Consider the following 72,089-nt stretch of genomic DNA (forward strand, 5'->3'; position numbering starts at 1 on the left):
GAGTGCAGCTCTGCAGTATAATACAGGATGGAACTCAGGATCAGTAATGTAATGTATGTACACAGTGACTGCACCAGCAGAATAGTGAGTGCAGCTCTGGGGTATAATACAGGATGTAACTCAGGATCAGTAATGTATGCACACAGTGACTGCACCAGCAGAATAGTGAGTGCTGCTCTGGGGTATAATACAGGAGGTAACTCAGGATCAGTAATGTAATGTATGTACACAGTGACTGCACCAGCAGAATAGTGAGTGCAGCTCTGGGGTATAATACAGGAGGTAACTCAGGATCAGTAATGTAATGTATGTACACAGTGACTGCACCAGCAGAATAGTGAGTGCAGCTCTGGGGTATAATACAGGAGGTAACTCAGGATCAGTAATGTAATGTATGTACACAGTGACTGCACCAGCAGAATAGTGAGTGCAGCTCTGGGGTATAATACAGGATGTAACTCAGGATCAGTAATGTAATGTATGTACACAGTGACTGCACCAGCAGAATAGTGAGTGCAGCTCTGGAGTATAATACAGGATGTAAATCAGGATCAGTAATGTAATGTATGTACACAGCCATGTAATGGGATGGCGGTATAATGAGTGTGACCTGGGGCTGTTATCAGCGCTCTGCACATATTCTTGCTCCCACACATCCAGCATTATAGCCAGGGTCAATGGTGTCTGCGGTGTGCAGAGTCCAACGCTGTATGGTTTTATTACTGAATAAGTTGCATTGTCTGCAGATTTCTCATGTGCGGAATCACAAATAGAATGACACTGAAACTGGAGTGCAAATAGGGGGGATGGAGGTCATCGCAGGATGTGACTATAACATTACGGTCTGACGAAAATATTGAAATTTTTATGAGTTTCCAAAATTATAAAAACATAGCTGCATTCAATAAAAAAGCAGGGAGCTCCCCCTATTGGTACTGCAGACAGAATCTTATCATGTATCTCTGTATACAGGGAGCTCCCCCTAGTGGTGGCTGCAGACAGGATCATATCATGTATCTCTGTATACAGGGAGCTCCCCCTAGTGGTGACTGCAGATAGGATCTTATCATGTATCTCTGTATACAGGGAGCTCCCCCTAGTGGTGGCTGCAGACAGGTTCTTATCATGTATCTCTGTATACAGGGAGCTCCCCCTAGTGCTGACTGCAGACAGGATCTTATCATGTATCTCTGTATACAGGGAGCTCCCCCTAGTGCTGACTGCAGACAGGATCTTATCATGTATCTCTGTATACAGGGAGCTCCCCCTAGTGCTGACTGCAGACAGGATCATATCATGTATCTCTGTATACAGGGAGCTCCCCCTAGTGGTGGCTGCAGACAGGATCTTACCATGTATCTCTGTATACAGGGAGCACCCCCTAGTGGAGGCTGCAGACGGGATCTTACCATATATCTCTGTATACAGGGAGCTCCCCCTAGTGGAGGCTGCAGACAGGATCTTATCATGTATCTCTGTATACAGGGAGCTCCCCTTAGTGGTGGCTGCAGACAGGATCTTATCATGTATCTCTGTATACAGGGAGCTCCTCCTAGTAGTGACTGCAGACCGGATCTTATATATCTCTGTATACAGGGAGCTCCCCCTAGTGGTAGCTGCAGATAGGATCTTATGTATCTCTGTATACAGGGAGCTCCCCCTAGTGGTGACTGCAGACAGAATCTTATCATGTATCTCCTTATACAGGGAGCTCCAGCTAGTGGTGACTGCAGATAGGATCTTATCATGTATCTCTGTATACAGGGAGCTCCCCCTAGAGGTGACTGCAGACAGGATCTTAACATGTATCTCTGTATACAGGGAGCTCCCCCTAGTGGTGACTGCAGATAGGATCTTATCATGTATCTCTGTATACATGGAGCTCCCCCTAGTAGTGGCTGCAGACAGAATCTTATCATGTATCTCTGTATACAGGGAGCTCCCCCTAGTGGTGGCTGCAGACAGGATCATATCATGTATCTCTGTATACAGGGAGCTCCCCCTAGTGGTGACTGCAGATAGGATCTTATCATGTATCTCTGTATACAGGGAGCTCCCCCTAGTGGTGGCTGCAGACAGGTTCTTATCATGTATCTCTGTATACAGGGAGCTCCCCCTAGTGCTGACTGCAGACAGGATCTTATCATGTATCTCTATACAGGGAGCTCCCCCTAGTGCTGACTGCAGACAGGATCTTATCATGTATCTCTGTGTACAGGGAGCTCCCCCTAGTGCTGACTGCAGACAGGATCATATCATGTATCTCTGTATACAGGGAGCTCCCCCTAGTGGTGGCTGCAGACAGGATCTTACCATGTATCTCTGTATACAGGGAGCACCCCCTAGTGGAGGCTGCAGACGGGATCTTACCATATATCTCTGTATACAGGGAGCTCCCCCTAGTGGAGGCTGCAGACAGGATCTTATCATGTATCTCTGTATACAGGGAGCTCCCCTTAGTGGTGGCTGCAGACAGGATCTTATTATGTATCTCTGTATACAGGGAGCTCCTCCTAGTAGTGACTGCAGACCGGATCTTATATATCTCTGTATACAGGGAGCTCCCCCTAGTGGTAGCTGCAGATAGGATCTTATGTATCTCTGTATACAGGGAGCTCCCCCTAGTGGTGACTGCAGACAGAATCTTATCATGTATCTCCTTATACAGGGAGCTCCAGCTAGTGGTGACTGCAGATAGGATCTTATCATGTATCTCTGTATACAGGGAGCTCCCCCTAGAGGTGACTGCAGACAGGATCTTATCATGTATCTCTGTATACAGGGAGCTCCCCCTAGTGGTGGCTGCAGACAGGATCTTATCATGTATCTCTTTATACAGGGAGCTCCCCCTAGTGGTGACTGCAGACAGAATCTTATCATGTATCTCTTTATACAGGGAGCTCCCCCTAGTGGTGACTGCAGACAGGATCTTATCATGTATCTCTGTATACAGGGAGCTCCCTCTCGTGGTGGCTGCAGACAGGGTCTTATCATGTATCTCTGTATGCAGGGAGCTCCCCCTAGTGGTGACTGCAGACGGGATCTTATCATGTACCTCTGTATACAGGGAGCTCCCCCTAGTGGTGACTGCAGATAGGATCTTATCATATATCTCTGTATACAGGGAGCTCCCCCTAGTGGTGACTGCAGACAGGATCTTATCATGTATCTCTGTATACAGGGAGCTCCCCCTAGTGGTGACTGCAGATAGGATCTTATCATGTATCTCTGTATACAGGGAGCTCCCCCTAGTGGTGGCTGCAGACAGGGTCTTATCATGTATCTCTGTATACAGGGAGCTCCCCCTAGAGTGGCTGCAGACAGGATCTTATCATGTATCTCTGTATACAGGGAGCTCCCCCTACTGGTAACTGCAGACAGGATCTTATCATATATCTCTGTATCCAGGGAGCTCCCCCTAGTGGTGTCTAGGGGGTAATCAGAATTTTAATACTATATAAATGCAATTTTGTGCCTTTATCTCTGCTTCTATGTTGGGTATGTCACTGATACAAGTCACACCAGAGCTCTGTTAATCATTCCATATCATCAGGGCCCCTGGATTCTCCTTTTTTCCCATGTACCTAGTGTTGCTCTTGAAGCGTCAGTACAATCTTTTCCCGGTCTTACAGGGTTCAGAGTATCTTATATAATCTCCTCCCACAGCCTATAGGAGGTGATGCTTCCCGTCACTGACAGCATGGCCCTGACACAGGACACCTGCGTCCCCCTGAACGATGGGAACACCATGCCAATCATAGGACTGGGCAACAAGGCCTTTCCTGAACCTAAAAAAAGAACCTAGACATGTTTGGTGTCTGTGAACTCGTAATAACCTGGAGAATCATAATGGCAGGGCAGTTTTAGCATTTTGTTAACCTAGCAAAAAAGCCAAACGAAAAACTAGTGTGGGATATTGCACTTTTTTTTGCAATGTCACCGCACTTGGAATTTTTTCCTGCTTTCGAGTACACGACATGGTAAAACCAATGATGTCATACAAAAGTACAACTCGTCCCGCAAAAAATAAACCTTCACATGGCCATATTGATGGAAAAATAAAAAAGTTATGGCTCTGGGAAGAAGGGGATCGAAAAATGAAAACGCAAAAACGAAAATACCTTTGGGGCTTAAGGGGTAAAATAGAGATAGAAGAGCAGGAATCCATCATGTCTGTGCGTATAGTGTATGGGAGATGGATTCACAGCTACACTGCTCAGTACTGCTGTAAAATGATTTCCATGCTGCTGCTATGTGGATTCCTAGTTACGCTGCTCAGTACTGCTGTATAATGTACTCCATGTTGCCGCTGCTTTTGCTAAATGGAGATAGGAGAACAGGAATCCATTATGATTGTATGTGTACAGTGTATGGGAGCTGGACTAACAGCTGCACTGCTCAGTACTGCTGTATAATGTACTCTATGTTTCCGCTGCTTTTGCTAAATAGAGATAGGAGAGCAGGAATCCATTATGTCTGTATGTGTATAGTGTATGGGTTCTGGATTAACAGCTGTACTGCTCAGTACAGCTGTAAAATTATTTCAATGCTCCTATATGGATTCCCAGTTACACTGCTCAGTACTGCTGTATAATGTACTCCATGTTGCCACTGCTTTTGCTAAATAGAGATAGGAGAGCAGGAATCCATTATGACTGTATGTGTACAGTGTATGGGAGCTGGATTCACAGCTGCACTGCTCAGCACTGCTGTATAATGTCCTCCACGCTGCTGCTGCTGCTCTTTAATATTTGCTACATAGAGATGGGAGAGCAGGGATCCCTTACTGTATGTGTGTGTAATAGAGAGAGGAGAGCAGGAAACCCACATATCTGTCTGATTGTGTATGCTGCTGTGTGAGCTCAAAGATAACTGAAAAATTAGAGATAGAGGTTGCAGAGGGGAAAACTGGATAAAAATGCCTCCACGCACCCATACTAATTTAAAGTAACAGTTCACTATTTTCCACAGCATGAAATAAGTAATAACCGATCAATGTAAAGAGCCAATACTTATCCTACTGTCCTGGTGGAGTGCCACGTATATATGAGTCAGAGCAAGCTACAGGCATACTGTAAATCCGAGGATATCGCCCTGGTGGCGTACAGAGTGCTGGGGTCCCAGAGAGACAAGAACTGGTAGGTGTCATGGCACACACATCATCCCTGTACCTTGTATCATGGCTGATATTGGTGTCCTCTATAGGGAAGACCCGAGCGCTCCTATGCTGCTGGAAGACCCAGTCCTGGCCAATGTGGCTGCAAAGTACCACCATTCTCCAGCAGAGGTCGCTATGCACTTCATCCTCCAAAAAGGGATTGTGGTATTGGTCAAAAGTTTCACCGCAGAACGCCTGAAACAGAACCTTGGGGTAACTATGACCTCTGATATATTCACGATCTGCAACATTGTGAGTTAAAATTAGGAGATGTAAAGAAAATACAAAATATAGATATCTACAGAAAAATCTTGACTTATTTCAGCTTTTATTTGGCCAGTGAGTCACACACAATAAGCTGACTTGTACTGTTTACTGCAGTTAACTTTTAAACTTTACTGTCTAGACTGAGACAGAATCAGCAGAGTCATCTCATCATAATCAGAGAGTTGAGCTGAGCTGTCATCTTGCCTGTAGTAACATCTCAAGACCACTGGAGGGCGGAGATAGCATACGGCCTGCCAAAGGGTTTCTTCCGGCCGGCAGAGAACTGGTAGATTGTGCCACCCTTCTTCCTGTACTCAATTGTATTCGCGCCTTTCAGATGTGAAAACACTTGAAAGCGTCAGTGCCGAAACAGGGGCAGAGCAGCGCTCACAATCTCCCCGCTCCAATGTGCAGCGGTCCGATGAAGTCACCTCAGATTTAAAAGTGCAGGGTCAGCAGAGTGATTTACATTAGAGCGTGAGGTCAGCAGAGTCATCCCATTATCAGTGAAGGGTGAGGTCAGCAGAGTCATCCCGTTATCAGTGAAGGGTGAGGTGAGCATAGTCATCCCGTTATCAGTGAAGGGTGAGGTGAGCAGAGTCATCCCGTTATCAGTGAAGGGTGAGGTGAGCAGAGTCATCCCGTTATCAGTGAAGGGTGAGGTGAGCAGAGTCATCCCGTTATCAGTGAAGGGTGAGGTCAGCAGAGTCATCCCATTATCAGTGAAGGGTGAGGTCAGCAGAGTCATCCCGTTATCAGTGAAGGGTGAGGTGAGCAGAGTCATCCCGTTATCAGTGAAGGGTGAGGTGAGCAGAGTCATCCCGTTATCAGTGAAGGGTGAGGTGAGCAGAGTCATCCCGTTATCAGTGAAGGGTGAGGTGAGCAGAGTCATCCCATTATCAGTGAAGGGTGAGGTCAGCAGAGTCATCCCATTATCAGTGAAAGGTGAGGTCAGCAGAGTCATCCCGTTATCAGTGAAGGGTGAGGTGAGCAGAGTCATCCCGTTATCAGTGAAGGGTGAGGTGAGCAGAGTCATCTTATTGTAACTAGAGACTGGTTTCAGCAGAGCCATATCACTGGAAGATGGAGACCATCATCATCTCATGATCATATGAGGATGCAGGTAATAGAGTCATCTCATTAACATTGGAGAGTGGGGTGAGTAGAATAATCTCATTATTATTACAAGGTGGACCCAGCAGTCAACGTCATCTTATTGTCTTTAAAATACAGGGTCAACATAATCTTTTTATTACTATTAGTGGATTTGGTCAGATTGCAGGGCTACCAGAGTTATCTCATCATCATTATCATCATTTCAGGGTAAGGTCAGCAGAGTCATGTCATCTCTAGAGGACAGGATCAACAGAGTCATCTCATCTCTAGAGGACAGGATCAACAGAGTCATCTAATCTCTAGAGGACAGGGTCAGCAGAGCCATGTCATCCCTAGAGTACAGGATCAACAGAGTCATGTCATCTCTAGAGGACAGGATCAACAGAGTCATCTAATCTCTAGAGGACAGGGTCAGCAGAGCCATGTCATCCCTAGAGTACAGGATCAACAGAGTCATCTAATCTCTAGAGGACAGGGTCAGCAGAGCCATGTCATCCCTAGAGTACAGGATCAACAGAGTCATCTCATCTCTAGAGGACAGGATCAGCAGACTCATCTTGTCATGATCCAAGGTGGATCTGACAAGGAAATGGACAAAGTGAACTTTTTTCCTTTGGCTTGGTGCCAAAGTGGGTTGATTGCCCCCGGTGGCCATTAGAATTATTACACGTGGTGTCGTTCATTCTAATTTGCCCCGGTGGTGGTGAGCGGTACTGCACTTTAGTTTCTTTGGTTAAGTGCACGTAATTACAAATCAGGTGTGATGCTCTATAAAAGAGTGTCAGGTGTGTTTGATCACTGTTGGTGATATTGTGAGTTCGTCATTTGGGAAGCAAGCCTGGGTGATGAAGGAGTGGAACAAGAGTCCGGGGCAGCCCAGCCAGAGGGGTTGAGTCAGCTATGGAGTCTGCAAGGAGTGCTGGCATGGATTGGTGGAGTTCAACAATGGTGTGTGGAAGAAGGGCTGGCATAGCGTGGTGGAGTTCCAGTTTATGGTGTCGGCAGGAAGTGCTTGCATGGCTTGGTGGAGTTGCGACTATGGTGAGAGTTACACTCAGCATGCTGGACTTGGTTGCTGAAAACTGGACTCAAGCATGCTGGACTTATTGGCAGAAAAGTTGGACTCAAGCATGCTGGACTTTTTGGCAGAAGCTGGACTCATCTTTGGGACTCTGTTTACTGGGCAGCTACAACTGGTGGTGGACTCTGCTCCAAGGCTGCACTATGGTGATGGATCCGGTTATGGTGATAGATCCGGGTGGAGAAGATGCACGCAGGTGGTGGGCTCTGTTGCTAGGAGCGTACGCAACAGAGCAAAGCTAAGTGGTGTTCCCCTGTATTGTCATTTTTCCTTATGTGTGTTTAGTGCAGTGGTGTGATTAGTTTCCGCACCGACCAATTCCCTAGTGAGGGTTTAGGTGCAGGGCGAGTCAGAGTTTGAGGTACGTGTGCGTCGCCCAGTGCGGAACCGGCATAGGGAACGTTAGGAGTGCAGGGACTCTGGCTGAGGGGAGTGCAGGAGGTCTCCACTTCCCCGTTTCCCTATCGCAGGGCCCTCCATTGTTAATGTTACCCAGGTTTTCCCTTTATTATTTAAATTCGCCTTACTGGAGGCGGGGTTTCCAGACTTTTGTATATATACGTGTAATATCTAAATTCGCCAGTTGGAGGCAGTGTATCCAGCTGCACGTCTTATTATTTAAACTCGCCCCACTAGAGGCGGTGTATCCAGGGTCACGTGTGTCATATGGGTTCGCCTTGCGGTACTCGCTGCGTCCAGACACACGTGATCGTGACACATCTCATCTCTAGAGGACAGGATCAGCAGAGTCATCTCATCTCTAGAGGACAGGATCAGCAGAGTCATCTCATCTCTAGAGGACTGGGTCAGCAGAGTAATCTCATTTCTAGACGACAGGGTCAGCAGAGTCATCTCATCTTTAGAGGACATGGTCAGCAGAGTCATCTCATCTCTAGAGAACAGGGTCAGCAGAGTCATCTCATCTCTAGAAGACAGGGTCTGCAGAGTCATCTCTAGAGGACAGGGTCAGCAGAGTCATCTCATCTCTAGAAGACAGGGTCAGCAGAGTCATCTCATCTCTAGAGAACAGGGTCAGCAGAGTCATCTCATCTCTAGAAGACAGGGTCAGCAGAGTCATCTCTAGAGGACAGGGTCAGCAGAGTCATCTCATCTCTAGAAGACAGGGTCAGCAGAGTCATCTCATCTCTAGAGGATAGAGTCAGCAGAGTCATCTCATCTCTAGAAGACAGGATCAGCAGAGTCATCTCATTTCTAGAGAACAGGGTCAGCCGAGTCATCTCATCTCTAGAGGGTAGAGTCAGCAGAGTCATCTCATCTCTAGAAGACAAGGTCAGCAGAGTCATCTCATCTCTAGAGGATAGAGTCAGCAGAGTCATCTCATCTCTAGAGGATAGTCAGCAGTCATCTAATTATCTAAACACTGTATTAGTCTGTGGACATGTCTCTTTCCATTACCTTCCCCCTTTGTTCCGCCTGTCCACTAACCGGACGTCTTCTCTTTACCAGGTTTTTGATTTTGAGCTGATGTCTGAAGACATGAAAACTCTAGAAGAGCTGGATAACAACCTACGTTATGGACATTTTAAGCAGTAAGTTTTCCCTTAGAGAGTCCCAGAGAACAGGACAGATCTTCCATGACAGACCTACAGCTGGTGAAACTATAGGACAGATGATGATGATGATTTTTTAATTGCTTTTTTTAATGTTTTTTTCCAGAATATCCATTCCACGACGCGCACTGAGGAGTCAGCATCTGCCCATAACCACAGTATTAGATGTTAAAATGTCAACGACCTATAACGGTAACACATGAAAAGAAAACAAAAATATTTTTTCCAAATTTTGTTTTGGACATCACAACAGAGAGAATATAGAACTGTAGATTTCATTTATTATTGTGGTTATTATTATTATTATTATTTTTTAATTTATTTATTAATAATAATAAGCGAAAAGTAAATCCATTATATAGTATACAGTTTATATAATTCTAAACTCTATTATGTAAAAAAGTTGAAATTTAAGCAACACCTGGTGGACACTTGTGGTACTGCAGGTTTATAGTAAATTTTAAGACACATCCATGGGCTGGGACTGGCACAGTTTTAAAGGGGGTTTCCAAGTAGGTCAGCGCCAATCAATCACGCTTTGATGGTACTTACTTTGGCATTTTTATACCTGCATTACATCACACATTGATAGACCCTCAAATAATACTAATATTTTATCATTATACTATTGCATAATTTAGTATTACATGAGTTAGGTTAGTGAAGGGGTTAATAGCGGCAATCTGAATTAGTTGACTGACACAGAGGTCCAAATCCGCAGCTTTCCTTCACAATGACATATAGCTACATAATAAAATCCAGGCTACCTGCATCCACCACTAGAGGGAGCTCTAGGCGTGAACACATTAAGAACTCAGAATGCAGTGTGCTCCCCCTTGTGGCAGCAAAAAGAACTTGTCATGTTTAATTCCATGCTATCTACTCAATGGGGCTTTCATGGGATTTGAAAATCCTTATGTGATCATGACTTGATATGTCTTTTTCTGTATTAAGTTAGGGTTATTTAGATTCTCAGTGGGTTCACTTGATAAAAATCCAACTTTTTAGCAAAAAGTATAAAATGTTACCGCATATCTTATGTACAGTATGGCTGCAGTAAATCTTCTACATTGATCATAAAATTGTATTTAAAACACAATACATTATTGTGATGAGCGCCCTCTAGTGGTGGCTGTGCATGGCCTCAATGTTATGACTTATCTATATCACTATATGATTTTTAGTTTTGTATCAGAGGCCTGACTGCTATCACTACGAAATGAAAATTAATCAAGACAACTTTTTTAATATTATACAATATCTGATCCACAGTGGATTCCGGAATAATCTGTAATCAGTATTCATCGGCAAAAGGAAACTTAGGGTGATCCTTCCATCTGCAAGAAAACAAAGTTCAAACTACAAAAAGATATCAGGACATGTTCACATGTGACATGGTGAAGATCCACAAACACCTCCACAAGATGTAGCAACATTATACTGGAATATACTGGAATGTACTGGTCAAAACTGATACAGAGCTCAAAATCCCATACTTGATTTAATTTTGTCTGGAGCAGTGGAAGATGTACATAAATCTGTGTGTAGTGAGCTCCCCCTAGTGGTGGCTGTATAAATCTGTATGTAGTGAGCTCCCCCTAGTGGTGGCTGTATAAATCTGTATGTAGTGAGCTCCCTCTAGTGGTGGCTGCATAAATCTGTATGTAGTCAGCTCCCTCTAGTGGTGGCTGTATAAATCTGTATGTAGTGAGCCCCCTCTAGTGGTGGCTGTATAACCTGCATGTAGTGAGCTCCCTCTAGTGGTGACTGTATAAATCTGTGTGTAGTGAGCTCCCCCTAGTGGTGGGTGTATAAATCTGTGTAGTGAGCTCCCTCTAGTGGTGGCTGTATAATCTGTATGTAGTGAGCTCCCTCTAGTGGTGGCTGTATAATCTGTATGTAGTGAACTCCCTCTAGTGGTGGCTGTATAATCTGTATGTAGTGAGCTCCCCCTAGTGGTGGCTGTATAAATCTGCATGTAGTGAGCTCCTCCTAGTGGTAGCTGTATAAATATGTACGTAGTGAGCTCCCTATAGTGGTGACTGTATAAATCTGTATGTAGTGAGCACCCTCTAGTGGTGGCTATATTAATCTGTATGTAGTGAGCTCCCTCTAGTGGTGACTGTATAAATCTGTATGTAGTGAGCTCCCTCTAGTGGTGACTGTATAAATCTGTATGTAGTGAGCTCCCTCTAGTGGTGACTGTATAAATCTGTATGTAGTGAGCTCCCTCTAGTGGTGACTGTATAATCTGTTAGTTCTGAGCTCCCTCTAGTGGTGGCTGTATAAATCTGTATGTAGTGAGCTCCCTCTAGTGGTGACTGTATAAACAGGTCCCCCCCAAGCGACTGATAGGGAACAGCCATAGCAGACTTTATGATAACCCAATAGCAGCTGTGATTGTAGCTATTCTAGAACAAACCAGAGAATCTGAATTTCTCTTACAATTTGGCTTCAACATAGCGATAATTTCTGTTGAGAGCTCCAAGCTCTGCCATGTCTTCAGAAGGTAAGAGAAAATCAAAAACCTAAAAAAAAAGCAAAATAAATATATATAGTGACTAAGAAATATCACCATACAATGCATATAAATAATCCTGCCATACTGTACATAGAAATGTCATCCTTTATAACACTGTAATGAAAAGTGCACAAATATTAACACCCATGAATTGACAGTCAGAAAACCCTTTATGACAGCAGCACCAAAACATCCATAATAGTAAGCACCGACATGGAGTAAAAGTTCTGGATCGGGGTCTAATTTCTGCTGTCTGAGCCAATCTACTACAGCTGCCACCACTAGAGGGAGCACAGTGCTTACAAGAACTCACAACAAGCTGTAGAAATGATGCTCCCTCTAGTGGTGGCAGCTAGCAGAACAAATTGTATTTTCCCATCATATTGGACAAAATTGAGAGCACCCCATAGTCTGTTTTTTTATTTGCATTCCCATCCCAACCTGAAAATTTTCTTTAATTCTCTTGGGGTTGAAGCTTTTTGCCAGGACTACAACTCCGAGCTGTAGAAAATATCTTATGGCCACTTGAGCCGGGGTCTTATTGTGTTTTTTGGCAATTGTGACCAGAACTGGATCCTCAAGGACGACTGGTGAATTTTGGTCAATCCTAAGAACAAAATAAGGTCAGTCCCATATATTCCTAATATATTTACTCATTTTCATAAAATCTCCACTCGTTTTGTGTATGCAGCTCCTACGTGGACCTGTTTGTCTCCAGGGTTAAAAATAAAAACCCTGTGAAGTTTTATTCTGTGGTCTTTGACTATTGTTGGTAGATTCTCAAGAAGAAGTGAAGCAACACAAGACATCTTTAACAATGGAAGAACTGGATACACAAAACTGTAGGAAATTTTCAATCAAACCTATTTTGGAAAAATGCTTCAACTTTTTTATTCATTTAAATGTACATGGGGCAATCAAATAAATTAGTTGTAAAAGTCTTAAAGAGGACCTGTCACTATCATTTTATTCCTGGTGTTCCCCTGAGTATTATGGTCTTTATTTTTTTAAAATCCGCCATATGGTTGCAGAGATATGGGCCTTTTTATTTAGTGTTAATATGTATGGTCTTAACAAGGAGGCGTGGCTAATAAGATCCTCTGGGGCGTGTCTTAGAAGAAATAAAACGGCTCATATCTCTAGAACCATAAGGCGGATTTAAAATAAACAAAAAACAGAATACTCAGGGGAGCACCTGGAATATAATAAAAGCAAAGTCTAACTATTTTTTGACATTATGAAAGGTCCTTTTTAATCTTCACAGGATACGGTAAAGGCATACATGGGTCATTATTTACCATTTTTCATCCCGGCTGGACCCGAGAACGCTGTATCCGACAAGAACGATACCTTGAGAGATGCAGAAGTCCAAGAGCTTTCTTTGATTCAGATAAATATGACATTCCACCTGTAGGGGGCAGACATTTTCCAATGAAAAAGAATAATTGTGGCTATAGATAATGGCTACTATGCATCATCTATGAGACTGTACTACTGACAATGACTGTTCTGATTTCTGTTAGGTGTAGTGTTGTTGAGGTGGGAGGTAGATATTAGGTGAATGGTGATTTGGCCTCAATGGCAACACTGTATCTGAATGGAATCAGAGTCACTCAGTAGTGCAGCCTTAGGCTTCAGGCCTGCAACTTCAAGAGATCATATCTCAGTCTAGAATTAAGACATTAAGAATCTGTTTTCACATTATTAATGTCTAATAAAGGGATGGTTCTTGTGAAAATTCACATTAAACTTCTGAAGGTGACCATTTTGTCCATTTTACCTGGTTGCACACGGGTTTATACTTCAGTCCCGGCTTATTAAGAATAAGCTCGATTTGTCTACGATTAAAATTGGAGACCCCAATCGACTTCACCAGTCCAGCCTCCTTACACCTCTCCATGGCCTGAAAATTGGAGAGCAAACATTTCGATGTCTTTATGGTTATTTAAAGGGGATGGACGATCCGTTTTTCCTACACGCCTCCCTCGTTGATAAGCCAGTCGCAAGTGATTAGCTGTAACCACCAGGAAAAAGTGTCAGCAACTGTTCATTCTGTCTGCAGCACTCCCACAGGAGAAACTGAGTATTACACGACAGGAGGTCTGTGTAATTTAGGGCCATGCCGTGTTCTCCACTAGACGTAGGCCCTAAACAGGAGACGCCATAGTACTAGCCAGACATCTACATCAACAAATCCAAAGGGTCTAATAAAGGGAATGAGATGAAGAAAAAGTAACTACTATACCAGACACTCACCTCCCATGTGTCTCGGATGTCTGTATTGTGAAAAATGAGCTGGCTATCCTCATCTACTGGAAACGGATCGTCCCCCGGCTACAAAATAGTGAAAAAAGAAGAAATATAGCACGTAACCCCCACCCTAAAATACTGGCCACATGCTCAGAACCATAGCCGATGTGCCCCCGTAACCAGTATCAACATCTTCTCATATACACAGTGCCGGCCAGAATGTGCCCCCAAATGCCAATGTTGTACACATCAAGGCAGAAGAATAGATTTTTTTTTTCTATTTTTAATTTTATTTTCCTTCTGCACTAACAAAATAAGGTTATAAATGTATAATACGCGTTATTATGGTCGTAGTGACTCCTAATATGGGTATATCGGAGGCGCCCCTGATGCAGGCAGTATGGACTGACGGCCCTGGTGGCCTTCCATGGTCCCAATGTAAGATACTGTATATAAGGCAGAGGTCTATCCTGGGTCACATGGTGCCCCTTAAAGGGGAAGCTCTCTTAAGTTACACCCTGTATAGAATGAGGGTTATTATTTGTTTTCCATTAGCACCTTCATTTCCAGAGGATTGTGAATAATGAACAGGTCCATATATTCCAGTTGTAGATTATGCAGAGACCTTTCCAGGGCCGGACGGACAAGATCAGGGGTCTGGAAAGTGCTCCAGAGCTGGAAAAAAATGAAGAGAAATATTTAGTAAATGTCTTAAAGGCCATAATATTTCTAAATCAAAATTCCTGTCAAGCTTTTACATTTTTTTTTAGCTACTGCACTTCTTAAGGTCTTTTACAAAGGCTGATAATAGGCTGCCCATTCTGTACACACCTGTATGCAGGGAGCTCCCCCTAGTGGTGACAGCAGGCAGGATCTTATCATGTATCTCTGTATACAGGGAGCTCCCCCTAGTGGTGACTGCAGACAGAATCTTATCATGTATCTCTGTATACAGGGAGCTCCCCCTAGTGGTGACTGTAGACAGGATCTTATCATGTATCTCTGTATACAGGGAGCTCCCCCTAGTGGTGACTGCAGACAGAATCTTATCATGTATCTCTGTATACAGGGAGCTCCCCCTAGTGGTGACTGTAGACAGGATCTTATCATGTATCTCTGTATACAGAGAGCTCCCCCTAGTGGTGGCTGCAGACAGAATATTATCATGTATCTCTGTATACAGAGAGCTCCCCCTAGTGGTGGCTGCAGACAGAATATTATCATGTATCTCTGTATACAGGGAACTCCCCCTAGTGGAGGCTGCAGACAGGATCTTACCATATATCTCTGTATACAAGGAGCTCCCCCTAGTGGTGGCTGCAGACAGACTCCTATCATGTGTCTCTGTATACAGGGAGCTCCCCCTAGTGGTGACTGCAGACAGGATCTTATCATGTAACTCTGTATACAGGGAGCTCCCCCTAGTGGAGGCTGCAGACAGAATCTTATCATGTATCTCTGTATACAGGGAGCTCCCCCTAGTGGTGACTGCAGACAGGATCTTATCATGTATCTCTGTATACAGGGAGATCCCCCTATTGGAGGCTGCAGACATAATCTTATCATGTATCTCTGTATACAGGGAGCTCCCCCTAGTGGTGGCTGCAGACAGGATCTTATCATGTATCTCTGTATACAGGGAGCTCCTCCTAGTGGTGGCTGCAGACAGGATCTTATCATGTATCTCTGTATACAGGGAGCTCCCCCTAGTGGTGACTGCAGACAGGATCTTATCATATATCTCTGTATACAGGGAGCTCCCCCTAGTGGTGGCTGCAGACAGGATCTTATCATGTATCTGTATACAGGGAGCTCCCCCTAGTGGTGACTGCAGACAGAATCTTATCATCTATCTCTGTATACAGGGAACTCCTCCTAGTGGTGGCTGCAGACAGGATCTTATCATGTATCTGTATACAGGGAGCTCCCCCTAGTGGTAACTGCAGACAGAATCTTATCATCTATCTCTGTATACAGGGAACTCCTCCTAGTGGTGGCTGCAGACAGGATCTTATCATGTATCTCTGTATACAGGGAGCTCCCCCTAGTGGTGGCTGCAGACAGGATCTTATCATGTATCTCTGTATACAGGGAGCTCCCCCTAGTGGTGGCTGCAGACAGGATCTTATCATGTATCTGTATACAGGGAGCTCCCCCTAGTGGTGACTGTAGACAGGATCTTATCATGTATCTCTGTATACAGGGAGCTCCCCCTAGTGGTGACTGCAGACAGAATCTTCTCATGTATCTCTGTATACAGGGAGCTCCCCCTAGTGGTGACTGTAGACAGGATCTTATCATGTATCTCTGTATACAGAGAGCTCCCCCTAGTGGTGGCTGCAGACAGAATATTATCATGTATCTCTGTATACAGAGAGCTCCCCCTAGTGGTGGCTGCAGACAGAATATTATCATGTATCTCTGTATACAGGGAACTCCCCCTAGTGGAGGCTGCAGACAGGATCTTACCATATATCTCTGTATACAGGGAGCTCCCCCTAGTGGTGGCTGCAGACAGACTCTTATCATGTGTCTCTGTATACAGGGAGCTCCCCCTAGTGGTGACTGCAGACAGGATCTTATCATGTAACTCTGTATACAGGGAGCTCCCCCTAGTGGAGGCTGCAGACAGAATCTTATCATGTATCTCTGTATATGGGGAGCTCCCCCTAGTGGTGACTGCAGACAGGATCTTATCATGTATCTCTGTATACAGGGAGATCCCCCTATTGGAGGCTGCAGACATAATCTTATCATGTATCTCTGTATACAGGGAGCTCCCCCTAGTGGTGGCTGCAGACAGGATCTTATCATGTATCTCTGTATACAGGGAGCTCCTCCTAGTGGTGGCTGCAGACAGGATCTTATCATGTATCTCTGTATACAGGGAGCTCCCCCTAGTGGTGACTGCAGACAGGATCTTATCATATATCTCTGTATACAGGGAGCTCCCCCTAGTGGTGGCTGCAGACAGGATCTTATCATGTATCTGTATACAGGGAGCTCCCCCTAGTGGTGACTGCAGACAGAATCTTATCATCTATCTCTGTATACAGGGAACTCCTCCTAGTGGTGGCTGCAGACAGGATCTTATCATGTATCTGTATACAGGGAGCTCCCCCTAGTGGTGACTGCAGACAGAATCTTATCATCTATCTCTGTATACAGGGAACTCCTCCTAGTGGTGGCTGCAGACAGGATCTTATCATGTATCTCTGTATACAGGGAGCTCCCCCTAGTGGTGGCTGCAGACAGGATCTTATCATGTATCTCTGTATACAGGGAGCTCCCCCTAGTGGTGGCTGCAGACAGGATCTTATCATGTATCTGTATACAGGGAGCTCCCCCTAGTTGTGGTTGTATGCAGTAAGAATTTTCAGATGTACAGTACCTCTTTAGGGGGGAATATTTTTGGGATTTTGGCTTTTTTATTATGAAAAACTGTTGCACATTTGTGCTCATTTTTTACCTCGTCCCTTTTTATGAGTGTTTAGACTAGGTGGCGGTATGTAATGGGAATTGTCATGTTCAACCTCAGTAAATCATAGCGCAAATCTCAGTGAGTTATTATTGAATCCATATTTATCATTTACCTTTCCAGTGTAGAACAAATCTTCTCTTCTCACCGTCCTGTCAGCAATTTTCTCTCTCATCGCGCCGCCGACATCTGCCTCGTTACCATATACATAGGCGCAGTCAATGTGCCGATATCCCACCTCTATAGCCACCTTGGTCGCCTCCTCGGCCAGAATCTTAGGAAACTCAATACAGAAAAAATTTTTAATCTGGTAAAGTCCTGTCATGCAGACGTTACACTGCTCAATCTCCAGATCATCAAATCTTATGGACTATCAAAGATCATTGAAGACAGTTTTAGATCAAAATTGGCCCAACCTGATTGGCTGACTATCTGATGCGTATGGACACCTCCTGTTTTCTGCCCACTTTTCTAAAAGTGGAAAATTCCTTGAAGTGACTTATCTTTTAGTTATCAGAGGAGAAAAGCCGCCACCGGATGAGTCTGGTAGAAAACACATGAATGTTTGAGCAAGCCGAAGTCAAGAGAAATAGCTGTTGACCATGTGAACGTTTGGTTGCCAGTTATCTCATGTGTATGGTCACCTTATAGGGATTGCCTATTCTTATCCTTAAGACCGGTGGAAGTCAAAGACGCAGCACTCTGATCAGCTGTTAGCAAGTCCCATAGTGTTGGGAGGAAACAGTGTACAGTGCTGGAACAGCACAGCTCAATACACCGTGTAGTGGCCATTCTCAGGTACTGCAGGTATTGAAGTGAATGCGTCTGAGGTGCCGTACTGAGAACGGCCACTATATGGAGCTGTGCTGCATCGGCTGCATACACGGATGCTATCTGCTAACAGCTCCTTTATGGGGGTGGCGGGTGGCAGACCCTCACTGATCTGACATTAAAATAAATCATAAAATAAAAAATGCAATTTTCACATGTATTCAGCGCTAAAAAGTACTTTCTTACTGCTTGTAAAATACCGCGGATTTTAGGTGTGGAAAATCCACACTAAATATGCAATGTGTGAACGGAGCCTAGAAAACCTCAGTGATGTAAAATGTTTTGTTTCGATCTGATATAGTTGATTTACTGAAACCCTTTATAAAACCCTTACATGTAATGAGAAATGTAATTAAAGATCAGTGGGCGATTAAATGATATTTCTGTGATTTTTAAAAATTGTTTTCATTTTTTTAAGACACAAATATATTTTTTTAATTTTTTATTATGATTATTATTATTACTATTATTATTTTTTATTCAATTAAGCTATATTATTATTATTTAAAAATTTATATATATTTCTGCCATATTATATGGATATTTCATAAATGTCTGAGATGGCAATACCCTTCAAAATAAATTGGAGTGCAAAATAATAATAATACTAGTAGTGGTAATAATAATAATAGTAATAGTAAAAAGTTATTGTAGTAATAATAATAATAGTGGTAAAAGCAATAGTAATAAAAATAATAAAATATTAAATATTAGTAGTAATAGTAGTAATACTAAAATAAAAAACTCATAAAATATTAATATTAGTAATAGTAACACTAATATTAACAATATTATTGATAATATAATATTAAACTAAAATAATAATTATTATAATTAATAATAATAACAGTAATAATAGTAATAAGTATTATAGTAGTAAAAGTATTAATAATAGTAGTAATAATAATACTAATAAAATAATAATAATTAATCAATATTTTTTTTTAATATTTAATACACAAATGAAAAATAACATTTTTTAATTAAAATTATTCAAATAACCTATGTTATTTTTATTTAAATAATGATATTTATGGCATGTCGTATGGATATTTCATAAACGTCAATACCCCTGTAATAAATGAATAAAAATGTAATAAAATAATAATAATAATATAAATGAAAACAGTACTAATAAAATAAATACTTGTAATAATATAATAATAATAATAATAATAGTAGCAAAAATAATATCAGTATTAATATTAACATCAATGCTAACAATAAAAATATTAATATTAATGGCAATACAAATAATAATATTTAGTAATATTAACATGTAACAATATTAATATTTAATAATAATAATAATAATAATAATAATAATAACTAATATTAGTTCCAATAATAATAGTAATAATAATTATTATTATTGTAGTAAATGTATAAAATATTAATAATAAAAAATATTCACAATAATATTCAAATAATAATTGTAATAGTAGTATAATAGTAATATTAATATTAGGCAGGCATTAAAGATTATAATTTTTTCTTATTACTTTTTCTGGGGCATAGGTGCCAAATCCAAGTACGGGAATTTTGTGCCCATCATTCATGATAATGTAGGACTGCGGACAAAGATCCATTTTTCTTGTATCTTCTGACCGAGATGTGAATGTCCTTGGTGGGTTAGACACTTCTTATACGGTTACATACTCCCCCCACCCGCCATGTCATGAGTACATAAAACTCTGTATTCCACATGATAAGAAATGAAAAATTGTGTTACATTTTTAAAAATTTTTGAAAAAAAATCAATGTTTTCTAGAATCAGCACAATTTCCCGATCCCCAGGATACAGCGCAAAAGAGAAGACACAGATACAATACACAAAGCGCCCAAATAAATATTAAAATAACTTTATTCATCCAAAATCTATCACAATCTAAAAACACATAAAATACTCTTAAAATCCCAAACCAATAAGCCGATCAGGACATATTACAAAACACCATGTACAAACATATTAAGACATAATGTAGGGATGGGTCCATGCTAGACATGAGCAACCCGATTCACGTAACCATGGTCCAATCCAATAGCCACGCCAATACTCCCATGGCAGCCGGACCAAAACCCTGTGAACTTCCTACTGCCTGTCAGATTCCTTGGCTCCTCATCTGACCAGTAGGCCATCATCTTAACATCAAGACCTGATTCACGACATGACGTCACGAAGGTGCCGAGCATGACGACTGGTAGTAGGAAGATCTCAATGACCCGTTCCGGCTGCCGAGGAGTACCATCGAGACCATGGTCCTGTAAATCATTTTGCTCTTCTCTCGTTCACACAATTGGGTCCATAAGGTAATTAAAAAATATATAATACAACATATAAGTCACATTTAAAAACACCTAAAATGTGTCGGAAACTAGAGTGGTGGTCATCATTGCTGTTTTTTTTGTTAAAATTGAGCAGATATTTTTTAGGTTAATCCAATTTTGCAGATGTTCCTACATGATGAGTTGTTGTCACAGAGTCACCCAGACTTTACAGAGCTGCACAGTTCCTGCTCCCACTTTTTTTATGGCTCCTACTACACCAAAAAATGTGTCGGGAACTAGCATGATGGTCATCATTGCTGGGGTGTTTAGCCAAAATTGAGCAGATCATTTTTAGGTTAATCCAATTTTGTAGATGTTCCTACATGACGAGCTGTCACAGAGTCACCCAGACTTTATAGAGCTGCACAGTTCCTGCTCCCACTTTTTTTATGGCTCCTACTACACCAAAAAATGTGTCGGGAACTAGCATGATGGTCATCATTGCTGGGGTGTTTAGCCAAAATTGAGCAGATCATTTTTAGGTAAATCCAATTTTGTAGATGTTCCTACATGACGAGCTGTCACAGAGTCACCCAGACTTTATTAGAGCTGCACAGTTCCTGCTCTCTTCCCCCATTTTTTGTTATGGCTCCTACTACACCCAAAAATGTGTCGGAAACTAGGGTGATGGTCATCATTGCTGTTTTTTTTGTCAAAATTGAGCAGATATTATTTAGGTTAATCCAATTTTGTAGATGTTCCTACATGACGAGTTGTCACAGAGTCACCCAGACTTTATAGAGCTGCACAGTTTCTGCTCTCTTCTACCACTTTTCTATATGTCTCCTACTACATGGTACTAAATTTAAAGCTGCTCCTGTTTGAGTAAAATATTATATATATTTACATTTATGTACAGAATGTATATCTCGATCCTTCAATTCTTGAACAAGGTGCCATCATTAACACACAATGAGAATTGTGCTTCCAAGTCTCGATAAACCATAACAATGAGATCTCTGTCCTCTCACTACGGAGTCTTACATTGGAATGTACGTTATGTTCGCTTCCCCCCACCAAAAATACAATGTTGCAGACACTGTTTATTAACTCTTCATGATTACTTACTTTTATCAAATTTTGCTTTTACTTTGAGATTTAACCCCTTGAATAACTTGACCTTCCAGGCCTAAAGCTTGAGATATTGATGCCAACGTGCCCTTTTCTCACTACTGTCTTGTCCCATGTTCTTTTTTGGGACCTCTGAGTGCATCGCTATCTTAGGATTTAGGTGTGTACTAAATCTGAAAAAAATCAATTCTACATTAAACAAATTGTTTAAAATTTCCCAATATTTGGTGATTCCAAATGTTTGAGAATTCAATTTGTATGGATCGAGGAAACCAGTGGGCATGTTTCTGGATTTGTATGAGCAGGCAAGGGGGTAATCAAAGATAGGATATCCCACTAACCTCACTCCTCTCCCGTCCCTGACGGTCCTCCTAATCACCCAATCTGACTCCGATCTTCTCTTCACTCTTCACCTAAGCTTTGGCAAAAGTTCAGACTCAATGTCCTTAACTAAACTGATTAACAAGCCTTATTGGCCCATCAGAAGCCCTAAGGAGGACTCTCACCATACCATAGATGAGGTATCATATTGACCAAAAGTGATCAATCGGAGGCAGCTTGCGCTATTTGCATTCAGTGCTTTGACAAGTTTTTGGCCCAAGATTGGCATTTCTGAGTGATCACGAACCCAATGGCTCTACGTTATAAGGACATATGTTGAGGTCAATGGTCCAATAACAGGAGCTTTTTCAGCTTATGCCATATCCCACCATTTTTGAAGGTTACCTGGATTGTGGAACCCTGTTTAACCTTTATTACACCAGCTTTTTATTTATGATACAGTGGTATATCTGCTTTATTGGATCTCATACATCAATATTAAGATAAGCCTTTCTCACATTAACAACCATTACAATTCTTACTAACGACAGGTCAGCAAACAAAAAACACACTTTGGCTGAAATGATCAAGTCAACACTGTCTCCAGATGGTCTCCTCCTAACCTTCATAGAACAAACCTTGCCTTTCATCAAGTCTTGTTGGACCTTCCGAAGACCTAACGAATTGGTTGATAAATTGAATTCTGGAAGTATAAGACAAAATTATCCTTGTCCTCCAGATATCCACATTGACCCAAAGTTAATGAGAGGCAGCTAGCACTTTTTGCAACCAACTTTTAAGCCTGAGATGATGCATTTTGATGGACGGTTAATTGTGTGGTCATGAATCCAATGGTTCCACTCTCTAAGGATGGACGTTGAGATCAATGGTCCAACTTAATGGTTTTTTTCTCAGTTTTTTTGCCATATCCACATATTTATGAAGGTTATCTGGATTGTGGAAGTCACATTTGAAACTTTACTTTGAAAGTCTACTGGTAGCAGTAGAAGTATCGCTGGAAGATTTCCATTCAATAATATTGAAGTTGGTGGAGCTATGCTTGATACTGAGACCATACAGACTGGTATTTCCAGCCAGTGAGACCTGAACCTTTGGATTAGAATTTCATTTTAATATTCATCATGGTATGGACATTTTGGATGGTCAGGCCACCTATGGGAAGAGACATAAACTATTCACAGTCAAGATTAAAGATTGGAAATAACAACTCATTAATGAAAGAGAAGACTTCCTACTTGTCAAGACCTCACATAGATATCCCCCAACTCTTAGTTTAGCTATTGACTTAATATAAATTTATGGACTTGTGGTGTTCCGTTCCGCACATTGCTTACTTCCAGTTGCTGTTCGAGCAGGTATCAGCTGATTAATCAGGGGCATTAGGTGTCTTACTCCTTAAATAATGCATATTAGTACTACTCTACGAATAGATCAGACTACCCTTTTAGGCTACAAGGTCACCTCCATGACTACTGGATGAAACGCACACCTATGAACACTGGTGGTAGGCAGAAACTGTTGTGATAACTGGAGAAGGTATGGAAGTCCTACTGTAATTCCTGAAGAAGACATTGCAATAAACTGAAGTCCTGTTGAGACTACTAAGGGAGGCACTTTTATGCAGAAAAACATCTCGTAAAGTGGAGATAATGCGTCCACACAGCGGTAGGGAAGTAAGAAAATGTAAGTTAAGGGGTAAAAAACGAAAGTTAAATCCAAGTTTCGCCTTAATACTCCTTCTGGAGGGAAACCTTGAACTACAAGGTAGCCACTTAAATGAAATTTCGAAATGTTTTTCTTTTTGAGGAAATCATCTTATAAAGGGTCCTCCAAAAATTATAAAAATTACTCAAGACAAAGATACCTGCTACGCCAAAAGTTTCTAGCGCAGCCTAAATGAAAAATACTTACCGGCTTCCATTTGTATAACGCAGATTTCTATCAAGTTTATTCAGCGTGTCCATATCTTCATCACTTAGCTGAAAGTCAAAAACCTAAAATATAAAATATAGGGATAAAAAAACAAACATTTTAAAGTGTTAAATAAAAAAAATTGACATAATTTTTCCACAATTTTTAGAGTGCCTATAACACTGTATTCTGATCTACAAGGGAGGTTTATGTAAGGCAACCTTAGAAATAGAAGAGGCATCTGAAGTTACTTATCTTAGTCCCCTATTGAAAAAAATTTGCCCGTTAGACTGGGACAAACGGACACATTTTGGGGGGACTCAAGGAAGAAGATATGACGTAAACTTATTACCAGATTTATGTTTTGCAAAATTATGCGTTTGGAAATCTACAGCCAGTGGAATGACTGCCACTAGGGATTACAGCAAGTTTTAAGATCTGTAGGTCACCAAGGGATATGGTTGACTAGAATATTAAAAGCCTTCAGACAAGAGGACAACCACAAAGGAGAATGTTTAGACCTATTAGTTGCACAAGTGAATAAGAAAAATAATTTAAATTTGAAAAAATGTTTAAACTTTTTGATTGTTACTCATTGACATAAATGGGAGAGAAGTTTTCTTGCATCTACCTGTAAGTTCTCCGTGATCCTTTCTGGTGTGAAACTTTTAGCAAGCACCACAATGTCTCGTTGGAGAAGCTGCCTCATCGCCACCTGAGCAGGCGTTCGTCCGTACTTTTTAGCAACTTCAATCAAGACTGGATCTTGAAGGACATAGGGACTGTCTTGATCTATCCTGGAGGAGAAGGTTAGGGTTAGAGATGACATCTCCATATGCTTTACGATGTTGTAGATTGTTCTATGTTCTCCAGACCCCAATGGAATAATTCTTCCATTGCTTTAATTTACCAACTAATATCTCGACTGGATCCCAAAACACCAAACGCCACCAAAACGATGTCATGTGACTTGCAGAACCCCAGCAATTTGCTCTGATTAAGATAGATGTGACATTCCACCTAAGGAAAAAAAGGTTCCTACATTAGAATTATGAAAGGGTACACAAGAATGTTATCGCTAACATTTTAAGAAAAATGGACAAAAATAACAACAGGGGGCATACATTTTTTCAGCCATTAACATGTATTACCTGGTTACAGACTGGTTTGTATTTCAATCCTTCCATGTTCAAGATTAGTTCCAGCTGCCGCCGGTTGAAGCTCGAAACTCCAATTGATTTGGCCAACCCGAAATCTTTGCACTCCTCCATTGCCTGCGAGTCGTAGATACACAACATGCTTGTAAATTTTTCGGGAATCTAATGGTTCGAACTTTCTATTAATCCAACATTAATCAAAAATGTTGGCTAAGAAGTTGGTCAATGGTCTGAAATATCTTGGTTAATGACCAATGACTTTCAGAAAAGGAGAAGAAAGCAAAATGTGTGACAAGTTCTCCTCCTAGTGCACATCCTTCATGGCATTGGTCTTTTCATACAGAGAGGATTGTCCTTTTTGATCCTGAATACTACAAAAGCCCAAGTTTGATATCAACTATGTCCCTTCCTTGTGGAATTTATTCTACTACCCTTTAGGGCAGTGGTCCCCAACTTTTTTGACCTTGAGAGCCACAATCAGCTCTGAGAGGGGGTCACGAGCAACATCCTGCTCCTGTCCCCCTCAAAGTAGTCAACCAAAGCCCCCATTACAGGTATAATGATAGCCAAAGCTTTTCCACAGAAGTCACTCCAAAGCAGTACACTGAGATACAGGGGTTCCCACAATGCCCCAATTCAGTATTCTCCCATCAAGGACTCCCAGTACACTGTCACATCAAGCTTCAAGAACCTCCTTTAACAGGAAGTACCATCCTCCAGTGTACCATACCTAAAACATCTCTAAACCCCTAAGACCAGTATATGTGCATCCAGATCTGCTCTTCTGTGCAGGGCTACTCAAAAATTAACCATTTTGAGATGTTCTCTTCATACCTGTTTGCTAGACCTGGAGCTAATGCACCAAGCTGGCAGACAGCCGTGAGCCACAATTCATGGGACCGCAAGCCACATGTGGCTCCTGAGCTACAGGTTGAGGACCCCTGCTTTAGGGTTTAAGGTAAGTGTTCCATTGGGGAACATCAAGTAGATTTCAAGACTCATTGAGTATTTATGAACATATCTAGTTCCTTTGAATTCTGTGTCCAAGGCATACCCTAACGTTGACATACCCACATACAGGTATAGTGCGGACTCACCATACAATGGGTAAGGAAAATATTCAGACCCCTTTACATTTTTCACTCTTTGTTTTATTGCAGCCATTTGATAAATTCAAAAAAGTTCATTTCTTCTCATTAATGTAGACTCTGCCCCCCATCTTGACTGAAAAAAACAGAAATGTAGACATTTTTCAAATTTATTAAAAAAGAAAAACTGAAATATCACATGGTCATAAGTATTCAGACCCTTTGCTCAGACACTCATATTTAAGTCAGCATTTACCAAATGGCTGCAATGAAACAAAGTTTGAAAAATGTAAAGGGGTCTGAATACTTTCTGTGCCCACTGTAGGTCAACACTTTCAATTATTTTTAAAGATTTTGGCAAATTTTTTTAAATTTTTCTTTTCTTAATCCTTAGGGAAGATAGCCGTAAACATTCTACCTTCCACGTATCCCGGATGTCCGTGTTGTGATAAATCACTTTTCCATTTTCATCTGTCGGATATCGATCATCACCTGGCTTTTCAGCAATTAGAAAATAAATATTTAATATATTGGAAATAGGAAAATAAAATCGCTAAAAAATGCCAAAAAAAAACTACAAAAGGATAAAAATGCGAATCATGAAAAATGCATCTGTATCATGAAATTATCACCATCAGAAAATATGCTCTTGGAATGAATTTTTGTGACATTTACTTTAGATGAGAGATTCGGTTTGAGACGAGTTAGATTCTCCCCAAATTTTCCAAAATAATTTGGATTGGCTGGATCTGATTTTTTTGTGATTCAATACGGTATATAATAATTTTGCTGATCTATAAAGGGCCGGGGAAGGGTTTACAAAAAATTATACTCGCCTAGCCCTTGACCTGTTTTGCCATGGAACCCCGTTCCAATTTGGTCATCTAAATCTGTCCAGTCACCAAACATCCAGTTTTCTTATAATTAATTAATATTAAGAATGTTTTGAAATTCTAATTTGTCAACCTCGCTCAATTTTCAGAATCTTTTTTTTTAGAAAAGCATCCAAATTGCCCTGAAAACATGTGTTTAACACGCTGAGGTTTCCTAGGACTGAATCCAACCCTTTTTATGATTTTTAAAGTAAATACATAATTAAAAGTGTCTTCCGCATATATATGACTATGGGTAAACAGATTGCAACTGTTCTTTACTTATCTGTTCAGTTTCTTCAATGTTTTATGGCATTCCATTTCTATCTTTCTTGCTCAGCCGTGACTTTCTCTCACTATCCAGAATAAAAGCAAATTGGCTGCTGCATTTCCTGCTTCTGCTTTTATACTGGCTTATGGTAGTCCTTCATGATTGTCTGTTCAATTCCATATGATATGATAGCTGTCAAGCATTACGTCCGCTTCACCCATGACCATGTGAGCTTTCTCAGCGATTTGTAAAATTCCAACCATTTTGAGTGAGTAGCGCAAAGTGAATCTTAAATTGCTTGATTTCGCTAGGTTCTGCTTATTCACAAATGTCAACACAATTTCATTCATATTGAGTAATATTTATGTTTTAGGTCTTTACAGAAATCATTTGAGCTATTATTTTCCTAGGCTGGGAATGATTCAGCTTTTTCTGCCTCTATCTTAGAAGAATCCTGTTAGAAATCACCTTCCACATCTAACAAGCTTGAAAAAACATTGGATCATGAACAAGTCTCAAGGGGTGTTTAAGAACTAAAGGGTGAAAAATAACCACAAAAAATAAATTTGATATGAAACCATATTGATTTTTCAGAGATGCCCACCTTGAGTTCCATAGGGTTGTGAATGAGGAACAGGTCAACGTAGTCGAACCCTAGATCTCTCAGGGATTTCTCGAGGGCAGGACGGACTCGTTCAGGACTTTGGTCAGTCAACCATAGCTAAAAAATTCATATATTAAGGATTCGTCAATACTAACAGTGTAATCTACAATTATAAAATCATGGTTCTGTCTCGAATTATCCACCCAGTAGATACTCCTAATATATTGTCACCTTGCTGGTATAGAAGACATCTTCCCTCTTCAGGGTGCCATCTGCAATCTTTGCCCTGATCGCTCGGCCAACTTCGACCTCGTTGCCGTATATCGATGCACAGTCAACATGCCGGTAGCCAACATCAAGGGCCAATTTCACACATTCCTCCCCTTGACTCTTGGGAACCTTCAAAAAAAACCAAGGAATTAACCCATGAAAAGGGACAAATGCGTTATTAATAGGGATGAGGAAAAAGGTTGTACATGGAGATGTTCCGACTTGTTATATCAGTTTTTGAGAAGCAAACAGTACGGTACGTTCAGGATGAGCCTTAGGGGGTGTGCAATAGGATGACACAGGATGAAGAATGAGCTACATAAATAATGGCACCTCTGTCTGATAACCAATATATGTCATAATATAAACCTGATAGCGGTATTATTTGTTTTTTTTACTAGGTTACTGTATGTTGGTATTATTTGAGCAGTATGCGGTAATATTTTCTAGACACGTGTGAATTGATTCTAAATTTTTCCAACTTGCTTTGAATGTCTAAAAAAATTCCGATACATTCCAAGTCCGAATCTTTGGTGATTCACATCATATAAATCTAACAAAATATCAGCCACCCCACAATTTTTCTGAGCCAGGAAATGGGTTACCTCCTAAAATATATTATCGTTGATTCAAAAGTAGTGAGGGGGCGAACCCGAATAGTAAAGTTCAGGGTTCGCACCGAACAACTCCTGTTCGGCCATGGACCCCAAACACGGACTTCTCCAGGAAGCCCATGTTACTGTTTGGGTTCAGCACCCCGAACATTGCAAATTTTCCATGCTGTCATCTGCATGACAGCACGAAAAACACCAGTGGCTCTGATCGGCGTTAAGATTACTACTCACGGTCAGAGAGATGCGGGTCCCAGCGGCTGTGACCGGCGGTAAAAAGTTTACCACCAGGCAAAGAGGCGTCACTGATGGGAGTACTTCTCCCATCAGCCTACACCTACTGTCTCTGATAACAGCGAGATTAGAAGTCGCTGAAAGGAGTGTAACGGGGTCTTCCAAGCTGGGGTACCTCTATCAGTACCACCCCGTGTTTTCGGAGGTCCGCTCTGCGTTGGCTGGAGTCTGAATGAATGACGCTGGCTGGAATTCCTCTGAGTGCATGGGCGCATATAAAAGATCACTGCTTCTCCATGTATTTCCAGTCTGACAACACTTTACTCACAGGACACAGAATATATCACACAGATACAGAGGGCCGGCCAATAGACAAGCGTCAGGCCAGACATGCATTACAAAAGCAGCAGGTGGCCAAAGCCTGCGTATGTTTACTGTGGGAATTACAAAGGTGGGGGAGGGCGGACACTGCTGATACATTAGGGACATGCATCTCACATGGAACCTATTATATATACATATAACTGCACAACATATTCTGGGTGCTGAGTGGTTCTGTAACACGGCTCCCCTTTTCAGCGACACGATCGGCATACACAGTCTGATCCTCAACGGATCGGTTTGGGGATGACCGAAGTTTATGGGGTTGGTACAAGTTCCGTTTGTCGACTTAGTCCATCAGCGTTACCATTTTGTTTGCCGGGTCTGTAGTGGATGGTGAAGTCCAGAGGTTGTAGGGCTAAACTCCACTGCAGCAATCTGGCGTTGTCTCCAGAGACCCGATTAAGCCAGACTAGGGGATTATGGTCCGTTAGGAGGGAAAACTGTCGTCCATACAAATATGGTTGCAACTTCTTGAGTGCCCATACTACCGCCAGGCACTCCTTCTCGATGGCCACATAGCTTACTTCACGGGGCAGTAGTTTCCGACTCAAGTAAGCTACCGGATGTTCTTGGCCGTCCGGCCCGACTTGGCTCAGAACTGCCCCCAATCCAAACATAGAAGCGTCTGTATGAACTAGGAAACATGTAGTTGGATCGGGTGCGGCCAATACAGGGGTATTGGTGAGGGGGTCCTATAGTTGACGGAAGGCTTCCTCACACTCTGAGGTCCAGGTTACCTGGCGGGGTTGGTTCTTACGGGTCAAATCAGTGAGGGGCTTGGCTACGCTGCTGTAATTGGGAACGAATTTCCTGTAATACCCCGCTGTCCCTAGAAACGCCATGACCTGGGTTTTAGTGCGTGGCATGGGCCACTTGGCTATGGCCTCAATCTTGGCTGGTTCTGGTCGCTGTTTCCCACTTCCCACCCAATGCCCTAAATACTGAACCTCTCCTTTGCCCACGTGACACTTGTTTGGGTTCAGGGTGATTCCGGCCTGGTGGATCCTGTCCAGTACTGTTTCTAGGTGATTTAGATGCTCTTCCCATGTCGCACTGTAGATGGCGATGTCGTCCAGGTAGGCACAAGCATAGTCCTGGAGACCATCCAGAAGCCAGTCAGCCAGCCTTTGGAAGGTCGCCGAGGCATTCTTCATCCCGAATGGCATAACTCGAAACTGGAATAAGCCGAACGGGGTGACAAATGCCGACTTGGGAATAGCGTCAGGACTAAGGGGAATCTGCCAGTAGCCTTTGCATAAATCGATGGTGGTCAAATACTTTGCCCCCGCCAGCCGGTCTAACAACTCATCCACACGCGGCATGGGGTATGCATCCGTCACTGTTTTCTCATTGAGCTTACGATAGTCTACACAAAACCATGTAGTCCCATCCTTCTTGGGCACTAACACTACGGGGTATGCCCAGGGACTATCTGACTCTTCAATGACCCCTAAACGCAACATCTCTTGTATCTCTTGTCGCATCCCCTCTCGTACAGACTCAGGGACGCGGAAGGGGTTTTGTCGCAGGGGGGTCTGATCCTGGGTCTCAACCTTGTGTTGTGCCAGGCGAGTGTACCCCGGTCTCTCTGAAAACATCCTCTGTTGCAGCCTCAACAACGCCTCCGCCTGCTGTCTCTCCCAGGGGCCTAGGTCTTCACCCAAGTGTACCTGGTCCCATGTTTTAGACTGAGTCCTTTCCCCTAAGACATCCGGCAAGGGAAGTCCGGCTAAATCCTCTGCTTCAGGTGCACAGATGGCCACTACCTCTTCAGGGCGCTCCCGGCAGGGCTTCAGCATATTCACGTGGAACATGCGGATAACCCTGGGGTCGTCACAATCGGCGACATTATAGGTTGTGTCGGCTATTTTCCCCACTACCTGGTAGGGCCCCTGCCATGCAGCTTGAAACTTATTCTGCTTAGTGGGCTCTAACACCAGGACCTTCTGTCCTATTTCCAAGGTGCGCTCTCTGGCCCTCCGATCGTACCATATGCGCTAGCGCCGCTGGGTCGCCTGCATTTTCTCATGTACAGCCTGAGTCAGCTCCTGTAGGCGGTCCCGGAACTCCAGCACATAGGGTCCAATAGGTACCATTCTATGAGGCCCTCTCCTTCCCAGTGTTCCAGCACTAAGTCTAGGGGTCCCCTTACCCGTCTCCCGTATACCAGCTCGAATGGGGAGAACCCCGTGGATTCTTGGGGAACCTCCCGATAGGCAAACAGGAGGTGTGGCAAGAATTTCTCCCAGTCCCTGTAGGTCCTGTTAAAAGTACCAATGAGCTGTTTTAATGTCCCGTTAAAGCGTTCACACAACCCATTGGTTTGCAGGTGGTACGGGGCGCTTCTAATGGACTTTACGCCACACAGCATCCACAGTTGGTTGGTCACCTCTGCTGTAAACTGGGTACCCTGGTCCGAGATAATCTCCCGGGGAAATCCAACCCGTGAGAAAACCTGGAGCAGGGCGGCCGCCACCGTCTCTGCCAGTATGTTAGGCAATGCAACCACCTCTGGATACCGTGTGGCATAATCTACCACTGTCAATATATACTTTTTCCCGGACGGACTGGGTTTGGCTAACGGCCCTATCAAATTGACCGCTACTCGGCTAAATGGTTCCTCCACAATGGGGAGGGGGCGTAATTTGGCCTTGCATCGATCCCCCCTCTTGCCAATGCGCTGACAACTGTCACAGGTCTGGTAGTACTGACAAACATCATATGTTACCCCCGGCCAAAAGAAGTTTTGTGTCAGACGATGCCTGGTGCGACTGACGCAGAAGTGCCCTGCCAAGGGTATATCATGAGAGATTCGCAGTAGCTCCTGCCTATACTTCTTGGGAACTACCAGCTGTTGTTTTATAGTGGGGCTCGTCCCTGTGTGGTGCTGCTCTGTGATCCAGTAGAGGAGTCCCTGCTTCCATACAAACTGTTCCCCTTCTAGTACTCCTCTCCCCTCCTGTGCCTTCCCACGATATCCCTCCAATGAAGGATCCTCAAGTAACTCCCTCTTAAATTCATCTGGGGTGGCCCAAGAAATGTGTCTGGCTATGGGAATACGTGCAGGGCTGGGATGTCTTACCTGGGCCTCCTCTGAGTGTGATTCCGCCTCCACAGCTCGAGCTTGTCTCTGGGTGGTCACAGGATAGGTCTCAGCCAGAGGGGCCACCGAGAATGCAGACAACATGGGACCCAAGTCATTTCCCAGCAAGACGTCTGCAGGCAAATCCTCCATCAAGCCGACCTCAACAAGGCCATCCCCGACTCCCCAGTTCAGGTGAATCCTGGCAGTGGGTAGTCGATGTATGGCTCCCCCTGCTACACGGACTGCCACTGTCCGGTCCGTCTTCTCTTGGTCCCGGACAAGATGAGGCTTCACAAGGGTCAAAGTTGCTCCGGAATCTCTTAGTCCCTGCATACGTTTCTCATTAACCCACGCGACCTCTCGATGCTGTTGTCGATTATCTGCCCGGGCTGCCTGCACCGGGTCTACTTCATGCAGCACTTCCTCCATCTCTTCCCCCCTTGGTTAGTTGTAGCCCCCAATGCCGGGTCAGCTTCGCCTTGGTAGCAGTGTACAGCAGCCCGGCTAAAGGTAGCTATTCCCGCCTTTGGCCACTGGGTATGCTGAGTCCGCTTGGGGCATTGTCTTTGCAGGTGGCCCAGCTGACGGCAGGTGTGGCATCGCGCCCCAGGGAGACTGTGGTAGTCCGGGTTTCTAGCTGGTCCCCCTACAATCTTCGGTGGTTTGGGGCCCTCCAGGTCCATGGGCGGGCCACTAGTGACCACCTTTGATCCGGAGAACTGAGGCCTCCTGGCATCATGATGTTCATCGGCCAGACGAGCGGCTTCCTCAAGAGTCGTTGGCCGCCTGTCCCGAAGCCAGTCCTGTGTCTCGGGGTTTAGTCCATTAAAGAATCGTTCTAACAGGAAGAGCTGGAGGACATCCTCCTTAGTGGTTGCTTGGCTCCCTTGTACCCACTGTAGCAGTGACCGCCGTAATTTACAGGCCCATTCAGCGTGGGTATCGGTTACGCGTTTTATAAGTCCGCGGAACTTTTGGCAGTAGGCCTCTGGTGTCAGCGCATACCGGGCCAAGATCACTTCTTTGATCCACTCATAGTCCATACAGTCCTCATCAGGTACCGTGCGATAGGCGTCCGCTGCCCGGCCTGTCAGCTTGCTGGCCAGAATCTGAACCCGTTCCTCCGGCTTTACTTGATGAAGGGTACACTGCCGCTCAAAGTCCTGCAGAAAGCCTTCAATGTCTTCCTCTGCCTCCCCCAACTGTTGGAAGGCATTGTACTGGATCTTTTGGTGGCTTACTGTTGAAGGTACCTGGTCGAAGGCCAGAGCTCCCCTGCTCGCTGACTCTCCTCTCTCAGCTGAGCCATCTCCATCTTGGCCAGCTCCACTTTGGTCCGCTCTGCCATTTTCATCTTGGCTAGCTCTATCCTGGTCCGCTCGGCCATCTTTTCCTTCAGATCAGTACGCACATCAGCCATCACCTCTCGTATGATCTCTACTGCAGGGTTTGGGCCATAGAACGCCTGTCTGTTCTTTACCTCCCTCTGGAATTCGGTCTCCTCCACATTCACATTGGGGGGCGCTGCACTGTCGTGTTCCATGATGGCTGCTATCAAATCCGCTTTTGTTTTGTTGCTGGCGATCAACCCTCGGGCTTCCACCAGATCTTTTAATGTAGTCCTCTTTAACTTCTGGTAGTTATTTTCCATTCATTCCTTTCCTCCTGTAGAAGGGGTATCAAATCCCGCTGTCTGCCACCAGTGTAACGGGGTCTTCCAAGCTGGGGTACCTCTATCAGTACCACCCCGTGTTTTCGGAGGTCCGCTCTGCGTTGGCTGGAGTCTGAATGAATGACGCTGGCTGGAATTCCTCTGAGTGCATGGGCGCATATAAAAGATCACTGCTTCTCCATGTATTTCCAGTCTGACAACACTTTACTCACAGGACACAGAATATATCACACAGATACAGAGGGCCGGCCAGGAGACAAACATCAGGCCAGACATGCATTACAAAAGCAGCAGGTGGCCGGAGCCTGCGTATGTTTACTGTGGGAATTACAAAGGTGGGGGGAGGGTGGACACTGCTGATACATTAGGGACATGCATCTCACATGGAACCTATTATATATACATATAACTGCACAACATATTCTGGGTGCTGAGTGGTTCTGTAGCAAGGAGTATTCATCAGTTGGCACCTGTGCTATAAATAAATCTATATATATATATATATATAAAAAAATGAGTGTATGTATGCATTTGTGTATGTGTGTATGTATCAAGCCACACCCACTCCACATAGCCCCGCCCACTCCACATGCAAAGCCCCGTATAATATATATATATATATATACAGTGGGGCAAAAAAGTATTTAGTCAGTCAGCAATAGTGCAAGTTCCACCACTTAAAAAGATGAGAGGCGTCTGTAATTTACATCATAGGTAGACCTCAACTATGGGAGACAAACTGAGAAAAAAAAATCCAGAAAATCACATTGTCTGTTTTTTTTTCATTTTATTTGCATATTATGGTGGAAAATAAGTATTTGGTCAGAAACAAAATTTAATCTCAATACTTTGTGATATATCCTTTGTTGGCAATGACAGAGGTCAAACGTTTTCTGTAAGTCTTCACAAGGTTGCCACACACTGTTGTTGGTATGTTGGCCCATTCCTCCATGCAGATCTCCTCTAGAGCAGTGATGTTTTTGGCTTTTCGCTTGGCAACACGGACTTTCAACTCCCTCCAAAGGTTTTCTATAGGGTTGAGATCTGGAGACTGGCTAGGCCACTCCAGGACCTTGCAATGCTTCTTACGAAGCTACTCCTTCGTTGCCCTGGCGGTGTGCTTTGGATCATTGTCATGTTGAAAGACCCAGCCACGTTTCATCTTCAATGCCCTTGCTGATGGAAGGAGGTTTGCACTCAAAATCTCACGATACATGGCCCCATTCATTCTTTCATGTACCCGGATCAGTCGTCCTGGCCCCTTTGCAGAGAAACAGCCCCAAAGCATGATGTTTCCACCACCATGCTTTACAGTAGGTATGGTGTTTGATGGATGCAACTCAGTATTCTTTTTCCTCCAAACACGACAAGTTGTGTTTCTACCAAACAGTTCCAGTTTGCTTTCATCAGACCATAGGACATTCTCCCAAAACTCCTCTGGATCATCCAAATGCTCTCTAGCAAACTTCAGACGGGCCCGGACATGTACAGGCTTAAGCAGTGGGACACGTCTGGCACTGCAGGATCTGAGTCCATGGTGGCGTAGTGTGTTACTTATGGTAGGCCTTGTTACATTGGTCCCAGCTCTCTGCAGTTCATTCACTAGGTCCCCCCGCTTGGTTCTGGGATTTTTGCTCACCATTCTTGTGATCATTCTGACCCCACGGGATGGGATTTTGCGTGGAGCACCAGATCGAGGGAGATTATCAGTGGTCTTGTATGTCTTCCATTTTCTAATTATTGCTCCCACAGTTGATATCTTCACTCCAAGCTGGTTGGCTATTGCAGAATCAGTATTCCCAGCCTGGTGCAGGGCTACAATTTTGTTTCTGGTGTCCTTTGACAGCTCTTTGGTCTTCACCATAGTGGAGTTTGGAGTCAGACTGTTTGAGGGTGTGCACAGGTGTCTTTTTATACTGATAACAAGTTTAAACAGGTGCCATTACTACAGGTAATGAGTGGAGGAAAGAGGAGACTCTTAAAGAAGAAGTTACAGGTCTGTGAGAGCCAGAAATCTTGTTTGCTTGTTTCTGACCAAATACTTATTTTCCACCATAATATGCAAATAAAATGAAAAAAAAACAGACAATGTGATTTTCTGGATTTTTTTTTCTCAGTTTGTCTCCCATAGTTGAGGTCTACCTATGATGTAAATTACAGACGCCTCTCATATTTTTAAGTGGTGGAACTTGCACTATTGCTGACTGACTAAATACTTTTTTGCCCCACTGTATATATATATATATAGTTATACTGTATATCTAATATATATATATTTCATAGGCACATCTTCTTACACTGCCTGTGTTGCAACCAATCACTAAGCATCTTTAATTTCACCAGAGCTGTTTAAAAGATGAAAGCTGAGCTGTGATAGGATGCTATGAGCAACAGGTTTCCTTGTAGACAGTTGTGGTAACTGAGGCCTATTATTCTTATCATTTCTATGGTGTTATTGTCCTTCTATAAAGCTGGAAATAACACAATTTATTACTGTGCTGCACAGACCACCCTCTGACACAGACTGCAGGGGGAGCCCAGTATCAGGAACTTCTCTTTGTCTGGCATGAAGCATCTCATTAACTTAAAAAATTCAAACACAGATTAAAAAAAGAAACAAAACGGATTTCTCCAACCCAGGTATCATTTTAATCAGTGTAACAGCACCAACCTGACAATGTTGGCTCTGACGGGATGATGTGGGATATTAGGGGTAGTAGTCCGGTGGCTCTGGCTGACAGGATGATGTGGGATATTAGTGGTAGTAGTCCAGTGGCTCTGGCTGATGGGATGATGTGGGATATTAGGGGTTGTAGTCCGATGGCTCTGGCTGAAGGGATGATGTGGGATATTAGTGGTAGTAGTCCGGTGGCTATGGCTGATGGGATAATGTGGGATATTAGGGGTAGTAGTCCGGTGGCTCTGGCTGACGGGACGATGTGGGATATTAGGGGTAGTAGTCCGGTGGCTCTGGCTGACGGGATGATGTGGGATATTAGGGGTAGTAGTCCGGTGACTCTGACTGATGGGATGATGTGGGATATTAGGGGTAGTAGTCCGGTGGCTCTGGCTGATGGGATAATGTGGGATATTAGTGGTAGTAGTCCGGTGGCTCTGGCTGAGGGGATGATGTGGGATATTAGGGGTAGTAGTCCGGTGGCTCTGGCTGAGGGGATGATGTGGGATATTAGGGGTAGTAGTCCGGTGGCTCTGGCTGATGGGATAATGTGGGATATTAGTGGTAGTAGTCCAGTGGCTCTGGCTGAGGGGATGATGTGGGATATTAGTGGTAGTAGTCTGGTGGCTCTGGCTGACGGGATGATGTGGGATATTAGTGGTAGTAGTCCGGTGGCTCTGGCTGAGGGGTTGATGTGGGATATTAGGGGTAGTAGTCCGGTGGCTCTGGCTGACGGGATGATGTGGGATATTAGTGGTAGTAGTCCGGTGACTCTGACTGATGGGATGATGTGGGATATTAGTGGTAGTAGTCCGGTGGCTCTGGCTGATGGGATGATGTGGGATATTAGGGGTAGTAGTCCGGTGGCTCTGGCTGATGGGATGATGTGGGATATTAGGGGTAGTAGTCCGGTGGCTCTGGCTGATGGGATGATGTGGGATATTAGTGGTAGTAGTCCGGTGGCTCTGGCTGACGGGATGATGTGGGATATTAGGGGTAGTAGTCCGGTGGCTCTGGCTGACGGGATGATGTGGGATATTAGTGGTAGTAGTCCGGTGGCTCTGGCTGATGGGATGATGTGGGATATTAGGGGTAGTAGGTCCGGTGGCTCTGGCTGACGGGATGATGTGGGATATTAGGGGTAGTAGTCCGGTGGCTCTGGCTGACGGGATGATGTGGGATATTAGTGGTAGTAGTCCGGTGGCTCTGGCTGATGGGATGATGTGGGATATTAGGGGTAGTAGTCCGGTGGCTCTGGCTGACGGGATGATGTGGGATATTAGTGGTAGTAGTCCGGTGACTCTGACTGATGGGATGATGTGGGATATTAGCAGTAGTAGTCCGGTAGTTCTGGCTGACGGGATTATGTGGGATATTAGTGGTAGTAGTCCGGTGGCTCTGGCTGATGGGATGATGTGGGATATTAGGGGTAGTAGTCCGGTGGCTCTGGCTGATGGGATGATGTGGGATAATAGGGGTAGTAGTCCGGTGGCTCTGGCTGACGGGATGATGTGGGATATTAGGGGTAGTAGTCTGGTGGCTCTGGCTGACGGGATGATGTGGGATATTAGGGGTAGTAGTCCGGTGGCTCTGGCTGACGGGATTATGTGGGATATTAGTGGTAGTAGTCCGGTGGCTCTGGCTGATGGGATGATGTGGGATATTAGGGGTAGTAGTCCGGTAGCTCTGGCTGACGGGATGATGTGGGATATTAGAGGGAGAAGTCCGGTGGCTCTGGCTGATGGGATGATGTGGGATATTAGGGGTAGTAGTCCGGTGGCTCTGGCTGAGGGGATGATGTGGGATATTAGGGGTAGTAGTCCGGTGGCTCTGGCTGACGGGATGATGTGGGATATTAGGGGTAGTAGTCCGGTGGCTCTGGCTGACGGGATGATGTGGGATATTAGGAGGAGTAGTCCGGTGCCTCTGGCTGATGGGATGTTGTGGGATATTAGGGGTAGTAGTCCGGTGGCTCTGGCTGACGGGATTATGTGGGATATTAGTGGTAGTAGTCCGGTGGCTCTGGCTGACGGGATGATGTGGGATATTAGGGGTAGTAGTCCGGTAGCTCTGGCTGACGGGATGCTGTGGGATATTAGGGGGAGAAGTCCGGTGGCTCTGGCTGATGGGATGATGTGGGATATTAGGGGTAGTAGTCCGGTGGCTCTGGCTGACGGGATGATGTGGGATATTAGGGGTAGTAGTCCGGTGGCTCTGGCTGACGGGATGATGTGGGATATTAGGGGTAGTAGTCCGGTGGCTCTGGCTGATGGGATGATGTGGGATATTAGGGGTAGTAGTCCGGTGGCTCTGGCTGACGGGATGATGTGGGATATTAGGGGGAGAAGTCCGGTGGCTCTGGCTGATGGGATGATGTGGGATATTAGGGGTAGTAGTCCGGTGGCTCTGGCTGATGGGATGATGTGGGATATTAGGGGTAGTAGTCCGACGGCTGTGACGGGATGATGTGGGATATTAGTGGTAGTAGTCCGGTAGCTCTGGCTGACGGGATGATGTGGGATATTAGGGGGAGAAGTCCGGTGGCTCTGGCTGATGGGATGATGTGGGATATTAGGGGTAGTAGTCCGGTAGCTCTGGCTGACGGGATGATGCGGGATATTAGGGGTAGTAGTCCGGTGGCTCTGGCTGATGGGATGATGTGGGATATTAGGGGTAGTAGTCCGGTGGCTCTGGCTGACGGGATGATGTGGGATATTAGGGGGAGTAGTCCGGTGCCTCTGGCTGACGGGATGATGTGGGATATTAGGGGTAGTAGTCCGGTGGCTCTGGCTGACGGGATGATGTGGGATATTAGCAGTAGCAGTCCGGTAGCTCTGGCTGACGGGATGATGTGGGATATTAGGGGGAGAAGTCCGGTGTCTCTGGCTGACGGGATGATGTGGGATATTAGTGGTAGTAGTCCGGTGGCTCAGGCTGACGCGATGATGTGGGATATTAGGGGGAGTAGTCCGATGGATCCGGCTGACGGGATGATGTGGGATATTAGTGGTAGTAGTCCGGTGGCTCTGGCTGACGGGATGATGTGGGATATTATGGGTAGTAGTCCGGTGGCTGTGGCTGACGGGATGATGTGGGATATCAGTGGTAGTAGTCCGGTGGCTCTGGCTGACGGGATGATGTGGGATATTAGTGGTAGTAGTCCGGTGGCTCTGGCTGACGGGACGATGTGGGATATTAGGGGTAGTAGTCCGGTGGCTCTGGCTGACGGGATGATGTGGGATATTAGGGGTAGTAGTCCGGTGACTCTGACTGATGGGATGATGTGGGATATTAGGGGTAGTAGTCCGGTGGCTCTGGCTGATGGGATAATGTGGGATATTAGTGGTAGTAGTCCGGTGGCTCTGGCTGAGGGGATGATGTGGGATATTAGGGGTAGTAGTCCGGTGGCTCTGGCTGAGGGGATGATGTGGGATATTAGGGGTAGTAGTCCGGTGGCTCTGGCTGATGGGATAATGTGGGATATTAGTGGTAGTAGTCCAGTGGCTCTGGCTGAGGGGATGATGTGGGATATTAGTGGTAGTAGTCTGGTGGCTCTGGCTGACGGGATGATGTGGGATATTAGTGGTAGTAGTCCGGTGGCTCTGGCTGAGGGGTTGATGTGGGATATTAGGGGTAGTAGTCCGGTGGCTCTGGCTGACGGGATGATGTGGGATATTAGTGGTAGTAGTCCGGTGACTCTGACTGATGGGATGATGTGGGATATTAGTGGTAGTAGTCCGGTGGCTCTGGCTGATGGGATGATGTGGGATATTAGGGGTAGTAGTCCGGTGGCTCTGGCTGATGGGATGATGTGGGATATTAGGGGTAGTAGTCCGGTGGCTCTGGCTGATGGGATGATGTGGGATATTAGTGGTAGTAGTCCGGTGGCTCTGGCTGACGGGATGATGTGGGATATTAGGGGTAGTAGTCCGGTGGCTCTGGCTGACGGGATGATGTGGGATATTAGTGGTAGTAGTCCGGTGGCTCTGGCTGATGGGATGATGTGGGATATTAGGGGTAGTAGTCCGGTGGCTCTGGCTGACGGGATGATGTGGGATATTAGGGGTAGTAGTCCGGTGGCTCTGGCTGACGGGATGATGTGGGATATTAGGGGTAGTAGTCCGGTGGCTCTGGCTGATGGGATGATGTGGGATAATAGGGGTAGTAGTCCGGTGGCTCTGGCTGACGGGATGATGTGGGATATTAGGGGTAGTAGTCTGGTGGCTCTGGCTGACGGGATGATGTGGGATATTAGGGGTAGTAGTCCGGTGGCTCTGGCTGACGGGATGATGTGGGATATTAGGGGTAGTAGTCTGGTGGCTCTGGCTGACGGGATGATGTGGGATATTAGGGGTAGTAGTCCGGTGGCTCTGGCTGACGGGATGATGTGGGATATTAGGGGTAGTAGTCCGGTGGCTCTGGCTGACGGGATGATGTGGGATATTAGGAGGAGTAGTCCGGTGCCTCTGGCTGATGGGATGTTGTGGGATATTAGGGGTAGTAGTCCGGTGGCTCTGGCTGACGGGATTATGTGGGATATTAGTGGTAGTAGTCCGGTGGCTCTGGCTGACGGGATGATGTGGGATATTAGGGGTAGTAGTCCGGTAGCTCTGGCTGACGGGATGCTGTGGGATATTAGGGGGAGAAGTCCGGTGGCTCTGGCTGATGGGATGATGTGGGATATTAGGGGTAGTAGTCCGGTGGCTCTGGCTGACGGGATGATGTGGGATATTAGGGGTAGTAGTCCGGTGGCTCTGGCTGACGGGATGATGTGGGATATTAGGGGTAGTAGTCCGGTGGCTCTGGCTGATGGGATGATGTGGGATATTAGGGGTAGTAGTCCGGTGGCTCTGGCTGACGGGATGATGTGGGATATTAGGGGGAGAAGTCCGGTGGCTCTGGCTGATGGGATGATGTGGGATATTAGGGGTAGTAGTCCGGTGGCTCTGGCTGATGGGATGATGTGGGATATTAGGGGTAGTAGTCCGACGGCTGTGACGGGATGATGTGGGATATTAGTGGTAGTAGTCCGGTAGCTCTGGCTGACGGGATGATGTGGGATATTAGGGGGAGAAGTCCGGTGGCTCTGGCTGATGGGATGATGTGGGATATTAGGGGTAGTAGTCCGGTAGCTCTGGCTGACGGGATGATGCGGGATATTAGGGGTAGTAGTCCGGTGGCTCTGGCTGATGGGATGATGTGGGATATTAGGGGTAGTAGTCCGGTGGCTCTGGCTGACGGGATGATGTGGGATATTAGGGGGAGTAGTCCGGTGCCTCTGGCTGACGGGATGATGTGGGATATTAGGGGTAGTAGTCCGGTGGCTCTGGCTGACGGGATGATGTGGGATATTAGCAGTAGCAGTCCGGTAGCTCTGGCTGACGGGATGATGTGGGATATTAGGGGGAGAAGTCCGGTGTCTCTGGCTGACGGGATGATGTGGGATATTAGTGGTAGTAGTCCGGTGGCTCTGGGTGACGGGATGATGTGGGATATTAGTGGTAGTAGTCCGGTGGCTCTGGCTGACGGGATGATGTGGGATATTAGGGGTAGTAGTCCGGTAGCTCTGGCTGACGGGATGATGTGGGATATTAGTGGTAGTAGTCCGGTGGCTCTGGCTGACGGGATGATGTGGGATATTAGGGGTAGTAGTCCGGTGGCTCTGGCTGACGGGATGTTGTGGGATATTAGGGGGAGTAGTCCGGTGGCTCTGGCTGACGGGATGATGTGGGATATTAGGGGTAGTAGTCCGGTGGCTCTGGCTGATGGGATGATGTGGGATATTAGGGGTAGTTGTCCGGTGGCTCTGGCTGACGGGATGATGTGGGATATTAGGGGTAGTAGTCCGGTGGCTCTGGCTGACGGGATGATGTGGGATATTAGAGGGAGTAGTCCGGTGGCTCTGGCTGACGGGATGATGTGGGATATTAGGGGTAGTAGTCCGGTGGCTCTGGCTGACGGGATGATGTGGGATATTAGTGGTAGTAGTCCGGTGGCTCTGGCTGATGGGATGATGTGGGATATTAGGGGTAGTAGTCCGGTGGCTCTGGCTGACGGGATGATGTGGGATATTAGTGGTAGTAGTCCGGTAGCTCTGGCTGACAGGATGATGTGGGATATTAGGGGGAGAAGTCCGGTGGCTCTGGCTGACGGGATGATGTGGAATATTAAGGGTAGTAGTCCGACGGCTGTGACGGGATGATGTGGGATATTAGTGGTAGTAGTCCGGTGGCTCCGGCTGATGGGATGATGTGGGATATTAGGGGTAGTAGTCCGATGGCTCTGGCTGACGAGATGATGTGGGATATTAGGGGGAGAAGTCCGGTGGCTCTGGCTGACGGGATGATGTGGGATATTAGGGGGAGAAGTCCAGTGGCTCTGGCTGACCGGATGATGTGGGATATTAGGGGTAGTATTCCGGTGCCTCTGGCTGACGGGATGATGTGGAATATTAGGGTTAGTAGTCCGGTGGCTCTGGCTGATGGGATGATGTGGGATATTAGGGGGAGAAGTCCGGTGGCTCTGGCTGACAGGATGATGTGGGATATTAGGGGGAGAAGTCCGGTGGCTCTGGCTGACCGGATGATGTGGGATATTAGGGGTAGTATTCCGGTGCCTCTGGCTGACGGGATGATGTGGAATATTAGGGTTAGTAGTCCGGTGGCTCTGGCTGACGGGATGATGTGGGATATTAGGGGGAGTAGTCTGATGGGTCCGGCTGACGGGATGATGTGGGATATTAGTGGTAGTAGTCCGGTGGCTCTGACTGACGGGATGATGTGGGATATTAGGGGTAGTAGTCCGGTGGCTCTGGCTGATGGGATCATGTGGGATATTAGGGGTAGTAGTCCGGTGGCTCTGGCTGACGGGATGATGTGGGATATTAGGGGTAATAGTCCGGTGGCTCTGGCTGATGGGATGATGTGGGATATTAGTGGTAGTAGTCCGGTGGCTCTGGCTGACGGGACGATGTGGGACTTTAGGGGTAGTAGTCCGGTGGCTCTGGCTGACGGGACGATGTGGGATATTAGGGGTAGTAGTCCGGTGGCTCTGGCTGATGGGATGATGTGGGATATTAGGGGTAGTAGTCCGGTGGCTCTGGCTGATGGGATGATGTGGGATATTAGGGGTAGTGGTCCGGTGGCTCTGGCTGATGTGATGATGTGGGATATTATGGGTAGTAGTCCGGTGGCTCTGGCTGACGGGATGATGTGGGATATTAGGGGTAGTAGTCCGATGGCTCTGGCTGACGGGATGATGTGGGATATTAGGGGTAGTAGTCCGGTAGCTCTGGCTGACGGGATGATGTGGGATATTAGTGGTAGTAGTCCGGTGGCTCTGGCTGATGTGATGATGTGGGATATTATGGGTAGTAGTCCGGTGGCTCTGGCTGACGGGATGATGTGGGATATTAGTGGCAGTAGTCCGGTGGCTCTGGCTGATGGGATGATGTGGGATATTAGGGGTAGTTGTCCGGTGGCTCTGGCTGACGGGATGATGTGGGATATTAGGGGTAGTGGTCCGGTGGCTCTGGCTGATGGGATGATGTGGGATATTAGGGGTAGTAGTCCGGTGGCTCTGACTGACGGGATGATGTGGGATATTAGGGGTAGTAGTCCGGTAGCTCTGGCTGACGGGATGATGTGGGATATTAGTGGTAGTAGTCCGGTGGCTCTGGCTGACGGGATGATGTGGGATATTAGGGGTAGTAGTCCGGTGGCTCTTGCTGACGGGATGTTATGGGAGATTAGGGGTAGTAGTCCGGTAGCTCTGGCTGACGGGATGATGTGGGATATTAGGGGGAGTAGTCCGGTGGCTCTGGCTGACGGGATGATGTGGGATATTAGGGGGAGTAGTCCGGTGGCTCTGGCTGACGGGATGATGTGGGATATTAGGGGTAGTAGTCCGGTGGCTCTGGCTGATGGGATGATGTGGGATATTAGGGGTAGTAGTCCGGTGGCTCTGGCTGATGGGGTGATGTGGGATATTAGGGGGAGTAGTCCGGTGGCTCTGGCTGACGGGATGATGTGGGATATTAGGGGGAGAAGTCCGGTGGCTCTGGCTGACGGGATGATGTGGGATATTAGGGGTAGTAGTCCGGTGGCTCTGGCTGACGGGATGATGTGGGATATTAGAGGGAGTAGTCCGGTGGCTCTGGCTGACGGGATGATGTGGGATATTAGGGGTAGTAGTCCGGTGGCTCTGGCTGACGGGATGATGTGGGATATTAGTGGTAGTAGTCCGGTGGCTCTGGCTGACGGGATGATGTGGGATATTAGTGGTAGTAGTCCGGTGGCTCTGGCTGAAAGGATGATGTGGGATATTAGGGGTAGTAGTCCGGTGGCTCTGGCTGACGGGATGATGTGGGATATTAGGGGTAGTAGTCCGGTGGCTCTGGCTGACGGGATGATGTGGGATATTAGGGGTAGTAGTCCGGTGGCTCTGGCTGATGGGATGATGTGGGATATTAGGGGTAGTAGTCCGGTGGCTCTGGCTGACGGGATGATGTGGGATATTAGGGGGAGAAGTCCGGTGGCTCTGGCTGATGGGATGATGTGGGATATTAGGGGTAGTAGTCCGGTGGCTCTGGCTGATGGGATGATGTGGGATATTAGGGGTAGTAGTCCGACGGCTGTGACGGGATGATGTGGGATATTAGTGGTAGTAGTCCGGTAGCTCTGGCTGACGGGATGATGTGGGATATTAGGGGGAGAAGTCCGGTGGCTCTGGCTGATGGGATGATGTGGGATATTAGGGGTAGTAGTCCGGTAGCTCTGGCTGACGGGATGATGTGGGATATTAGGGGTAGTAGTCCGGTGGCTCTGGCTGATGGGATGATGTGGGATATTAGGGGTAGTAGTCCGGTGGCTCTGGCTGACGGGATGATGTGGGATATTAGGGGGAGTAGTCCGGTGCCTCTGGCTGACGGGATGATGTGGGATATTAGGGGTAGTAGTCCGGTGGCTCTGGCTGACGGGATGATGTGGGATATTAGCAGTAGCAGTCCGGTAGCTCTGGCTGACGGGATGATGTGGGATATTAGGGGGAGAAGTCCGGTGTCTCTGGCTGACGGGATGATGTGGGATATTAGTGGTAGTAGTCCGGTGGCTCAGGCTGACGCGATGATGTGGGATATTAGGGGGAGTAGTCCGATGGATCCGGCTGACGGGATGATGTGGGATATTAGTGGTAGTAGTCCGGTGGCTCTGGCTGACGGGATGATGTGGGATATTATGGGTAGTAGTCCGGTGGCTGTGGCTGACGGGATGATGTGGGATATCAGTGGTAGTAGTCCGGTGGCTCTGGCTGACGGGATGATGTGGGATATTAGTGGTAGTAGTCCGGTGGCTCTGGCTGACGGGATGATGTGGGATATTATGGGTAGTAGTCCGGTGGCTGTGGCTGACGGGATGATGTGGGATATCAGTGGTAGTAGTCCGGTGGCTCTGGCTGACGGGATGATGTGGGATATTAGTGGTAGTAGTCCGGTGGCTCTGGCTGACGGGATGATGTGGGATATTAGTGGTAGTAGTCCGGTGGCTCTGGCTGACGGGATGATGTGGGATATTAGGGGTAGTAGTCCGGTAGCTCTGGCTGACGGGATGATGTGGGATATTAGTGGTAGTAGTCCGGTGGCTCTGGCTGACGGGATGATGTGGGATATTAGGGGTAGTAGTCCGGTGGCTCTGGCTGACGGGATGTTGTGGGATATTAGGGGGAGTAGTCCGGTGGCTCTGGCTGACGGGATGATGTGGGATATTAGGGGTAGTAGTCCGGTGGCTCTGGCTGATGGGATGATGTGGGATATTAGGGGTAGTCCGGTGGCTCTGGCTGACGGGATGATGTGGGATATTAGGGGTAGTAGTCCGGTGGCTCTGGCTGACGGGATGATGTGGGATATTAGAGGGAGTAGTCCGGTGGCTCTGGCTGATGGGATGATGTGGGATATTAGGGGTAGTAGTCCGGTGGCTCTGGCTGACGGGATGATGTGGGATATTAGTGGTAGTAGTCCGGTGGCTCTGGCTGATGGGATGATGTGGGATATTAGGGGTAGTAGTCCGGTGGCTCTGGCTGACGGGATGATGTGGGATATTAGTGGTAGTAGTCCGGTAGCTCTGGCTGACAGGATGATGTGGGATATTAGGGGGAGAAGTCCGGTGGCTCTGGCTGACGGGATGATGTGGAATATTAAGGGTAGTAGTCCGACGGCTGTGACGGGATGATGTGGGATATTAGTGGTAGTAGTCCGGTGGCTCCGGCTGATGGGATGATGTGGGATATTAGGGGTAGTAGTCCGATGGCTCTGGCTGACGAGATGATGTGGGATATTAGGGGGAGAAGTCCGGTGGCTCTGGCTGACGGGATGATGTGGGATATTAGGGGGAGAAGTCCGGTGGCTCTGGCTGACCGGATGATGTGGGATATTAGGGGTAGTATTCCGGTGCCTCTGGCTGACGGGATGATGTGGAATATTAGGGTTAGTAGTCCGGTGGCTCTGGCTGACGGGATGATGTGGGATATTAGGGGGAGTAGTCTGATGGGTCCGGCTGACGGGATGATGTGGGATATTAGTGGTAGTAGTCCGGTGGCTCTGACTGACGGGATGATGTGGGATATTAGGGGTAGTAGTCCGGTGGCTCTGGCTGATGGGATCATGTGGGATATTAGGGGTAGTAGTCCGGTGGCTCTGGCTGACGGGATGATGTGGGATATTAGGGGTAGTAGTTCGGTGGCTCTGGCTGAGGGGATGATGTGGGATATTAGGGGTAGTAGTCCGGTGGCTCTGGCTGACGGGATGATGTGGGATATTAGGGGTAGTAGTCCGGTGGCTCTGGCTGACGGGATGATGTGGGATATTAGGAGGAGTAGTCCGGTGCCTCTGGCTGATGGGATGTTGTGGGATATTAGGGGTAGTAGTCCGGTGGCTCTGGCTGACGGGATTATGTGGGATATTAGTGGTAGTAGTCCGGTGGCTCTGGCTGACGGGATGATGTGGGATATTAGGGGTAGTAGTCCGGTAGCTCTGGCTGACGGGATGCTGTGGGATATTAGGGGGAGAAGTCCGGTGGCTCTGGCTGATGGGATGATGTGGGATATTAGGGGTAGTAGTCCGGTGGCTCTGGCTGACGGGATGATGTGGGATATTAGGGGTAGTAGTCCGGTGGCTCTGGCTGACGGGATGATGTGGGATATTAGGGGTAGTAGTCCGGTGGCTCTGGCTGATGGGATGATGTGGGATATTAGGGGTAGTAGTCCGGTGGCTCTGGCTGACGGGATGATGTTGGATATTAGGGGGAGAAGTCCGGTGGCTCTGGCTGATGGGATGATGTGGGATATTAGGGGTAGTAGTCCGACGGCTGTGACGGGATGATGTGGGATATTAGTGGTAGTAGTCCGGTAGCTCTGGCTGACGGGATGATGTGGGATATTAGGGGGAGAAGTCCGGTGGCTCTGGCTGATGGGATGATGTGGGATATTAGGGGTAGTAGTCCGGTAGCTCTGGCTGACGGGATGATGCGGGATATTAGGGGTAGTAGTCCGGTGGCTCTGGCTGATGGGATGATGTGGGATATTAGGGGTAGTAGTCCGGTGGCTCTGGCTGACGGGATGATGTGGGATATTAGGGGGAGTAGTCCGGTGCCTCTGGCTGACGGGATGATGTGGGATATTAGGGGTAGTAGTCCGGTGGCTCTGGCTGACGGGATGATGTGGGATATTAGCAGTAGCAGTCCGGTAGCTCTGGCTGACGGGATGATGTGGGATATTAGGGGGAGAAGTCCGGTGTCTCTGGCTGACGGGATGATGTGGGATATTAGTGGTAGTAGTCCGGTGGCTCAGGCTGACGCGATGATGTGGGATATTAGGGGGAGTAGTCCGATGGATCCGGCTGACGGGATGATGTGGGATATTAGTGGTAGTAGTCCGGTGGCTCTGGCTGACGGGATGATGTGGGATATTATGGGTAGTAGTCCGGTGGCTGTGGCTGACGGGATGATGTGGGATATCAGTGGTAGTAGTCCGGTGGCTCTGGCTGACGGGATGATGTGGGATATTAGTGGTAGTAGTCCGGTGGCTCTGGCTGACGGGATGATGTGGGATATTAGTGGTAGTAGTCCGGTGGCTCTGGCTGACGGGATGATGTGGGATATTAGGGGTAGTAGTCCGGTAGCTCTGGCTGACGGGATGATGTGGGATATTAGTGGTAGTAGTCCGGTGGCTCTGGCTGACGGGATGATGTGGGATATTAGGGGTAGTAGTCCGGTGGCTCTGGCTGACGGGATGTTGTGGGATATTAGGGGGAGTAGTCCGGTGGCTCTGGCTGACGGGATGATGTGGGATATTAGGGGTAGTAGTCCGGTGGCTCTGGCTGATGGGATGATGTGGGATATTAGGGGTAGTCCGGTGGCTCTGGCTGACGGGATGATGTGGGATATTAGGGGTAGTAGTCCGGTGGCTCTGGCTGACGGGATGATGTGGGATATTAGAGGGAGTAGTCCGGTGGCTCTGGCTGATGGGATGATGTGGGATATTAGGGGTAGTAGTCCGGTGGCTCTGGCTGACGGGATGATGTGGGATATTAGTGGTAGTAGTCCGGTGGCTCTGGCTGATGGGATGATGTGGGATATTAGGGGTAGTAGTCCGGTGGCTCTGGCTGACGGGATGATGTGGGATATTAGTGGTAGTAGTCCGGTAGCTCTGGCTGACAGGATGATGTGGGATATTAGGGGGAGAAGTCCGGTGGCTCTGGCTGACGGGATGATGTGGAATATTAAGGGTAGTAGTCCGACGGCTGTGACGGGATGATGTGGGATATTAGTGGTAGTAGTCCGGTGGCTCCGGCTGATGGGATGATGTGGGATATTAGGGGTAGTAGTCCGATGGCTCTGGCTGACGAGATGATGTGGGATATTAGGGGGAGAAGTCCGGTGGCTCTGGCTGACGGGATGATGTGGGATATTAGGGGGAGAAGTCCGGTGGCTCTGGCTGACCGGATGATGTGGGATATTAGGGGTAGTATTCCGGTGCCTCTGGCTGACGGGATGATGTGGAATATTAGGGTTAGTAGTCCGGTGGCTCTGGCTGACGGGATGATGTGGGATATTAGGGGGAGTAGTCTGATGGGTCCGGCTGACGGGATGATGTGGGATATTAGTGGTAGTAGTCCGGTGGCTCTGACTGACGGGATGATGTGGGATATTAGGGGTAGTAGTCCGGTGGCTCTGGCTGATGGGATCATGTGGGATATTAGGGGTAGTAGTCCGGTGGCTCTGGCTGACGGGATGATGTGGGATATTAGGGGTAATAGTCCGGTGGCTCTGGCTGATGGGATGATGTGGGATATTAGTGGTAGTAGTCCGGTGGCTCTGGCTGACGGGACGATGTGGGACTTTAGGGGTAGTAGTCCGGTGGCTCTGGCTGACGGGACGATGTGGGATATTAGGGGTAGTAGTCCGGTGGCTCTGGCTGATGGGATGATGTGGGATATTAGGGGTAGTAGTCCGGTGGCTCTGGCTGATGGGATGATGTGGGATATTAGGGGTAGTGGTCCGGTGGCTCTGGCTGATGTGATGATGTGGGATATTATGGGTAGTAGTCCGGTGGCTCTGGCTGACGGGATGATGTGGGATATTAGGGGTAGTAGTCCGATGGCTCTGGCTGACGGGATGATGTGGGATATTAGGGGTAGTAGTCCGGTAGCTCTGGCTGACGGGATGATGTGGGATATTAGTGGTAGTAGTCCGGTGGCTCTGGCTGATGTGATGATGTGGGATATTATGGGTAGTAGTCCGGTGGCTCTGGCTGACGGGATGATGTGGGATATTAGTGGCAGTAGTCCGGTGGCTCTGGCTGATGGGATGATGTGGGATATTAGGGGTAGTTGTCCGGTGGCTCTGGCTGACGGGATGATGTGGGATATTAGGGGTAGTGGTCCGGTGGCTCTGGCTGATGGGATGATGTGGGATATTAGGGGTAGTAGTCCGGTGGCTCTGGCTGACGGGATGATGTGGGATATTAGGGGTAGTAGTCCGGTAGCTCTGGCTGACGGGATGATGTGGGATATTAGTGGTAGTAGTCCGGTGGCTCTGGCTGACGGGATGATGTGGGATAATAGGGGTAGTAGTCCGGTGGCTCTTGCTGACGGGATGTTATGGGAGATTAGGGGTAGTAGTCCGGTAGCTCTGGCTGACGGGATGATGTGGGATATTAGGGGGAGTAGTCCGGTGGCTCTGGCTGACGGGATGATGTGGGATATTAGGGGGAGTAGTCCGGTGGCTCTGGCTGACGGGTTGATGTGGGATATTAGGGGTAGTAGTCCGGTGGCTCTGGCTGATGGGATGATGTGGGATATTAGGGGTAGTAGTCCGGTGGCTCTGGCTGATGGGGTGATGTGGGATATTAGGGGGAGTAGTCCGGTGGCTCTGGCTGACGGGATGATGTGGGATATTAGGGGGATTAGTCCGGTGGCTCTGGCTGACGGGATGATGTGGGATATTAGGGGTAGTAGTCCGGTGGCTCTGGCTGACGGGATGATGTGGGATATTAGAGGGAGTAGTCCGGTGGCTCTGGCTGACGGGATGATGTGGGATATTAGGGGTAGTAGTCCGGTGGCTCTGGCTGACGGGATGATGTGGGATATTAGTGGTAGTAGTCCGGTGGCTCTGGCTGACGGGATGATGTGGGATATTAGTGGTAGTAGTCCGGTGGCTCTGGCTGACAGGATGATGTGGGATATTAGGGGGAGTAGTCCGGTGGCTCTGTCTGACGGGATGATGTGGGATATTAGGGGTAGTAGTCCGGTAGCTCTGGCTGACAGGATGATGTGGGATATTAGGGGGAGACGTCCGGTGGCTCTGGCTGACGGGATGATGTGGGATATTAGGGGTAGTATTCCGGTGGCTCTGGCTGACGGGATGATGTGGGATATTAGGGGGAGTAGTCCGATGGGTCCGGCTGACGGGATGATGTGGAATATTAAGGGTAGTAGTCCGACGGCTGTGACGGGATGATGTGGGATATTAGCAGTAGTAGTCCAGTAGCTCTGGCTGACGGGATGATGTGGGATATTAGGGGGAGAAGTCCGGTGGCTCTGGCTGACGGGATGATGTGGGATATTAGGGGTAGTATTCCGGTGGCTCTGGCTGACGGGATGATGTGGGATATTAGGGTTAGTAGTCCGGTGGCTCTGGCTGACGGGATGATGTGGGATATTAGGGGGAGTAGTCCGATGGGTCCGGCTGACGGGATGATGTGGGATATTAGTGGTAGTAGTCCGGTGGCTCTTGCTGACGGGATGATGTGGGATATTAGGGGTAGTAGTCCGGTGGCTCTGGCTGACGGTATGATGTGGGATATTAGGGGTAGTAGTCCGGTGGCTCTGACTGACGGGATGATGTGGGATATTAGGGGTAGTAGTCCGGTGGCTCTGGCTGACGGGATGATGTGGGATATTAGGGGTAGTAGTCCGGTGGCTCTGGCTGACGGGATGATGTGGGATATTAGGGGTAGTAGTCCGGTGGCTCTGTCTGATGGGATGATGTGGGATATTAGGGGTAGTAGTCCGGTGGCTCTGGCTGATGGGATGATGTGGGATATTAGGGGTAGTAGTCCGGTGGCTCTGGCTGACGGGACGATGTGGGACTTTAGGGGTAGTAGTCCGGTGGCTCTGGCTGATGGGATGATGTGGGATATTAGTGGTAGTAGTCCGGTGGCTCTGGCTGACGGGACGATGTGGGACTTTAGGGGTAGTAGTCCGGTGGCTCTGGCTGACGGGATGATGTGGGATATTAGGGGTAGTAGTCCGGTGGCTCTGGCTGATGGGATGATGTGGGATATTAGGGGTATTAGTCCGATGGCTCTGGCTGACGGGATGATGTGGGATATTAGGGGGAGTAGTCCGGTAGCTCTGGCTGACGGGATGATGTGGGATATTAGGGGGAGTAGTCCGGTGGTTCTGGCTGACGGGATGATGTGGGATATTAGGGGTAGTAGTCCGGTGGCTCTGGCTGATGGGATGATGTGGGATATTAGGGGTAGTTGTCCGGTGGCTCTGGCTGACGGGATGATGTGGGATATTAGGGGTAGTAGTCCGGTGGCTCTGGCTGATGTGATCATGTGGGATATTATGGGTAGTAGTCCGGTGGCTCTGGCTGATGGGATGATGTGGGATATTAGGGGTAGTAGTCCGGTGGCTCTGGCTGATGGGATGATGTGGGTTATTAGGGGTAGTAGTCCGGTAGCTCTGGCTGACGGGATGTTGTGGGATATTAGGGTAGTAGTCCGGTGGCTCTGGCTGACGGGATAATGTGAGATATGAGGGGTAGTAGTCCGGTGGCTCTGGCTGACGGGATGATGTGGGATATTATGGGTAGTAGTCCGGTGGCTCTGGCTGACGGGATGATGTGGGATATTAGTGGTAGTAGTCCGGTGGCTCTGGCTGACGGGATGATGTGGGATATTAGTGGTAGTAGTCCGGTGGCTCTGGCTGACGGGATGATGTGGGATATTAGGGGTAGTAGTCCGGTGGCTCTGGCTGATGGGGTGATGTGGGATATTAGGGGGAGTAGTCCGGTGGCTCTGGCTGACGGGATGATGTGGGATATTAGTGGTAGTAGTCCGGTGGCTCTGGCTGATGTGATGATGTGGGATATTATGGGTAGTAGTCCGGTGGCTCTGGCTGACGGGATGATGTGGGATATTAGGGGTAGTAGTCCGGTAGCTCTGGCTGACGGGATGATGTGGGATATTAGTGGTAGTAGTCCGGTAGCTCTGGCTGACGGGATGTTGTGGGATATTAGAGGTAGTAGTCCGGTAGCTCTGGCTGACGGGATGTTGTGGGATATTAGGGTAGTAGTCCGGTGGCTCTGGCTGACGGGATGATGTGGGATATTAGGGGTAGTAGTCCGGTGGCTCTGGCTGACAGGATGATGTGGGATATTAGGGGTAGTAGTCCGGTGGCTCTGGCTGATGAGATGATGTGGGATATTAGGGGTAGTAGTCCGGTGGCTCAGGCTGACGCGATGATGTGGGATATTAGGGGGAGTAGTCCGATGGCTCCGGCTCACTGGATGATGTGGGATATTAGGGGTAGTAGTCCGGTGGCTCCGGCTGACGGGATGATGTGGGATATTAGGGGTAGTAGTCGGGTGGCTCTGGCTGATGGGATGATGTGGGATATTAGGGGTAGTAGTCCGGTGGCTCTGGCTGACGGGATGATGTGGGATATTAGGGGTAGTAGTCCGGTGGCTCTGGCTGACGGGATGATGTGGGATATTAGGGGTAGTAGTCCGGTGGCTCTGGCTGATGGGATGATGTGGGATATTAGGGGTAGTAGTCCGGTGGCTCTGGCTGACGCGATGATGTGGGATATTAGGGGGAGTAGTCCGATGGCTCCGGCTCACTGGATGATGTGGGATATTAGGGGTAGTAGTCCGGTGGCTCCGGCTCACTGGATGATGTGGGATATTAGGGGTAGTAGTCCGGTGGCTCCGGCTCACTGGATGATGTGGGATATTAGGGGTAGTAGTCCGGTGGCTCCGGCTCACTGGATGATGTGGGATATTAGGGGTAGTAGTCCGGTGGCTCTGGCTGACGGGATGATGTGGGATATTAGGGGTAGTAGTCGGGTGGCTCTGGCTGATGGGATGATGTGGGATATTAGTGGTAGTAGTCCGGTGGCTCTGGCTGACGGGATGATGTGGGATATTAGGGGTAGTAGTCCGGTGGCTCTGGCTGACGGGATGATGTGGGATATTAGTGGTAGTAGTCCGGTGGCTCTGGCTGACAGGATGATGTGGGATATTAGGGGTAGTAGTCCGGTAGCTCTGGCTGACGGGATGATGTGGGATATTAGGGGTAGTAGTCCGGTGGCTCTGGCTGACGGGATGATGTGGGATATTAGGGGTAGTAGTCCGGTGGCTCTGGCTGACAGGATGATGTGGGATATTAGGGGTAGTAGTCCGGTAGCTCTGGCTGACGGGATGATGTGGGATATTAGGGGTAGTAGTCCGGTGGCTCTGGCTGACGGGATGATGTGGGATATTATAGTGAGTGTGGCTATGCGGAGTGGGCGGGGCTCTACACTCAGCTTTATATATATAAATATAATCATTATAATTTGTTATAACAACAGTTAGTTACTATGCCCCCGGGCAGCGCCGAGTTCTTCAGCTAGTAATTACACATAAAAATGACGGTTGGATCCTCTCTGTCCCTTGTTATGGTGGTGGTGGCCCTACTCGATGACTGGCGCTTTGGAAGTCACAGTTGATAATGGGGACACAGTTACAGGTGTGAGGGGGTTAATCATCATTTTTTACTGTCCCCTCTGATTGTGTGATGTCACCGATGTTCCCCATGATGTACAGTAGGTGCAGAGGGAGACAGGAGAGAGGAGGGAGTAAGCCAGCCACGAGTCCATAATGGTACGAGAAAACAGCTTACAAACTTTACTTGTTTCACAGGCCAGAGGTCTAACAGCCAGAGGTGGACCAGTCCGAGGTGGTACAGTCAGAGGTTTAACAGCCAGAGGTGGTACAGTCAGAGGTTTAACAGCCAGAGGTGGTACAATTAGAAGTGGTACAGTCAACCACATGCAGAAGACAAAGTTCCTTTTTACTGACAGTATTTGGAGGCAGAGAGATGGGTACAAATGGAGCGATATCAGTAAGTCCCTCCAGTGTCTTAAGCTGATGTCCATTACTGACGCTATGGAAGCATCTTACTCCCTTTCAAAGCATAGTTCCCTAAATGGCCTCCTTGTCCCAACCTCACTAATCTTCATTGACGTCCGGGCCGCTTTTGCGTACGTTATCCCCATAGTGTCTACGAGTAACCACTACTGGCCGAATGTGCTTCCTTACTTCTCAGCACGCTTGCAACAGCAATAGACCTATGTGCTCTGTAGAATCAGGCCATCGCTCACCCCAATAGTAGACGTTTGTGTTCCTTCACACTTTCTTCTGATTAGCTGCTCCAACCTGCCTTGGGGAGGATATTTAACTGTTTCTCTTCCAACTAGTGTAATAAGTGCTGCCTCATGCTGTCATTAATACAATAACCTTACATGTAATAAATAACCTATAAAGACTTCTATTAATACCCAACTCTGGGGTATTACATGTACGTACCCCCTAAAAAGGCGCACCCATAACCTGAACCCTAAAAGAAGACTAGAGACCAATCCCTCTATATACAATGCCAGACAGAGGGTGGTCCTACCAACAACATCAGAACAGACACTCACCTGGTGTGGAGCATAGGTACCATAACCCACCACTGGCATTGTATGCCCATCGCTTAGGCTGACATCTGATTGCAGCGCCATGCTGTGCCCATCAGAAAAGTATTACCGCACCTGTTTAATAAAGACTGCGAACAGATGGACTGCCACATCGAGCAAGCAGTCATCCCGGTTACTTTCTGCTCTTCCCATGTGTTTGGTACGCTGCCACCTACCTGAGCCAGTCTTCACTTACTAGCAAGTATTGTGTAATGCTGGCGGCTTGGCTCAGCCCTCACATGGAAATTTACATTTTGCTTTTAAAATGCTGGTGACTGATTAACAGGAACAGAGACAAACGTTCTTCGGCATAACTACAGGTTATTCTCGTACAAGTTACTTTCCAGGGTCTCCCTGAGGCTTGGGAATCTCAAAACTATGGGACTGATCTGTCCAGATCTGGACAATTTTATCACAACATCGCACCTCCAAAGAGACACAGGAAAAATCTCTATATGCACAGGGCAAGTGTTACTCAGCTATTTTTGCTCCAGTACTGGGCCTTGTTCCCTTTTCCTATGACTGTCTTCTTCTGAAGTACTCCACCCCAGGTTTCTCAGCTAGCCCGGTGAACTCCTCTGAAATCATCACCCTGGGACTTTAAAGTCTGTCTCATGTAGAGGTCGTGTGTTTGGGAACATTGTCCACATTTGCTTCAAGTTTATCAGAAGACTGCTTCAGCTTTACTTCTCTCAGCTCCAGCCAGGTGTCCTTCATCTCCACTGCCTCTTCTGACTTCCATGCTATAACCAACATTATTTCCAAGCTCAGTCCGGCTTACTAGGTTTTTTCTCAATTTACTACTTATCAGCCCAGCTACTAACTTCTCACATCTCTTCTTGGTGGTGTTCACAGCCCCTGCAATCAAGGTAACACATCTCTTCAACCAATCCTCCAGTTTCCACACACTTCACTGCTATTCTGTAGTTAATAATTTCCTTGTTACATGTCCCAGTTTACATACATTACTGCTATTAACTGTTACCCTGATGAAAAATTTCTACATGCATTTACTCCTCTGTAATTCCAGTGATTAACTACATCCTTGCTGGAAAGTTTCAGATTGCATATCCATTTTTGTATCATTGTGTTACCAAATTTCTCTGCACATCTCACTTCATCCGGTGCTACCTGTTCTACCTGTTTATTTGCCATCCTGCATACTCTGCTGTCCTACTCCTTGCTGATCCACGCGTCATCCATCATGACCTGCTCCTCTGCACCAGCACCTCAGATCAGCACTGCTCACTCAAACCTATGGCTTAGAGAATGCACCTCACCAGGCAAGCCTGTAACATCAGATCCCCATGCTGCCTCTCTGCTACCAAATAATGATGGGCTCAAAACCAACAAATGAATAGATACTAATGGGATATTTACACATATATGTGCACTAGTAAAGTACTACTCTACTCATTCTTTGGGTCATGCTATTTTATATGCATTCCATATATTATTTTACCTTACCGGCAGTGTTAATGGGAGTTTGCCAACAGTCCTGAATTTATCAGGAACATTCTCAGTTTTCAATAATGATTCCCAGAAATTCTGGGCTGTCATGGGCCGAAAAGAGTTCAGATTTATTTAAGCCATGATAGGTTGAGTTTCATCTAAACTCTACTTTACAGTTGATGTTCCCACTTAATTTTGGGTCGTTGTTAAATGGATTTGGGTGAAGGACAGATATGTCTCTATTCTGCCTTAAGCAATGTTAGTAAGTAAGGGTAGACGCTATAATGTTAGTAAGTAAGGGTAGGCATTATAATGTTAGTAAGTAAGGGTAGGCACTATAATGTTAGTACGTGAGGGTAGGCATTATAATGTTAGTAAGTAAGGGTAGGCATTATAATGTTAGTAAGTAAGGGTAGGCATTATAATGTTAGTAAGTAAGGGTAGGTGCTATAATGTTAGTAAGTAAGGGTAGGCATTATAATGTTAGTAAGTAAGGGTAGGCATTATAATGTTAGTAAGTAAGGTTAGGCATTATAATGTTAGTAAGTGAGGGTAGGCATTATAATGTTAGTAAGTAAGGGTAGGCACTATAATGTTAGTAAGTGAGGGTAGGCATTATAATGTTAGTAAGTAAGGGTAGGCATTATAATGTTAGTAAGTAAGGGTAGGCATTATAATGTTAGTAAGTAAGGGTAGGTGCTATAATGTTAGTAAGTAAGGGTAGGCATTATAATGTTAGTAAGGGTAGGCATTATAATGTTAGTAAGTAAGGGTAGGCATTATAATGTTAGTAAGTAAGGGTGGGCGCTATAATGTTAGTAAGTGAGGGTAGGCATTATAATGTTAGTAAGTAAGGGTAGGCACTATAATGTTAGTAAGTGAGGGTAGGCATTATAATGTTAGTAAGTAAGGGTAGGCACTATAATGCTGGTAAGTGAAGGTAGGCACTGTAAATGAGCAAATCGATTCAATGGAAATAGAATTAGTGTAGAATTTTTAAGAACTCACTGAACCTGGAGAATTTTGAACAATTTGCAATTCATTTTCTGCAGTGAATCTGGATAGTGAGAGGATGTTGCAGCTCACATCTTAGCCATAGAGATAGGGAGAGAAAGCCAAAAAATGCTGAATAAACTCTACAGATAGTATTATCTCTCCTAATTCCCAGGTTATGGAGCTAGTCTACAACAAAAATCCTTCTGATTAATTCACTTTCCATGTGACAATGGGGTGGGCTTCAGGAAATTATACAGATAAGCCTGAATCATCCCATTCTTTGGAATTCTCCCAGCCAGTGGCGTAACTAGAGTCCGATGGGTCCCAGAGAAAGATTAGGATCTGGCCCCACCTGATATATATATGTACATATATGTACAGTGGGGGAAATAAGTATTTGATCCCTTGCTGATTTTGTAAGTTTGCCCACTGACAAAGACATGAACAGTCTGTAATTTTAAGGGTCGGTTAATTTTAGCATTGAGAGATAGAATATCAAAAATAAAATCCAGAAAATCACATTGAATAAACTATATAAATTTGTTTGAATGGCTACTAAAGGTAACATCCTCACCTGTGACCTGTGACAAATGCCAGGAAAATTGTTTGTGATGCAAAGAAAAACCCACAAATAACATCAGCTTAAATACTGGACATGCAGCAGGCCCCCACTAATAAAGGCAGGGGAAGCACAGGTGCAAACTACTGATAGAAACAGCCACCCACGAACCTACAGCCACCCACAAACCTGCGTAGAATGCCAGTCACACAGATATGTGCGATGCAAAGTATCCTTATAGTGTGTGTTTTCTGAATTTTTCTGTTAGCCATTTTTTATATTAGTGTTAGGACTCGCAAGCATGAGGACCCTTGACGTTGGGCTGCGAAATTATCCATTTTAGGCAAAATATTAACCAATACCTCATTTAATGTATTTATCATATGCATTAATTTAATTTTTTAGCACTTTTTATCATTTTTTCAGGATGCAGCTAGGCCTCTTTTTGTTGGCTTGATGCATCAGGGCATCTGTCCTTGTGGGGTGCATATATATATATAGTGCTGGGCAACCTGCCTGAAAATACTATGGGGGTCATCAAGCCGGATATATTGCATCGCACATACCTGTGTGACTGGCGTTCTACGCAAGCCCTACTGGTGTGCAATTTTTTCTACTAGGCAGCCAACCCCTCCATAATCTGGTAGATGTGTGTGGGGGGTGGCTGTTTTTATCAGTAGTTTGCACCTGTGCTTCCCCTGCCTTTATTAGTTGGGGCCTGCTTCATCCTGCTAGAAGTGCATTTGTCATCAGACAGATTTTTGGAAGGTTGTATCTTTATGGTATGTGCTTTTTTGAATTTTTCTATGTTAGCAGATGAAATACTGGACTCTCTGAAAACTAGCGGTGTGGCTGTTTCAAGATACACAATAAGTAGGCACTTGAAGAAAAATGGGCTGCATGGTTGAGTCCCAGAAGAAAGCCAAATGACCCTGATCAAAAGTTCACATACCCCATTTTTTAATACCGTGTATTGCCCCCCCTAACATCAATGACAGCTTGAAGTCTTTTATGGTAGTTGTGGATGAGGTTTTTTATTTTCTCAGATGGTAAAGCTGCCCACTTTTCTTGGCAAAAAGCCTCCAGTTCCTGTAAGTTCCCGGGCTGTCTAGCATGAACTGTGCGCTTGATATCTCCCCAGAGTGGCTCAATGATACTGAGGTCAGGAGACTGAGATGGCCTCTCTAGAACATTCACTTTATTCTGCTGTAGCCAATGACAGGTTGACTTGGCCTTGTGTTTTGGATCGTTGTCATGTTGGAACATCCAAGTACGTCCCATGCACAGCTTCCGGGTTGATGATTGCAAATTTGCCTCTAGTATTTGCTGATAACATGCTGCACTCATCTTTCCTTCAACTCTGGCTAAGTTTCCTGTGCCTTTGCAGGTCACACATCCCCAAATCATCAGCGATCCACCTCCATGCTTTACAGTAGGAATGGTGCTCCTTTCATCATAGGTCTTGCTCTCCAAATATAACGTTAATGGTTGTGGCCAAAAAGTTCAATTTTGGTCTCATCACTCCAAATTACCTTGTTCCAGAAGTTTTGAGTCTTGTCTCTGTGCTGTTTTGTGTATTGTAGGTGAGATACTTTGCGGCATTTGCGCAGTAATGACTTTCTTGTGGAGACTTGACCATGCAGCTCATTTTTCTTCAAGTGCCTCTTTATTGTGCATTTTGGAACAGCCGCACCGCTAGTTTTCAGAGAGTCCAGTATTTCAGCTGATGTTATTTGTGGGTTTTTCTTTGCATCCCCAAAAATGTTCCTGTCATTTGTCACAGATCACAGGTGAGGATGTTACCTTTAGTCGCCATTCAAACCCATTTATGTCACCTTCTGTGCATGTTATCAGGAATAAAATCACCAGGGTATGTGAACTTTGATTATGGTCATTTGGATGTTTTGGGTTGTCATTATGCTTTAAAAAGAGAAAACACAGAAACACAGTAGTTTGACAATAAATGGCTTCACCCAACCTGTTATGAATGGTTCACCGAGGAGGAAAAAACCTAAACATGCTAAGCCCAGAAAAACCAGAGTGGTTGGTAACTATGCAGATTGCAGATCCCTGATCTTACCACAACAACTAGCAGCAGCCGTGGAGCGTGCCTACGATGAACCTAGACGCCTCGTCACGGCCGGAGGACTAAATAAGCCTAAAGCAAGAAAAGGGAAAACTAACTGCCCCAGAGCAGACCCCAAAGGAATAGACAGCCCCCACACATGTATTGATGGTGAAACAAGATGAAAGCACAAACACAGGTAGGAAAATAGGCTGAGCAAACGATGGGGCCCAAACTAACTAGAGAGGACAGGAAAGGAAAGACACTGTCTGCAATCTGCCCAAAACCCTACAAAATAATGTGCAACACTTCTGATAGCAAAATTAACCCTGAAGTCACTAGACTTCTCCCACTATATCAGCACTCTGAAATATTCTGAGACAGAGCAAAAAGAGGCCAATCTAATAAGGGACAAAAAGCAAATTGGCAAATACAGATAAATAAGAGTGGAAATTCTGCACAGCCCCAGCCGGGGCTGGCTGACCACACAAAAAACTGAGTAGAACAACAAAATCAAGTGTGAACATTAGCAGAGAACTTAGCTTGAGCTGACTGGAACAGAGCTGAGAACCAAGACCTGACAAGCAGAAGGAATCACCAGCAACTGAATAGGGCGTCGGTTGTCTTAAATCCAATCTGAGCCTCCTGAGGTCCAACAGTCATCCTCATTCTCAGATGGCAGATCTCCACCGATCAAATCAGCCTTACTACCTCCTGTGACCACCAGAGGGAGTCTAGAAGGAGAACTCACAACTGGTGAACCAGAGAATGAACTCACAATACCGACCACTAACCATGAGTGGAGAAAAAGGTTTGGTGTTATATATAGCTCCCCATTCTGGTATACTTCCCTTATACTGGGCCCATTCCTGTATATATATATATATATATATATATATATATATATCTCCCCATCCTGGTATATACAGTGAGGAAAAAAAGTGTGCATTCAGCCACCAATTGTGCAAGTTCTCCCATTTAAAAAGATGAGAGGCCTGTAATTGACATCATAGGTAGACCACAACTATGAGAGTCAAAATGAGAAAACAAATCCAGAAAATCACCTTGTCTGATTTGGGAAGATTTATTTTGCAAATTATGGTGGAAAATAAGTATTTGGTCACCTGAAAACACGCAAGATTTCTGGCTCCCACAGACCTGTAAGTTCTTCTTTAAGAGGCTCCTCTGTCCTCCACTCACTACCTGTAGTAATGGCGCCTGTTTAACTTTATAACATAACTTGAATCAGACAAAAGTAAGTAATAATAAATAAAAAATCTATGAAAATGAACAAAGGAAAGTCAGACATTGCTTTTCAGCCATGCTTCCACAGAATTTTTTTTTTAAAAAAAGGATTGTCTAACTTTCATTTGTTAATTTTCATAGATTTTTGATTTACAGTGGGGAAAAAAAGTATTTAGTCAGTCAGCAATAGTGCAAGTTCCACCACTTAAAAAGATGAGAGGCGTCTGTAATTTACATAGGTAGACCTCAACTATGGGAGACAAACTGAGAGAAAAAAATCCAGAAAATCACATTGTCTGTTTTTTTTTTCATTTTATTTGCATATTATGGTGGAAAATAAGTATTTGGTCAGAAACAAGCAAACAAGATTTCTGGCTCTCACTGACCTGCAACTTCTTCTTTAAGAGTCTCCTCTTTCCTCCACTCATTACCTGTAGTAATGGCACCTGTTTAAACTTGTTATCAGTATAAAAAGACACCTGTGCACACCCTCAAACAGTCTGACTCCAAACTCCACTATGGTGAAGACCAAAGAGCTGTCAAAGGACACCAGAAACAAAATTGTAGCCCTGCACCAGGCTGGGAAGACTGAATCTGCAATAGCCAACCAGCTTGGAGTGAAGAAATCAACTGTGGGAGCAATAATTAGAAAATGGAAGACATATAAGACCACTGATAATCTCCCTCGATCTGGTGCTCCACGCAAAATCCCACCCCGTGGGGTCAGAATGATCACAAGAACGGTGAGCAAAAATCCCAGAACCACGCGGGGGGACCTAGTGAATGAACTGCAGAGAGCTGGGACCAATGTAACAAGGCCTACCATAAGTAACACACTACGCCACCATGGACTCAGATCCTGCAGTGCCAGACGTGTCCCACTGCTTAAGCCTGTACATGTCCGGGCCCGTCTGAAGTTTGCTAGAGAGCATTTGGATGATCCAGAGGAGTTTTGGGAGAATGTCCTATGGTCTGATGAAACCAAACTGGAACTGTTTGGTAGAAACACAACTTGTCGTGTTTGGAGGCAAAAGAATACTGAGTTGCATCCATCAAACACCATACCTACTGTAAAGCATGGTGGTGGAAACATCATGCTTTGGGGCTGTTTCTCTGCAAAGGGGCCAGGACGACTGATCCGGGTACATGAAAGAATGAATGGGGCCATGTATCGTGAGATTTTGAGTGCAAACCTCCTTCCATCAGCAAGGGCATTGAAGATGAAACGTGTCTGGGTCTTTCAACATGACAATGATCCAAAGCACACCGCCAGGGCAACGAAGGAGTGGCTTCGTAAGAAGCATTTCAAGGTCCTGGAGTGGTCTAGCCAGTCTCCAGATCTCAACCCTATAGAAAACCTTTGGAGGGAGTTGAAAGTCCGTGTTGCCAAGCGAAAAGCCAAAAACATCACTGCTCTAGAGGAGATCTGCATGGAGGAATGGGCCAACATACCAACAACAGTGTGTGGCAACCTTGTGAAGACTTACAGAAAACGTTTGACCTCTGTCATTGCCAACAAAGGATATATCACAAAGTATTGAGATGAACTTTTGTTTCCGACCAAATACTTATTTTCCACCATAATATGCAAATAAAATGAAAAAAAAAACAGACAATGTGATTTTCTGGATTTTTTTTTCTCAGTTTGTCTCCCATAGTTGAGGTCTACCTATGATGTAAATTACAGACGCCTCTCATCTTTTTAAGTGGTGGAACTTGCACTATTGCTGACTGACTAAATACTTTTTTTCCCCACTGTATGATTACTTTTGTCAGATTCAAGTTATTTCTGTCACCATTGTGGGTTTTTCTGTTATTAAATGGGGGTACCAACAATTTTGACCACGTGTGTAATGCTGAACATGACCTTTAATTTCATAGTACTAGAATATTTGCAATATTTTTGAGTATATTATTGCCATCTAGTGTCAGTTATAGAGCACCACTGTTATGCCACATTGCACAACCCTGTGGTCAAAAATCCCTGGACTTTCGGAGTAAAGAGGGTCATGCATTTGTAGTAACTTTTATGATGACGTCGTGACCCACAGATGCTGAAAAAGGGCAAAAAAACCTCTCTGGATTCCTATATAACAGCTGTCTATAGTAATTTGGGGTAAAAATGTCCTGAATTAAACTTCTGAATAGGATTTTTGTGTTTTACTATGAAAACAATGTAAGAATTTCTCAGCTCCTGGAATGTGACTGAACTCCTGGTGTTTCCTCCCTCTACTAATGTACCTATACCCGACACTGCCATTTCCGTGTGTGGTTCCACTATTTCTCCCCAGCAACAGGCCCGCTGTCTTGGGGTCATATTTGACTCCGAGCTTTCCTTTGTCACCCACATTCGATCACTGGCTCGCTCTTGTCATCTGCACCTCAAAAACATTTCTAGAATTCGACCTTTTCTTACTTTTGACTCAGCAAAAACTCTTACTGTTTCTCTTATTCATTCTCGTCTCGACTATTGTAACTCTCTTCTAATCGGTCTCCCTCTTACCAAACTCTCCCCTCTCCAATCTGTCTTGAATGCTGCAGCCATGATCATATTCCTCACCAGTCGTTACACCGATGCCTCTACCTTGTGCCAGTCATTACACTGGCTACCCATCCACTCCAGAATTCAGTATAAACTTATTACCCTCACCCACAAAGCCCTCCATGGCTCAGCACCACCCTACATCTCCTCCCTTGTTTCAGTATACCACCCTACCCGCGCCCTCCGTTCTGCTGAGTAAACTGGATTATACCGAGGGTACGGGGTGCGAGGCTTCATAACAGAACCATCCACAGTGCCCCATAAGAGAACCAGATCCAGACCTCCCGTAACAAAACGAGCAATAATGCCCCAGAACAGAGTAAGTCACCGCGCTCCTAAAATACAGCCAGTAACATTGCCCCCATAACACAAACATTTGCAGTCCCCTTTTAAGTAAAACCAACCGCAGTGCCCCATAACGGAACCATTCAGTGCCCCATAACACATCCAGCCTCGGTGCCCCCATAACAGAATCAGCTTTAATGCATGAATAGCAGGACCAGCTCCAGTTCCCCCATAACAAAATAAGTAAAGCTGGTACCATAGCAGATTTAGTAACAGTCCCCCCATAACAGCTGCTTCCCGAGGGGCGTCATCTTTTATGCAATATAACAATACATAGAAGCAAATGATGAAGCTACTGCAGAGGTGAATGTCCTCACACCCCTGAGCAATTCCACAAACAGCTGTAAATGAGGGGGGTCGTTATTTAACCCATTCACGTCTCTGTGACTTTCTACAATACTCACATATTCGGGTGCATAGGTGCCGAACCCAAGAATTAGGATCCGGTTTCCATCATTCATTAAGAGCGAGTGTGCTGCCATTGTCAGAGGCCCGGAGAGCAATGTATGTGAGGGTGGAGAGCAGCATACGTGGTATACACTGGGCCCTGCCTATATTGTAGCTGGAGGGGTGAGGTCCCTGTATGGGAGGCAGCGAGGCGGTTGTGACGTTTCACTGCCAGTGGGGCCCCATACAGTCACTACTAGCCTTACTGCATCGTTCCCTACTGTGTACAGTGAGATGTCCCCTTTAAAAGTGCCTAAAACTAGCACTAAAGCATCTAAATAGTAACATAAAGGAACTCAAGCAAATCAGACAACACAAGAATTCTAAGCCGAGGCCAAGTTTTTCTTTTTCTGCCATTCTGATGTAGATTTGCTGCTATGTTTGGGATCCTTGTCCTGTTGCTTTTTTCCCCACTTTCGGCCAAGTTATATTAGAGTTTCAACATTTGACGATTACTTAGGTATACAGAGGAGTTCATGTTCGACTCAATGACTACAAGTTGCCCAGGTCTTGTGGCTGTAAAATTTGGACCTGGGCCTCCACCTGCATGTTGGTCTGATGTATGAGCCCATGTAGTGCTCTATAACTTATAAAACATGCACATTCGTCCCCCATGTAATAATGTCTTCCATCCTGTCTCCTTCCTGTAATAATGTCCCCAAACCTAGCCCCTTCCAGTAATGATGTCCCTCTACAAACTCCTTCCTGAAAAATGTCATTGGGTCCTTCCCTGTAATATTGTCTTTCCTCCCAACTTACTACAATATATCCCACCCTAGGCCACTTCCTGGTATAATGTCCCACATCCCGGGCCATTTCCTGGTATAATATCCCCCATTTTGGGCCACTTTCTGGTATAAAGTCCGCTATCCTAGGCCCTTTCTTAGTAAAATGTCCATGTCCTTCTTCAATGCCCCCCACTCCATCCTGGGCCCCATCCTATAACAATGACCCCAATCCCAAGACTCTTCCTATTATAATGTCACCAATCCTGAGCTTCTTCCTAGTATAATGTCCCCATCCTAAGTCTCTTTCTAGTATAATGTCCCTCATCCTGAGATTCCTCGTAGTATAATTTCCCTATCCTGAGCCTCTTACTAGTACAATGCCCACTATCCTGGGCCTCTTAATTGGATAATGTCCCCATCCTAAGCCTCTTCCTAGTATAATATCCCCATCCTAAGCTTCTTTCTAGTATAATGTCCCCATCCTAAGCTTCTTCCTAGAATAAAGTCCCCATCCTAAGTCTCTACCTCGTATAATGTCCCCATCCTAAGCCTCTTCCTAGTATAATGCCCCCATCCTCATTCACTTCCTATTATAATGTTGCCATCATAAACATCTTCCTAGTATAATGTCCCCATCCTAAGTCTCTTCCTAGTATAATGTCCCCATCCTAAGTCGCTTCCTAGTATAATGTCGCCATCCTGAGCCTCTTCCTAGTATAATGTCCCCATCCTAAGCCTCTTCCTATTATAATGTTCCCATCCTAAGTCTCTTCCTAGTATAATGTCCCCATCCTAAGCCTCTTCCTAGTATAATGTCCCCATCCTAAGTCTCTTCCTAGTATAATGTCGCCATCCTGAGCCTCTTCCAAGTATAATGTCCCCATCCTAAGCCTCTTCCTAGTATAATGTCCCCATCCTAAGCCTCTTCCTGGTATAATGTCCCCATCCTAAGTCTCTTCCTAGTATAATGTCGCCATCCTGAGCCTCTTCCAAGTATAATGTCCCCATCCTAAGCCTCTTCCTAGTATAATGTTCCCATCCTAAGCCTCTTCCTAGTATAATGTTCCCATCCTAAGCCTCTTCCTAGTATAATGTCCCCATCCTAAGCTTCTTCCTGGTATAATGTTCCTATCCTAAGCCCCTTCCTATTATAAATATTATTATTATTTATTATTATTATTATAGCGCCATTTATTCCATGGCGCTTTACATGTGAGGGGGGTATACATAATATATACAAGTACAGTAATCTTAAACAATACAAGTCATTACTGGTCCAGGAGGAGAGACGACCCTGCCCGCGAGGGCTCACAATCTATAAGGGATTGGTGAGGATACAGTAGGTGAGGGTGTGAAGGGTTAATACTAAAATCAGAGCTTAAGTTTCGCTTCTCCATTTCTGTGAAGGTTTCGTTTCTTCATTTTTGTTACTGCAAGATAAATTTTTATAATTGGCATGGCCTGTCATGAAACCAGACTGTTTCCATCAGGTGCAAGATAAGGGGCTGGGGGGGGGGAGTGTATTGCTCTGAATATGCCATTATACTACTTTCTATTTGGATACGGACATATATGTAGTTTCCGGTTTTCTTGCAATATTATTGGCTTATAAAGTGAAATGATGCTATTGGTACTTGAGAACCTTGCATAATTAAGCAAAAGATTATAAAAGATGTGACTAAAATAAAGGGGCTTAGTGATCTGCCTCGATCCTCCCGTACAGAGACCCCGTCTCCGTGTGGTCATTTGAGTTGCTAGCAACACTGGAATAATTTGGAAATCACTGGCTCAATCGTGAAGGGTTAATTTAACTCTCTCCTTATCAGCTTGGCGCCCAACGTGGGGCCCCCGAACAGGGACGCCTCTGCCCCCGGAGGACAACAAGACAAATGACTCTCGGAGCGGACACAGGTGTTGGAAAATTGGGACTGATCACCCCCCCCACGACCACGGTAAGTTGGCAGTTATACTGTTCACACTGACCGTTGGTGTGGTTTTCCTGTGCTTGTTGCTGCAAAGAGGATCTGAGGTTTGTCCCCATGGTGGGGTGATTCATGGGTGGAATCATATAGAGGTGCAGTCCCGTTGGGGGCCCAGTGCTCGAACCGTACCTCATAAGGGACGGACACCCCGGATTGACCAGTGATTGTGGCTCTCTTTATAGTCAAAATATCCTGAATTCCTGAATTCACTGTTAGTAATCAGGGTGGTCATGTGATCGAAGATGGGTAGGATACGTAACTCAGGTATATATAGATATATATATATAACCAGAGGTGTCCGGAAGGAGAGTCTGAGACGCCCTCCTCCTTTCACTGAGTACCACGAATTTTGGGCAATCCCAGAGGGGGATTATTGACCCGGTGGAACAAACTGAGACGGCTGCTCCAGTATTGTGCACAATTGAAGTAAGGGTATTTAGCTGTAAATGAGAGAATCTGTGGAAGGAAAAGAAGAATTTTGTGGCTTGGCACATGTATAATACAAAATAAAATTGTGGTACCGTGTTAGCCAGAAAAATAGATGTAATTATTCAAGGTGTGATACCTTTATTGGCTAACCAGAGAAATTATATTTGCAAGCAAGCTTTCAGGGCTCAGGCGGCCCCTTCATCAGGCTAGATTACAAGTGAATCACTGAGAAAAGATGGCAACATTTAAATAGGAATTACAACAGGACATGAGATGATGCTAGCTATAGACATGCCAAGGAAATCAAATTAAGGTTTTTGTTACACATGCAGATGAGGACCAAGTGTTCTATTAGAGATCTGAAGACCTTCTTGTGGAGGTGTGAACTGTGTCCATGTAATGAGTCATGAACCCAGGTGTCAAATTCAGTCCTATTGTTAGCAATTGGAACATATTTATAAATTTAAACTCCCAAATCTTCCTTTCTCTGTCACTATTAAAAAAAATGAAAAATGACCTTTCAATATTAGGACTTTTAGATCTGCCAAGCTGTGTCCAGGTCTAGAGAAGTGTATCCCTACAGGTGTGTCCAGCTCAATCTTTATCGTATGTCTGTGCAGATTCATCCTTGTTTGTAGCTTTTGCTTAGTTTCCCCGATGTATGTCCCTGCATTGCACCTTGTACACTGTGTCATGTACACGACATTGAAGGATGGACATGAGAAAGAGTCCATGATCTTATAGTCCTGATTTGTGTTGGGTATGGGGACTTTATCTGTTGGTGATATGTGGGGGCAGGTCTTGCATTTCTTACTGTTACAGGGACTGTGCCTGTCTCTGAAGGTGATGTGAGGGTACTTCTGACAAGGATATTCCTTAGGTTGGGAGGCTGTTTGTAGGAGAGAAGTGGCAGTTCCGGGAATATTGCTTTCGGTCTGTGGTCTCTGTCGAATATGGGTTGGAGGTCTGCGATGTTTTTCTGAGTGATTATTATTATTATTATTATTTATTGTTATAGCGCCATTTATTCCATGGCGCTTTACATGTGAGGAGGGGTATACATAATAAAAACAAGTACAATAATGTTAACAATATAAGTCATAACTGGTACAGGAGGAGAGAGGACCCTGCCCGCGAAGGCTCACAATCTACAAGGGATGGGTGAGAATACAGTAGGCGAGGGTAGAGCTGGTCGTGCAGCGGTTTGGTCGATCGGTGGTTACTGCAGGTTGTAGGCTTGTCGGAAGAGGTGGCTCTTCGGGCTCTTTTTGAAGGTTTCGATGGTAGGTGAGAGTCTGATTTGTTGTGGTAGAGAGTTCCAGAGTAGGGGTGATGCGCGAGAGAAATCTTGTATGTGATTGTGGGAAGAGGAGATAAGAGGGGAGTAGAGAAGGAGATCTTGTGAGGATCGGAGGTTGCGTGCAGGAAAGTACCGGGAGACGAGGTCACAGATGTATGGAGGAGACAGGTTGTGGATGGCTTTGTATGTCATGGTTAGGGTTTTGAACTGGAGTCTTTGGGTAATGGGGAGCCAGTGAAGGGATTGACAGAGGGGAGAAGCTGGGGAATAGCGGGGGGACAGGTGGATTAGTCGGGCAGCAGAGTTTAGAGTAGATTGGAGGGGTGCAAGAGTGTTTGAGGGGAGGCCACAGAGCAGGAGGTTGCAGTAGTCAAGGCGAGAGATGATGAGGGCATGGACTAGGGTTTTTGCAGATTCTTGGTTAAGGAATGAACGGATTCGTGAAATATTTTTGAGTTGAAGTCGGCAGGAAGTGGAAAGGGCTTGGATATGTGGTTTGAAGGAGAGATCAGCGTCAAGGATTACTCCGAGGCAGCGAGCTTGTGGGACTGGGGAGAGTGGGCAGCCATTTACTGTAATGGATAGGTTCGTTGGGGGGGTCACGTGAGATGGGGGAAAGATGATGAATTCTGTTTTGTCCATGTTAAGTTTCAGAAATCTAGCGGAGAAGAAGGATGTAATAGCAGTCAGACATTGAGGGATTCTGGTTAGTAGGGAGGTGATATCTGGTCCAGAGATGTAGATCTGTGTGTCATCAGCATAGAGATGATACTGAAAGCCATGAGATTCTATGAGCTGTCCCAAGCCGAAGGTATAGATGGAGAAGAGCAGGGGTCCAAGGACTGAACCTTGCGGGACTCCGACGGATAGGGGGCGAGGTGAGGAGAGAGAGCAGAGGTCTCTGAGGTGAGGAGGTGGTGTGTGAGTGGGAGACGCTGAATGTCCGGTCTGTTAGGTATGATGAGATCCAGGATAGGGCCAAGTCTGTGATGCCAAGAGATGAGAGGGTCTGTAGTAATAGGGAATGGTCCACTGTGTCAAAGGCAGCCGACAGGTCCAGGAGGAGGAGGACAGAGTAGTGTCGCTTGCTCTTGGCGGTTAAGAGGTCATTGGTGACCTTAGTAAGGGCAGTTTCAGTGGAGTGGTGTGACCGGAAGCCAGATTGTAAGCGGTCAAAGAAGGAGCAAGAAGAGAGATGGGAGGACAGTTCAAGGTAGACGTGTTGTTCCAGTAGCTTGGAGGCATAGGGGAGAAGTGATATAGGGCGATAGCTGGATACAGAGGATGGGTCAAGAGAGGGCTTTTGAGGATAGGCGTGATAGTAGTTGTAGTTTTCTATCCTCATTGTCTGAACAGATCTGAATGTACCTTAGAGCTTGACTGTAGGTTCTAGAAAATGGATTTGGGATTTTGAAGAGTTGAGGGTGAGTTTGATGTTTGGGTGGAACTTGTTGCACATGAATTGTGTGACGAAGGTGTTAGGAAGAACAGAGGAAGTGAATTCTGATTGTTTTTATTGCTATGTGGAAAAAGGAAAATTGTCTAACACTGTGAAAAAGACAGAAAGTGTTGTGGTACAGGAGAGAATTGAGAATGTGATTAACGGAGACGACACTGAGATCGAGGTTAATGTGTCAGGGAAATAGTTAAAAGTGATGATTTGAAAAAAAAAAAAGAAAAAAAAAGCAAGCTAACAGCTGCAGCTGCTTCAGTACCCCCTCCCATCTTAGCCCACACCATATCCCCCTTCGCCCCCACCGCAGCTGCGAGTGCACAGCCAATCTCTTATCACTGGAGCACACAGCAAACTCTGCCCCCCCCCTCAGACTTCAGCTACTGGGAATCCTGCTCCTCAGCCCCTCCCTGCTAA

At 46.1% G+C, this 72,089-nt stretch overlaps 2 protein-coding genes across 4 annotated transcripts; both read right to left on the reverse strand.

Moving 5' to 3' along the window:
- Window positions 1–10,487: 10,487 nt before the first annotated feature.
- On the reverse strand, window positions 10,488–20,033 carry LOC141083290 (prostaglandin-E(2) 9-reductase-like). Its single transcript, XM_073567473.1, has 9 exons — window positions 19,776–20,033; window positions 17,558–17,725; window positions 14,523–14,639; window positions 13,971–14,048; window positions 13,495–13,617; window positions 13,013–13,122; window positions 12,156–12,321; window positions 11,639–11,721; window positions 10,488–10,530 (listed from the first exon to the last, which is right to left on the reverse strand). The coding sequence occupies exons 1-9, from the start codon at window positions 19,860–19,862 to the stop codon at window positions 10,488–10,490; spliced, it is 975 nt and encodes a 324-aa protein (XP_073423574.1). The 5' UTR covers window positions 19,863–20,033.
- An 86-nt stretch (window positions 20,034–20,119) lies between these two features.
- LOC141083287 (estradiol 17 beta-dehydrogenase 5-like) lies at window positions 20,120–56,376 on the reverse strand. 3 transcript variants are annotated; one of them, XM_073567467.1, is made up of 9 exons: window positions 56,205–56,376; window positions 28,149–28,316; window positions 27,918–28,034; window positions 26,589–26,666; window positions 25,077–25,199; window positions 24,836–24,945; window positions 24,557–24,722; window positions 23,926–24,008; window positions 20,120–23,166 (listed from the first exon to the last, which is right to left on the reverse strand). In XM_073567467.1, the coding sequence occupies exons 1-9, from the start codon at window positions 56,280–56,282 to the stop codon at window positions 23,124–23,126; spliced, it is 966 nt and encodes a 321-aa protein (XP_073423568.1). In that variant the 5' UTR covers window positions 56,283–56,376; the 3' UTR covers window positions 20,120–23,123. The 3 variants fall into 3 exon arrangements, with proteins under 3 accessions (XP_073423568.1, XP_073423567.1, XP_073423569.1); XM_073567466.1 differs by having other exon boundaries at window positions 56,094–56,290; XM_073567468.1 differs by lacking the exon at window positions 26,589–26,666 and having other exon boundaries at window positions 56,094–56,290.
- Window positions 56,377–72,089: the final 15,713 nt, after the last annotated feature.

The sequence above is a fragment of the Dendrobates tinctorius genome, unplaced genomic scaffold, assembly GCF_039654945.1.
Source record: "Dendrobates tinctorius isolate UK_male_01 unplaced genomic scaffold, ASM3965494v1 ptg000020l, whole genome shotgun sequence".
Taxonomy (NCBI): Eukaryota; Metazoa; Chordata; class Amphibia; order Anura; family Dendrobatidae; genus Dendrobates; species Dendrobates tinctorius.

Coding starts and splice junctions, on each gene's coding strand:
- LOC141083290 (XM_073567473.1), bottom strand. CDS start 19,862: ATGGATCTTTGTCCGCAGTCCTACATTATCATGAATGATGGGCACAAA. Junction 17,726..19,775: donor GCACCTATGCCCCAGAAAAA/GTAATAAGAAAA, acceptor TTCTGTATTGAG/TTTCCTAAGATTCTGGCCGA. Junction 14,049..14,522: donor ACAATCCTCTGGAAATGAAG/GTGCTAATGGAA, acceptor ACTATTTTGTAG/CCGGGGGACGATCCGTTTCC.
- LOC141083287 (XM_073567466.1), bottom strand. CDS start 56,174: ATGGCGCTGCAATCAGATGTCAGCCTAAGCGATGGGCATACAATGCCA. Junction 28,317..56,093: donor GTACCTATGCTCCACACCAG/GTGAGTGTCTGT, acceptor TTTTTTTTGAAG/GTTCCCAAGAGTCAAGGGGA. Junction 26,667..27,917: donor ACAACCCTATGGAACTCAAG/GTGGGCATCTCT, acceptor ATTGCTGAAAAG/CCAGGTGATGATCGATATCC.